General features: G+C 36.4%; 2 pseudogenes; one reads left to right on the top strand and one right to left on the bottom strand.

Annotated features, from left to right (window-relative positions):
- Positions 1-21,176: 21,176 nt before the first annotated feature.
- On the top strand, positions 21,177-21,584 carry LOC149253418 (short-chain dehydrogenase reductase 2a pseudogene; annotated as a pseudogene).
- On the bottom strand, positions 21,581-63,309 carry LOC149253417 (short-chain dehydrogenase reductase 2a pseudogene; annotated as a pseudogene).
- Positions 63,310-72,089: the final 8,780 nt, after the last annotated feature.

Below are 72,089 nucleotides of genomic sequence, written 5' to 3'. Positions count from 1 at the left end.
CACTCATAGGGTAGGTACGAGAAAATTTTGTGTCGGTAACTTATTAACAGAAAGTAAAAACCTAATAACTAATTACTATTTTACAAACATAATCCCGAAGGAATAGTGAACATTCCTGAAAGAAAACACAACACAATAAAAAAATAAATTACAGAGCATAAAATATTTAACAATAACACACCAGCTCTCACACACCAATTCAATCAATAACTCCACAAATCACTCCCTAATTCTCTCAACAATCATCCACAGATCTCTCATTTATCATTGCACTAATTTCTCCATAAATGTCTCACTAAAAGCAACAAATTTAATTATTGAATATTTGACAAATGATCCATTATTCCATCATTTCTCCCCTATAATGATCATTTGGAAATATTCCAAGATCATCTCTAAATTTGCAGAACTTTTCCTTAGATAATGCTTTGGTGAATATATCAGCTACCTGCTCATCTGTTCTGCAGTACTTGATCTCGATCACTCCTTGCTGAACCAGATCCTAAACAAAATGATACTGAATATCAATATGCTTGGTCTTCTTATGAAAACTGGATTCTTGGTCATATGAATAACACTTTGATTATCACACATCAACTGAGTGGGTTTCTCTTGCTGTTCATGTAGATCCTCTAGAATTCTTCTTAACCAAACTACTTCACATGCTATTGTCGATGCTACTTTATACTTTTCTTCTATTGTCGAGAGAGAAACTGTAGGTTTCTTATTAGTACTCTAGGAAATTTTCGTTGAACCCATACTAAATGAATACCCTGAAGTTGATTTCTTGTCATCCAGACATCCACCCCTATCTAAATATTCATAACCAATCAACCTGAAATCTTCTGTAGACCTATACACCAAACCATAACCAATTGTTCCATGCAGATATCTTAAAATCCTCTTTTCTGCTTTCCATTGTAATTCCTTGGGTTCTACCATAGGTCTTGATACCATACTGACTGCAAAAGAAATATCTAGTCGAGTTGTAGTTAAGTAGATCAAACTTCCAACCAATTGACTTTACAAAGTAACATCAACTGAATTGGAGTCATCATGTTCGTATAACTTCAACCCAACTTCCAAAGGAGTTGCAGCTGACATGAAAATACCATCTTCCTTTTGCCAAACTTCAATACCCAAGAAATAATGAAACTCACCAAGATTTGTCATCTCAAACTCAAAAATCATATGTGACTTAAACCTTTGAAATAGTTATGTATTGTTCCATGTTTAGATCAAATCATCAACATATAAGACAACTATTAGAATGTCTTGTCCTGACTGAAAGATATAGAGATTGGGCTCATAAAAACTTTTAACTAAGCCATGATCCTGAAAGTACTTATCAATTATTGAATACCATGCCCTTGGCGCTTTCTTAAGACCATGTAAGGCCTTCTTCAACTTATAAACATAATCTTCTTTTCCTGGCACTTCAAAACCTTCAGGCTGCTCCACATAAATTTCTTCATCCACATAACGATTTAGAAAAGTTGATTTAACATCCATTTGAAAAATTGGCCACTTGTACTATGCGGTTAATTCAAGAACCATCCTGATTGTATCCAACTTTGCCTCTAGGGAAAATGTATTAGTATAATCAATTCCTTCTTTATGTGAATATCCATTTGCAACTAAATTGGCCTTATACTTATCAATTATTCCATTTGATTTATACTTTGTTTTATAAACCCACTTAGTTCCAATTACATCTTTTCTATTTGGTAATTTGACCAAGTCCTATGTATCATTTTTCACCAAGGCATTCAATTCTACTTCCATAGCTTCATTCCATTCCTTCTTTCTTGATGCTTCTACATAATCTCGTGGTTAATTCATTTTCATTACTTGTCCCATAAGTGCATAATTCACAAGAGAACTTTGAGATCTAGTAACCCTTCTTTCAAAATTTCTATCCAACATACTTCTTTCTGAATGACCCCTTTCAAGCCACTTAGGCTTCTTCTTAACTTCATCTATCTTTAGTGACTTGGAATTCGATTCATCACCAATATTCACAACATCTTTCCTCAATTCAAATTCTACCTGATGTGGCTGATAGATTCCTTTCTTATCAAGCACAACATCTCTGCTTATTATCACCTTCCTTGCCTCTGGATCAAACAACTTGTAATTTATTGTTTCAGTACTATATCCAATAAAGATGCACTTCACACTCTTATCATCCAATTTCTTCCTCTTTTCCTTAGGAACATGCAAATATGTTGTACAACCAAAAACTTTCATATGTGCAACACTTGGTTTGTATCCTTACCATTCTTCTTATGGAGTCAAATCCAACACTACCTTTGTAGGAAATCGGTTAAGAGTGTACACAAATGTGTGTATTGATTCACACCAAAACTCATTTCCAAGTGACTTAGTTTTTAACATGCTCCTAGACATTTCAACTATGGTCCTATTCTTCCCCTCTGCAATACCATTTTGTTGAGGAGAGTATGAATTAATAAACTCTCACTTTATTCCATTCTTCCTGCAATAATTCAAAAACTCATTTGACTTGTATTCTCCCCCATTATCTGTTCTTAGGGTGAGAATTTGTAGACCACTTTTCTTTTCAACTAAAGCCTTAAACTCAAGAAAATGAGAAAACACTTCAGACTACTCTTGCAGAAAATAGACCCATGTCTTCTTAGAATAATCATCAATGAAAGTGAGAAAATAGTATGCCCTTCCAAAAGACAGAGTCTCCATTGGACCACACAAATACAAAGTCACCAATGCTAGACATTCTCTAACCTTCCATGTTCTATCTAAGAAACTTTCCCTATGTTGTTTCTCAAAAATACATTATTCACATACATCATCATCCAACTTGATATAAGGAAGACTATTCACCATGTTCTGCTTTCTTAACAACACCAAACTCTGAAAATTTGGATGTCCCATCCTATAATGACAAAGCTTACTATCTTCTTCTTCTATTGTATTCAAACTTTGTGAATTACTTGAATCAAAGGAGAGGTTGAAAATTTTGTCTTTAGTCATTTCACCTCTTGCTACAACTACATTTTTATTCAACTTATCCATGATTAAGCATTCTTTATTATAAAACACTAACTTGTAGTTTTTCTCCATCAATTGTCCTACCGAAAGTAGGTTCTTCTTAAATGTTGGTGTCAACAAAGTGTCCTCAATTAACTTCTTCTTTCCATGTAATTTTGTATTGAAATTGTACCTTCCCTTTCACTTCAGAAACACTATCATCACCAAATATGAATTTTCTAGAATAATTCTCATTAAGTTTGGTAAACAACTCTTCTTGAGATTTCATATGAGTTGAACATCTCGAATAAATATACCATGCTTCACTTTATTCACTATGTTCCATCAAACTTGAGATGAATAACTTCTCATTCCTAGTTTCTTCAACAACTGTATTAACACCCTTACGCTCCATATCTTGCATTTTTGCATAACAATCTCTTTCAAGATGGCCAAATTTTTGGCAATAATAACACTGTGGTCCTCCACCTCTTCCTCCATTTCTGCCTCTTCCTCTAAATTGACTAGGATTCTTGCTTCTACCTCTCAAAGGTGATGCATCTCCTTGTGAACTTTGCTGATTTTTGTTTTGATTCTGATTAATATTGACCCCTACTCCTTCCTCTTCCTCTATGCTTTGCAGAAAAGGAATGTTCTACTTGCTCATATGGTTGATTCTCTTCAACAGTTAACAAGAATCCGCTTAATTCATCAATTTTCATGGTATTTAAATCTTTGGAGACCATAATACTCGTAGTGACCATCTAAAACTTAGGCATAACACTTCTTAAAATATTTTCAATTAGCCTTCTTTCTGGAACATCTTCACCTAATGACCTCATATGATTAACAAGATCTTGCATTTTTGTGATGTAGTCATGAATGGATTCATTACTTTGCATATGGGCATTTTCAAAATTCCTCCTTAATGTTTGCAATTTAGATACAACAACACCTTCATATGTGTTTTTTAAGATATCCCATGCTTCTTTAGATGATATTGCACCACCGATTCTTGGAAATGTAGATTCTTAACGAGCGCTGCCTATAAGTGAAGGTGCTTGATTATCTTTCTTAATAAGTTCCTTAAGAGATTTCTTTTCATCATCACTTAATGATTTGAATTTATCAGGAGAAGGCATAATGTATCCATCAATTACAAGTTCCCATAAATATTTAGTGATGAATATAGCTTGCATACGTTTTCTCCAATAAAAATAGTTTGTACCAACAAGTTTAGGCAATACAATACTGCTTGAGGCCATGATAAGATGTTGTAGCGGCTGCAACACCCTCCAAAATTTTGGCCTACATTTAATTTCAGAGCCTCCCTTGATTTTCTACTTGACGTTTGCACACACTCGGGCCCACCCCGTGGGCTCTTGTGAATCTTTTCACCCACCTTGTTTGACCGTTCAACTAACAACTTTTGCATGTTGGTAGCAATGTCTCACTTGTGACCATGTTCTGGTCATACAAAAGGTTTCTGCTTCGTGTGTGCGTGTTGTGTTTGCTATGTAAACATATGTCATGCTCACACACAGAGTCGCATACACGGTTGTCGAACAATCAATCACAAGCGTCGCGCTTGTCGTTCGCACCGTCAATCAGTCATGTTGAGCATGTGTGTTTGGATGGTTTGAGTCGTCTCATTGTTAAGTCATGTGAGTGTGTGTTTGCAAGATCACGTATGCACATTTTCACTCACTCACACACTTAGTCATTTTTGCTGAAGTTCTGACGATCAGATCACCCTCTAACAGTCGAACCTTCACCCCGCCATTGACTTGACCGACTGTCACCCAGAATAGCACAGAAGCACCCAACAAGCTATTTCAAGTTGCGCTACCCAAAATGATCAATCAACCCTCCCACTGGTCAACCGGAGAGTTTGACTGGGCAGTCACCCTGGGACTGACTCCCCTCAAAATTTGCGCAGAAGCTGTAGACCATGCCCACTCCGCTGACTGAGAAAATTGTGTAGACAGGACAGAAAGACACCAAGTGCCCATCCCTGTCTCCCTCAGAAAATTGCATAGTTTTCCCAACTAGCCACCAGTCAACAGACAGACTGCCCACCCAGAAAAATGTGCAGATTTCATGAGCAAGCCCTTTGTAGCCCAGCAGTCTGCTCAGCTCAGAAACTGCACAGAGGTGGTCAGCAGGTTAGCCTCCCAACATCTGCACAGTTTTTCCTCTCCAGGAACTGCACATTTTTTACTGCCAAGCTCCCTGCAGCCCGCTGCCAGCTCCCTCCAAGAAATGTGCAGCTTTTTCTGCCAAGCTCCCGCTACCTGCTCCCTCCAAAAATTGCGCAGATTTTGCCTACCCAACCCTCCTGCAGCCGAGACTCTTGCTCCCAAAAATTGTGCAAATTTGTCCTCTAGCCAAGTCAAATCCCGCAGACAGCCACTGCCAATTCAAATTTCCCGTCACCATCTCCCAGTGGCTTCTGTGCAGTTTTCACTAGCAGTGCCCAGAGCCCGCATCCTAGCTCGAAACTTGCCTCGCATAGTTTTGTAACCTTGTCTTCTCTCCCGGTCATAAAATATATTGCAGAAATAAAAACACAGAAAAGACATCAAACAAGAGAGACACAGATATACATGGTTCACCCAATTTTGGCTACATCCATGGAGAAACAACCAGTCCTTCCTTTTATATTATCCAGCAAACTGAAGAGATACAACCTAGAGCAGATCCGTCGTAATTCCCTCTTCGATCTCACACAATCTCTCCTCTCTTTCTCACTCAGAATACAAATCTACATAGACGCAATATAATTCCCTCATATATAGTGAGGGGTTGCCTTCTACAGAAAAAACCCTAAATTAAACATAACTTCTACCATCATATCTTTGCCTAATGAACGACCTAGATTGACTACGTAATTACAACATTTTACAAGGCAAATTTACATCTATTTTTAGCTTCGAGGGTGCTGCCCCCGATCCCCCCACCAAGGGGGTGGATCCCACAGGTCACAGTCACCCCCCTTGGACCCCCCCTGTAGCATATATTTTATGGGCGGCATTGCCCCCACATTACAAATTGGGGTCCAATGTGGCAATACCTCTAAATAAAGAAGATAATCAGGCTCCACATCAAACAATCTCCCAATTGGAGACTGATTATAGCAACTCCACCACTGCTTCATTTGTTGGATAATGACTCCACTTTGGACCTAGTTGTTTCTCATATTCTTTGTCATACTTGAATACCAATTGAAACTGAGCAGATTCTCAGTTTCTCCCTGGTTACAACTTTTCTTAACATATCTGCAGGGTTCTGGCTAGTTTGTATCTTTTCCAACTTCAATTGTCCATCTTCCAATGCTGACCGTATGAAATGGTACTTGAGTTGTATATGTTTAACCTTGGAATGAAATCCATAGTTCTTTGCAATATGTATGGCACTATGTTTGTCACTATATAACCTACCCAACTCTTGCTTCTTACCCAATTCATCCACAAACCTTTGTAACCAAATCATTTCTTTACTAGCCTCTGTAGTAGCAACATACTCTGCTTCCGTTGTTGAGAGTGCAACAACGCTTTGTAGTTTTGAGACCCAATTAACAGTTGTTCCACCTACAGTAAACACCTACCATGTTGTGCTCCTCCTGTTATCTCTATCACCTGCCATATCTACATCAACATATCCCTGTAGAGCAATGTTTGAACCACCAAAGCATAATGCTTGATTTGTGGTAACTCTCAAATACCTGAGAATCCACTTCACCGCCAGCCAATGTTCTTTTCCTAGATTTTTCATGTACCTGCTTACAACTCCCACTGCATGTGCAATATCAGGCCTTGTGCAGACCATTTCATACATTAAGCTTCCAACTGCTGATGCATATGGAACTTTAGACATATGAGCCATTTCTTCCTGAGTCTTGGGACACTCCTCCTCACTTAATTTGAAATGGCTAGTCAAATGTATACTAACTAGTTTTGCATTCTGCATATTAAACCTTTTCAACACCTTTTCTATGTACTCACTTTGAGACAATGTTAATTTGCAATTCTTCCTATCTCTAGTTATTCTCATACCAAGAATTTTTTTTGCGGCACTCAAATCCTTCATTGCAAATGAGTTCGCCAATTTTATTTTGAGCACATTTATTTGCTGCATTTTAGAACCTGCAACAAGCATGTCATCTACATACAATAACAATATATTATAGTTGCCATCATTCTGCCTTTTGAGATAAACAAAATGATCATACTGGCATCTAGTATAACCTTGTTTAGACATAAACCTGTCAAATTTTAGATACCACTGCCTTGGAGCCTGTTTTAAACCATACAAGCTCTTCTTCAACCTTCACACTAGTTTCTCTTTCCATTTTACCTCCTATCCTTGTGGCTACTCCATATATATCTATTCCTCCAAATCACCATGGAAAAGGGATGTCTTTATGTCTAACTACTCAAGATGAAAATCTTCAGCTACTACTAGACTTAAAATAGTTCTAATTGAAGTCATTTTAACAATAGGATAAAATATCTCATCAAAGTCTATACCCTCTTTCTTTTGAAACCCTTTCACAATAATTCTAGCTTTATGCCTTTTTCTACCTCCATCTTCTTCCTTCAACTTGTAAACCCATTTATTTTGCAATGTTGTTTTACTTGCAGGAAACCTGACTAAGTCCCAAGTCTGGTTATGTGCTAAGGAGTCCATCTCTTCTTTCATGGCTTGCTCCCACTTCTTCCTGGTTTCTACCTGCACTGCTTTTCATAGCATTCTGGTTCACCAGAATCAATCAACAATACATAATATAATGAAGGAGACTATCGTTCAGGGGGTCTACTTATCCATGTAGATCTTCTAACACCACTTTCAGGCGTTTGAGGTGCTTGTTGCTATTGTGGTTGTTATTTTGGCCGTTGATCATTATGATTTTCAGGCACCATCCCTTTTTCTGTGATCTCATCAAGCACTTTGTATTCTCTGTTTTCTTTTTCTTGTTTTTTCTTGCAACTGATCCTTATACAAAACCCTTTCATTGAATATGACATCTCTGCTCCTAATGATTTTGTGTTTTTCATAATCATAAAAGCGATAACCAAAATTATTAACACCATATCCAATAAAAGTACATTTCTCTGATTTTGCCTCAAGCTTTGTTCTATTTTCTTTATTAATGTGGACAAAGGATCTAGAACCAAAAGTTTTTAAAAATGAGTAGTTTACCTTTCCATGCCTCCTCTAGAATACTACCATCCAAGGAACTTGAAGTCCCTCTATTTATTAGATAAACAACAGTATCTACAACATCTTCCCAAAATTGTAAAGGAAATCCTGCATGCAATCTCATGCACCTTGCACGCTCCATGATTGTCTTGTTCATCCTTTCTGACACACCATTTTCTTGTGGTGTTCCTGGAACTGTCTTCTCTCTATGAATTCCATTCTCTGAACAGTACCTATCAAACTCTTTGCTGCAATATTCACCTCCATTGTCTGATCTGAGACACTTCAACCTTTTTCTGTCTCATTTTCAACCAAAGCTTTCCATTTCTTGAAAGTATCAAATACAATAAATCCAAGTTTTTATGGTTGCATCATCAATAAAAGTAACATAATAACGAGAGCCACCAAGAGATGATACCTAAGCAAGTCCCCATACATCTGTATGCACAAGCTCTAATTTTTTGCTCTTCTTTTCTTTCCCAACTCTGAGGAATCTAACTCTCTTATGTTTTCCATAAACACATTTCTCATAGAATTTTAAATCAACATGCTTCAAACCTGGCAACAAATTTCTTGAGTGAAGAATTTGCATCCCCTTCTCACTCATGTGCCCGAGCCTATGATGCCACAATGTTATATCTTCTCTTGTAGATTTTAAAGAATTAACAAAATTAGAAATACCATTGCATAAATACAATGTACCAACCTTTTCTCCTTTTGCTATTACCAGGGATCCTTTAGTGACCTTCCATGTTTTATCTGTAAAAGTAGTCACACAGCCTTCACCTCCCAACTGCCCTATTAAAATAAAATTTTTCTTCAAATTTGGAACATGCCTTACCTCCTTAAATAGCCATTGATTTCCATTCTATTGTTTTATGAAAACTATACCCATTCCAATGATTTTACAAGGTTTATCATCACCCAATCGAACCTGTCCAAAATATCCTTGAACACAATCATGAAAATGTTTCCTATCAGGTGTGGCATGGAATGAGGCCCCTGAATCTACCACCCAGGCATCAATAATATTTTCTAAAGAAATAATCAAAGCATCTTGCAACACATCACCTGTCACATTTGCTTCATGATTGTTTTCTTGTTGTGCATCTCCTTCTTTTCCCTTCTGAGACTTGTAGTCTTTCTTCAGGTGTCCTTTCTTCCCACATTTCCAGCACACTATCCCCAATCTGGACTTGGATCTTCCTTTCCTTGACTTACTGCAATATCTTGGGCTCTTTCCTCTTTCCATTTTTCTTCCCCTAGTCTCTGCAGTCAAAGCATTACCTGATGTCTCACCGAAGCTTTTCTGTCGCATTTCCTCACTAAGGATTGCACCGACAACATCATCAAACTTTAAAGTACTAGATCCAGACATAGAGTTACTAATGGCCATAACTAAACCATTCCAACTTTCTGGCAAAGAGAATAGAAATAATAAAGCCCTAACTTCATCATCAAAAGTTACCCCTACAGAACTTAACTGACTTGTAACTGTATTAAATTCATTTAAATGATCAACAACAAATCCACCTTCTGACATTTTCATATTAAATAAACGCTTCATAAGAAATACCTTATTTGAGGCCGAGGGTTTTTCATATAGTTTGGACAATGTCGACATTAAACCCTTTGTTGTCGTTTCCTTTGAAATATTAAACTCTACCGACGCCGCTAGGCACAACAATATTGCTCCAAGTGCCTTTCTGTCGAGAATATCCCATTCTGTGTCTATCATACTCGTCGGCTTCTTTGCCTTTCTGCTCAATGGTTGGTATAGATCTTTCTGATACAGATAATCTTCCATTTTCATCTTCCACAACTGGTAGTTTTGGTCGTTAAATATTTCGACCCTAAACCTACCATCTTCCGGGATTGCTCCCACTCGAACCAAGAACCCTTTTCTCCTGCAAGTTTATCAGCCAAATAGACCTTCAGCTCTGATACCAGTTGTTAGAAAATTATATATTACAGAGCAACAAAACACATGAAATAGATTAAAGAAATACAAACACAGAAAACACATCAAACAAGAGAGACACATATATACATGGTTCACCCAATTTAGGCTACGCCCACATAGAAATAGTCAGTCCTTCCTTTTATATTATCCAACAAACTGAAGAGATACAACCTACAACATATCCATTGTAATTCCCTCTTCGCTCTCACACAATCTCCTCTCTCTTTCTCACTCAGAATATAGATCTACATAGATGCAATACAATTCCCTCATATATAGCGAGGGGTTGCCTTCTAGGGAAAAAAACCTTAAATTAAACATAACTTCTACCATCAAATCTCTGCCTAATGAACGACCCAGATTGAATACGAAATTACAACATTTTACAAGGCAATTTTACATCTATTTTTAGCTTTAGGGGCACTGACCCCGATCCCCCCACTAGAGGGGGGCTCCCAAAGGTCACAGCTAGCCTCCCTGGACCCCCCTGTAGCTTATATTTTACGGGTGGCATTGCCGCCACATTACAAACTGGGGTCCAATGTGGTGATACCTCTAAATAAAGAATATAATCAGGCTCCACACCCAATAAAGGGTTCCTTGCTATAATTCATTGTTGACAACGGGAGCCAAAAGAACCTCATTTAAATAGAGGTCGTGAAGTGGCTGGGCTTACCGACCACAACACACCCACAACTGTACACCATCGGGTGGCTTCACCAAGGACGGGATCTTCGTGCTAGCCAGTAGTGTCACCTTCCATACAGCATCAAGACCTTCACGGATGAGGTATTATGTGATGTTTCTCCCCTTGATGTTTGTGATTTATTATTAGGCCAACCATACTTGTGGAAGTGACATGTTGTATATGAGTCAAGGCCTCGTGATGTTATTGTTACCTTGGGGAATAAGTTGTATAGGATACTAGAGGTAGCACCGCCTACCACCATCTCTTTGGTTACTGCAAAACAATACAGTAAGCTCATTTCTAAAACCAGGAAATTTGTTTCCTTGATGATACACCCTCAGTGAAAGAATAAGATGATGGCCACAACCTCCATATAGGGCCCCTTCGTACGACAACAACATATGGACAAGGTCGTGGAAGAGTAGGAGGACATATTCACCTCCCCTGCAAGGGTGCCTTTGCATTGTCACATCAAGCACTCTGTTGACCTAACCCCAGGTGCGACATTTCCCAATGGACCAATCTACTTGTGCTCAATTTTAGAGAAAAACGAAATCACGAGGCAAATTCTAGAGCCACTGCACTAAGGTCACATCTAGCTGAGTTCATCACCTTATGGGAGCCTGATTGTGTTGGTACAAAAGAAGGTTGGGACTCGGAGACTCTGTATTGACTATCAGGTGTTGAACAAGATCACTGTTTGGAATAGGTACCCGATCCCATGGATTGATGACCTTTTGGACCAACTCAAGGGGGCTAAATATTTTAGCAGGATCAACTTGAAGTCCAGAAATCACTAGGTACCAATTGAACCCTCTGATGTGTGGTAGACTGCCTTGAAAGCCATGGAGGGCCTTTTTGAATGGCTGGTTATGTCGTTCGGGTTGACAAATGCTCATGCAACCTTCATGAGGCTGATGGATGACATATTCCAACCATTCACCAACTCATTTGTAGTGGTATACCAGGATGACATCCTGTTCTTCAGCTAGATTTGGGAAGAGCACCTCCACCACATCTTATAGGTTCTCCAAACACTACGGTAACACAAGTTGTGTGCCAACTTGGAGAAATGAAATTTTAGCATGACCCAAGTTCAGTATCTGGGATACATTATTGATGAACAGGGGATGCATGTGGATCCAGTTAAGATCCATGTCATTTGGGATTAGCTAGCCCTAACCACTTTGACAGAGCTCCACAACTTTCTGGGTCTTGCTAATTTCTACCGCATGTTCGTGTTGGGGTTCTCTCATATCACTTGGCCCATTTAGTCAAGTCACCAAGGGAGGAGAAAAAGAAAAATTATTTTGGTCTGAACCTAAACAGAAGGCATTCACAGAATTGAAACATCACCTCTACTCTGAACCAGTTCTCACACTACCAGACTTGCAACAACCATTTGAGATCGAGACAACTGCCTCTGACTATTATATTGGGGTAGTCCTTACTCAACAGGGGCATCCAGTGGCATATCACAGTGAGACACTTTCAAACACAGTCTGAAATTATCCCACTTATGACAAATATATGTATTCCATTGTGCAGGCCGGTCGACAATGAAAGCATGAAATTTTGGGGAAGGAAATGGTCATCGACACAGACCATTGACCCTTGCAGTTCATACAGATGCAAGGAAAGTTGCAGAATGATAGCCATTAGAAGTGGTCCACATACCTGCATGTTAAGTTATGGTATGTTCTATGCTTATAACAGTTTACTTCTTTTTCTTATTATATTCCACTGATTAGCAATCACATGTACATAAAGTAAAGTGCAGATAGAACATTAAACGATCGACAGAAAACAAGCCAAGACAAGAGACACAAGATGTGGTGGCTAGCCAGGGACAAACCCCACAATGTGTGGGGAAACCCTTTGATGAAATCTTCTTTTATCTTCAATAATTCAGCAGAGAGAAATAGTACAATAAATATGATTCATATCAGCAGTAGCAAACCCTAGATTAGTAGCATCAGCATTAGCGGCTTCATTATCAAACTAGGGCAGACCATATCTCACAAACTAACAGTCGGATTGACTTCATTCCACCACCAAAAGTTTTGGGTTCCAGAGGAGGTTTAGATGAACCTACAGCGCAGTTCAAATGAGGAGATCTTCTAGGCCACGCAATTCAATCTTTACTTCTGCAGTTGCAGCTTCAGTTTCAGCAGTTTCCGGCTTCAAACTAGGGCAGTCGATATCTTGCAAACCGTTCATCGGATTGACTTCATTCCACCACCAAAAGTTTCGGCTTCCAGAGGAGGTTCAGATGAACCTACATCGTAGTTCAATGAGGAGATCCTCTAGGCCACGCAAGTCAATCTTTACTTCTGCAGTTGCAGCTTCAGTTTCAGCAGTTTCTGGCTTCAAACTAGGGCAGTCGATATCTTGCAAACCGTTCGTCGGATTGACTTCATTCCACCACCAAAAGTTTCAGCTTCCAGAGGAGGTTCAGATGAACCTACAGCGTAGTTCAAATGAGGAGATCTTCTAGGCCACGCAAGTCAATCTTTAATTCTGCAGTTGCAGCTTCAGTTTCAGCAGTTTTCGGCTTCAAACTAGGGCAGTCGATATCTTGCAAACCGTTTGTCGGATTGACTTCATTCCACCACCAAAAGTTGCGGATTTAAAAGGAGGTTTAGATGAACCTACAACACAGTTCCAAAGAGGATATCTTCTAGGCCTCGCAAGTCAATCTTTACTTCTGCAGTTGCAGTTTCAAATTCAACAGCTTCCGGCTTCACATGTGTGAGAGAGAGAGACCCATTTCAACGCAGTAGAGAAGAGACTCATATCTGCGCAGTAGAGAGAGAAAGATGTGATGAGATGAGTGAGTCTAAATGAGGAAAAGTCCTCTTATATTTATACACAATGTTGGTGGGTGAATAGATGCGACTGTTGGGCTTCTGAGCATACATGAGTTGTAGGTCGGCTTGATAATAATTCCATAATCAAAATAAATTCATATCTCCATGAATACTTATCGGATTGGATGATATTTATATCAATCCTACACCTCTCGATGAGAGGAATCTAATAAAAATATTATTAGCCATGAATAAGATGACCCACATGAAGTTTTGCCCTGGTTGCCAATTTTAACACTGCAACAGTTCCATTTGAATATAAAGTACAAGAAGGGCAGCACCAATAATGTTGTAGACAACCTCAGCTAACCACTGATCATGGTGTTAACAACCGTGTTGTCTTCTTGTGGGCACAAGACTTCTGATTGGCCATTTCTCTACAAAAGTGACCCAGAATTTGGCCACTCATACCAGATGCTCTTGGAGGGTCAACAAGTTCCAGATTTTCACCTCCAGGATGCACTGTTATGCCACCTGGGACACCTTTTTCTTCCTTAAAGCAAGCATTTCAAGATGATTTGGGAAGTGCACTACAGTCGGGTCGTTGGGCATTTTGAGGTCAAGAAAATAGTGGCGGTACTACATAAGTATTTATATTGGCCGAATCTTCGATAAGATGTCGGGAAGTACATCAGATCTTGCACTGCCTGCGCCATTGCTAAATTGACCATCAAGAAGCAAGGCCTCTATACTCTGTTGCCTACCCCTAGTCGACCTTGGGAATCCATCTCCATGGATTACATGTCGGGCCTTCCTTCTACTAAGAATGGCAATGACTATGTTTTTGTGGTCGTCGATAAATTCTCGAAGATGGCCATTATGATGCCCTGTAAGAAGAATATAACATTAGAAGCCACTACAAAACTCTTATTTGAATGAGTTTGGGTACACTTTGGGATCCCTCAGTCTATCATCTCAGATCAATAAAGGGATTCCTCAATACATTTTGGTCTAGTCTCTGGTCAATGGTGGACACCAAGCTCACTAATTCCATAGCTTTCCATCCCCAATCTGATGGCCAGACAGAGGTTGTCAAAAGGATGATCATACACATTCTATGCATGTACAACTCAAAGAATCTATGCACATGGGATGGGAACCTCCCCTATGTCCAACACAACTATAACTGGGCTCTCCATAGCTCGATCGGCCATAATCCTTTTTAGGTGGGCTTGGGCTTCTAGCCATTATGTCCCATTGATCTGGCCATACCATTTGTAGCTACTCAGGAAGATTTGACTCATGTCTAGTCTGAAGTCGACAAGGAAAAAAACTTCATTAATCACATCCAAAACATCTGCCAATAGGTCCATGATATTCTGGAAAAATCAAATGCCAAGTACAAGCAGCGACATGATCAACATCGGGTGCCACATAAGTTTCAGGTGGGCGAAAAAGTCTGGCTACATTTACAGAAGGAACACCTTACCAGAGCCTATCGGAAACTTAGACCACTTTGATATGGTTCTTACACCATTACCCAGGTTGTGGGAGATAATACATTTGAGCTCAGCATTCCCCCATTCCTTGGCCTGCACCCAGTGTTCAATTTGGACTACCTTCAACCATACTTCCCACCATTGTTGGACACATCATACGTTATACAATAACTCACAGCTACATAGTTAAATCGATACTTCATGGAACAACCACAATTGATCGGATCATGGAAACGTAGATCAAGAACATCCGAAGGAAAAGGATCCAACTATATTGAGTTGTCAAAGCAATAAAACTCCTTCACGAGGGTAGGCTACTCACCAGGGACCAAGTTTAGTAGACGTTTCTTTATCTCATGGAGGAACTCAATGCAATGGGGACCATTGCTTCCTTGGGGGGGGGGGGGACGATCCAGGTGGATATTGGTGGCCACCCACCTATTCCACTTGGATCCCCACCATCGTTTCTTTCAGTTTTTCAGTTTCCTTATTTGTAGCACAATTTACTATTTTTGGCAGTTTTTGTGTCTTAAACTTCTAGAGCCGTTTTGAGGCCCTAAATGACAATTTTTAGGGAAAACGGGGGCCAGCATGGTTCATCGTCTAATTTTGGCCACTCGAAAGTTCTATTTCTTAGATAGATATTTCTAACGAGGTATTGTGCGCATCAAACGAAGATCGTATGTCAAAGTTACGACCTTGGGAAGTTGATGTACCAATTTACCCAAACAGGGCCCATAGTTTGGCGCTTCATCTCCTAAGGTTAGGTTTTTGCATGTTTAGGGTTTTCCATTGTTTCTCAATAATAAATAGGCCTTTAAGCCTCATTGTAACATATTTCAAAGGCATGTATCTTTCACATTGCTTCTCAGAGAAAAGCTACCATCGCCTGAGCTAGTCTTATTTCCATTCTATTTGTAAGCATACTTCAGTATTTGATATTAATGAAATGAAGTGTTATTTCTGTTGCGTCTTTGTATTTATGGTTATATCTGTAATTTTTTGCATTCCTATTTAAATTTGGATCACACAAACCTATTCTAGTTGGACCCCAAACACTATTTCTTTTTAGTTTCCTTAATTTTAGCATAGATTTCTATTTCTGGTAGTTTTTTGGGTCCTGAACTTATGGAGCCATTTTGAAGCCATAAACGATGCTTTTTTCAAAACTACACCAAGTCCATATCCATAAGGTAAGGGATTATTGGTAAAAAATGTTTTCCTCAAATATATCTTTCTAACGAGGTATCATGCATGCCAAACGAAGATCATATGCCCAAATTACGACCCCGGGAAGTTGTCGTGCCAACTAATCCCAACAAGACCCACAAAATTTTGGCACTTCATCTCCTACGGTTAGGTTTTTGGATGTTTAGGGATTTCCATTGTTTCTAAATAATAAAAAGGCTTCCGGACCTCATTGTAACACAATTCAAAAGGCATGTAGTCATCACATCTCTTCTCATAGATAAGTTACCATCGCTCGAGCTAGTTTGTTTTCTTATGTACGTAAATAGTTTTCAATAGTTGTTATTTAATTAATTGAATTTTTGTTCTGTTGTATCTCTGTGTTTGGGTTTGAATCTATTTTTCATTTCATGGCTTTATAAATATGGATCATTTAAACCAAATATGTTGACTATCTTTGTTCTTTCTATATATTGGCTATCACGAAAGAAATCCACTAGGATTGGCCTCTTGGGAAAACATGGAAATTCCAAAAGCACTAGTAGGATGGCTCCTAAAATGAATTTTCATGCTCTAAAAAATCCTAGCTGCCAAAAATATGTGGATATTAATATAGTGAAATATTCTATGTTCTCATATCATAAAGTTTGAGTACACCCCCCATGATTCTATAGGGGATTAGAATATAGAGCTTCAAAAAAATCACAAAATCTTTCCATCATCCTGGAACCCATCCTTCACGCCTATCTCATCACCAACAAATGGCTAATTTGGTGCATTAGGGATGGAACTCAAGTTCAAATTTAGAAGTATCCATGGATTGGGTGTTAAAACAAGGAATATTTTTGCAAAAATATCCAAATTTCTAATGATTTTATATAGTATCTATATAATTTTGGTGGTTTTTAAGATAAAATAGTTTTATACGATAAAAATTTAGTTGAATCATTTTTGGAAAAAGTGTAATTTGGTGAATGCTTTTCTTAGAAAAAGCATAGAAAATTAGCCCATTTATGAATATTAGCCTCTAAAATTTTCCCTACATAACTCATTCAAGGGCTAAATAGAGAAAGGTTTTATTCCATTAATCACATGTCGAACCCATTGGATTTCTAGTAGATAAATTGAGCTTGGAAGGGATTTCACACCCCTCTAGTAATCCTATATCAAAGACTACAAAAATCCTTTGTTTCCCCAAGCATATCAATTGATATTTTCTTCAAACCCTTCTGGGGGATATGTTCCAAAGATAAGATATACTACTCTTTCCCAAGAAAATCAGATAGTTCTTTCTCATTGGTGTGGAAAAAATATGTAAGCTTAAATTCTCTACCAAGTCTAATTATTCATGTGGCTTTTAGTACCTAACAAATCACCAACCTGGGAAATTCTTCAAAAATGGTCTTTCTTTTGTCCTATACAATGTAGTATTTGTTGCATGGATTGTGAAACAAATTATCACCTATTTCTACACTTTTCTTTCTCTAAAACATATTGTATAAAATTCAATGGTCAATGGTATCCTCTTTTATCTAAGAAGGTAGCACCATAGAAGATTCTCTTAAAATCTTGTTAAATAAGCATCACCCCAAAATATTACAATATTCTTCCTCTCTCTATGGTATAGGGTATATCCATGTTTTGAAACCAAGCAACTTATGAAGACTAGTCTACATCTAGGCAACATCAATTATACAAATCCTTGCTATCCTAAACTATCTACCTCCTCCGCTTCCTAAACCAATCTCCAACTCTCGACCTAAAAGAAATATTCTTGATGATTCTCCTTGGGATTTATTTGATGGGAAAACTTGAAGGGATCCATCCATGGGTGGGGCTAGGGAGATTCTATATATTTTAGGATTCCACACAATTTTTTATTTTTATTTTTCCTAGGTGGTTACACCAACAATTATGTTGAACTATTGGCATTTAAAATACTCCTTCACTTGGTGAGGGAAAGGGACATCTTTTGGATTCACGGATAGGGGGATTCATGTTTGGTTATAAATTATATCACTACTGTTTATTATCTCATATATACACCATTTTTCGTCTATATTAGAACATTAAATTATGCTATGAACATTTCACTCATATCGCATTCGATGATGTTATGAATAAGAGTAAAAAACAACAAACTCCCTCTCCAAAGTGGGACTAGAGATGGATTGCAATAGTTAGAAAAGCAAGGAAGAGATCCAAGGTGGCCTATCAAAATAATGTCATGAATCATGGCTTCAACTAAATTAAAGCTTTTATATGTTTTTCATATTTTATGAAGCATCACACATGGCTAAGGCTCTTCCTCTCTCTATTGTATGGGGTACTTTAATCTTCCAAAACCAATCAATTTTTGAAGATCGGTCTCCATCTACAAAACTATCAATTAAACAAATCCTCGATATCTTAGAACTTTTACCTTCTCTATTTTTTAAATCAATATTTGAATCCCAACCTACAGGAAATATTATTCATGATTCTCCTTGGGATTTCTTTGATGGGGCTACTCAAGGGGACCCAACCATGGGTGGGGGCAAAGGGATTCTATATATTTTAGGATTCCTCTCAATTTATTTTGAATTTGGAATGGGTAGTGTCACTAACAATTATTTTAAATCAATGGCACTTAAAATTCTCCTTCATTTGGCTAGGGAAATGGACATCTCTCGAATTCACATAGGAAATTCATAATTGGTTATAGATTATGTTATTGGTTTTTATTCTCTCTTAACTACACCCTTCTTCCTCTACATTAGAACATTAAATTCTTCTATGAACATTTGACTCATATCATATTTGATCATGTTTCAAGGAGAGTAACTAAGAAGGAAACTCACTCTCTAAAGTTGGCGTAATGATGGATTTCAATAGTTAGAAAACCAAGGAGAGGACCAAGGTGGCCTATTAAAATATTATCATGAATCATCCTTCAATTAACATAAATATTTTATATTTTATTGATATTTCATTAAGAATCATATGTGACTAAAGCTCTTCCTCTCTCTATGGTATGGGGTATTTGGATTGGGCAAAACCAAGAATTTTTTGAAGAGCAGCATCCATCTCCACAATTATTTGCCACACAAATCCCTGTTATCTTGGAGATTTTACATTCTCTAGTTCCTAAACCCATATCCACTCTCGACCTACAAGAAATATTCTTCGTGATTTTTCTTTGGCATTTTTTAATGGTTCAGCTCAAGGTGATTCATCCATTGGTGGGTCCAAGGGGATTCTATATGTTTTCAGATTCCATTGAATTCATTCTAATGTTTTCCTAGGTAGTTCCACCAACAATTATGTGGAACTGATGGAACTTAGAATTCTCCTTCATTTGGCTAGGGAAAGGGACATCTCTTAGTTTTACATATTTGGGGATTCATATTTGGTTAATAATTAGATTATTGGTGTTTATTCTCTCATAAATACAACCTTTTGTGTCTATATTAATCCAATAAATTATGCTATGAACATTTCACTAATATCTCATTTGATCATGTTTTCAAGCACAATAACTAAGAAGAAAACTCCCTCTCTAAAGATTAATTGTCATTGGATTACAATAGTTAGAAAACGAAGGAATTAGACCAAGTTCAACTATCAAAATATTATTACGAATTATGGCTTCAATTAACATAAAGGTTTTAGATGTTTTTCATATCTGATTAAGCATCATATACTATTTAAAAAAAAAAATCTAAATTGAACTCCACTCTAGTAAATGTTTCTGATATTTACATAATGGAACAAATGATGATGTTATTTGGAGACCTTTTAGGCCTCAAAGATTTATTTTTGGTTTCTACTCTTTAAGGGATGCTTTCTTCATTATCGTTTTGAGAAATATTTTGATAGGTCTAGCCAAGCGGAATGCTCAAAGGCACATACACATCTAATTTTCTTGTTAGAAATGAAATTACTAGATTTTTTCTATGGGAGAAAAAGAATGTAATAGGATCTTTTGCACCCTTCTAAGATAGATCATAAAAAACTATAAGAGCAAATAAAAACAAGTTTCGTTTAAAATATTAAAAGTCTTACTTTAAAAAGGATTAGAAATCCATGATGTCCTGGACAACATCCAAACCATTTTTATAAGTGAACTTGAAGTTTTTCTTTAGAATACATAGAGCTTAGGGCTAAGTGGGTTGGTAAAGGAAAATCTAAGTATATTGAATGCTACCAGTCAAAAGGTTTAAAAATTGAAGGGCATGTCCTCATCCCTTACATCCACAAGCTCTTTAATTTTGAAATAAAATAGGGCTTCTCTAGACCATGAACTCAAAGAAAACATCTAATTTTAGGACCATTATTATTATCCCTTTTTTTTCTTAAGCTTTATGGAATTATTATAGAAACAAGACTAGCATACAACCAAAAAGCGAGGGGAAAATGATAAAGATGAGGATGGATTTAGCAACTATCATTAAACTAAGGTCCACCTCATGAGGAGTGTCACAATAATAAAAAAAATCTCCTATGGTACTTTGTTGACTATAGAAAATCATTTGATACAGGTTTAATGCTAAAATTTTGAATAGATTAGAGGAGTTGAAAGTCCCTTACAAGTTAAGAGTTGTCATGTTAAGATTGTAAATTGTACAAGAACTTTATATCATGTTTAGGAACACTAGTCAAAAGAAATGAATTCTAATATAATAGTTAGAAAAGGGTGTTCCCTAAAGCTACTTTTTTGGCATATAGATCATCAAGTTAAAGTGTTGAAGTGTTGCTTGGAAGAAATAGATTATACTAACATAACTTTAACTCATATCATTATCATCTTTCTCCTTTATATTAATTATATTGTTTTTATGGTGAAGAGCGTGGCAGAGTATGATATGGAACAATTCGATCGAGTGATGAATGTAAACGTGAAAGGAGTGATGCACGGCATTAAGCACGCCGCCCGCGTGATGATCCCGAGAAATAAGGGGTGCATCATCTCTACAACCAGCGTGGCGGGGATTCTGGGAGGAGCTGCTCCTTACTCGTACACTGCATCGAAGCATGCAGTCCTTGGATTGACTAAAAACGGCGCAGCTGAGCTTGGAAAATACGGGATCAGAGTGAACACTGTTTCCCCTTATGGCGTGGCCACGGCTCTTGCAGTCCAGTACTTCAAACAAGGGACGCCTCCTCAATTTCTGAAAGGGATAAGGCTGCCATGGAGGGCTTCTGCGACAGTATCGCCAACAGTATCGCAATATCCTCTGCTTTAAGGGTGTGCCCCTGTAAGTTGGCGATACTGTTGGCCAGGTACAGACCAGCCTCGGCAATATCCTCTGCTTTAAGGGTGTGTCCCTGTAAGTTGGCGACACTGTTACAGAAGCTCTCCATGGCAATCTTATCTTCTTCTGAAATTGAGGAGGCATCCCCTAGTTGTTTGAAATACTGGACTGCAAGAGCCGTGGCCACGGCATTAGGGGAAACAGTGTTCACTCTGATCCCGTACTTTCCAAGCTCAGCTGCGCCATTTTTAGTCAATCCAATGATCGCATGCTTGGAGGTTGTGTAGGAGTATGGAGCAGCTCCTCCAAGAATCCCCGCCACGCTGCTTGTAGAGATGATGCACCCCTTCTTCCGCGGGATCATCACCCAGGCAGAGTGCTTAATGCCGTGCACCACTCCTTTCACGTACAGGATATGCCGAGGCTGGTCTGTACCTGGCCAGCGATGAGTCAAAATATGTCAGTGGGCATAACCTCGTCGTTGACGGCGGATTCACAGTTGTGAATCACTCGTGGGGCCTTTACAGATAACTAAACTGCGTATATGTAATTTATATATTTTACTTTTCTGAGTGCAAGATTAGAGTAGAGAACTCAAGTCGTACAATAATGTCAGCAATTGATTTTCTAGTTTATATGCTGATCTCTGTAAGCCATTTTCCTAATTGAGATTGTTGTATGCCATATGTGGGTACCCTTTCAAATTTACTTAAAAATCTATACGGAGAAATACGAGTTTTTCTACCGTTATAATTATCCTTCGTGGTTTTTCAATGAGTTATGTAATTATTGATTTTTTATTTTTTAATTGTAAAATTTATTATAATTTAATTGTCAAATCAATATTAGGATATAGTTATCACTGGTTGTTATTTATGGCTGATGCATCACTGTTATTTAAGGGTTGTTATTTATGGCTGATTCATCACTGTTATTTAAGAAAACCAGCAGAAGAAGACTATATAAACCAACCGAAGAAGACTATGTTATGTTTTTTTATCATGGCTCTCTACAATCTTTTCCTTGTAATCCAATACACATAACACATTCTTTAGCCATAATTGTTTGGATTAAGAACATCAAGACGCCAATTAATGATTATCCAAGCTTAAAATCGATCCATAAACAAATCGAATACACGACCATCAATCTAGGAGATTTCAAGGTTGTCAAGACGACTTTAAACAGAGTAAGTATGGAACCTTGTTCTCTTTTTCAGACTATACTTTTGTCTTTCCACCATCTGGAGCCTTGTAAACCTTAATAGGCGATCCTTATAAATTTTGGACTCTTTAGTCATAAAATTGAATTCAGATAAATTTTGGACTCTTTAGTCATAAAGTTGAATTCAGATGATATTGAAGAAACACATAGTATAAACCATGACCTGTTGGAGGAAAGACTAACATTAAAAGAAATTTCAACCTAAAAGTGGTTTGCTAAAGAAAAATCAAAAAATTAATAAAAAAATTATCATGTAGATAATTTTTTAATATTTCTTTACTTTTAGTTATGTTCCACTATACTTATTAGCACAATATTTAATTAAAAAAATTAATATATTATTTCTAATTTTTTGAAATCCCACACTTATATATATATATATAACACAATTGGTTAACCAAATAGTTTAAAATTTCTATATAAAATCCTAAATGAAAGAGAAAAATTGTTAATAAAATTGTTTTAAATTTCTATATAAAATCCTAAATATAAGAGACTTTATTATGTTACAAAATACAAAAAAACAAAAGATTAATAATTAATAAAAAGACAAATAATATTAAATGTTTTTCCAGGGAATTTAAATTTACACACAATTTTACAATACAGCTTCTTTTAATATTTTGCTGGGAAAATATTTGACATGCATAAAATCTTCTATGGTAATCTTTTCCAAAACCCTTATTTTTATTAAAAAAAAATAAGTCTTAAAAATTATATCATATTAAAACAAAGTTAAATTAATTATTAATATTATTTAATTAAAAATAATAATTATTAATATTATTTAATTAAAAATAATTATTATTAATATTATTTAATTATAAAAATGGATTGTGTTATAATCTACAACTAAATCGATTGACAAATTGATTGTGTTATAATTTATAATTTGTAATTTATAATTAAACCTTCACTTGTATTTCTTTGGTTGGGAATTTTTTTACACCAAACTTTGTAAAAAATTTCGGGCACGTTTTATTAGATTATCTTCCAAGGTAATGGAGTGGAAAATTTTTCATCAAATTATCTCCACAAAAATTTATGCGCTGACAAAATTTCTCATGGGAGAGGAAGCACATTTTATCTGATTATCTTCCGAGATAATGGGACAACAAAAAATTCATCAGATTATCTCTGGAAAAAAATTCTTCAGCAACAAAATTTCTCATGGGAAATAGAGTTATGCTAAGAGTGGCAAAATTTCATCCATGGGGTTTTGCAAAACTTTTTTGGACAAACTAAAATAAGGGGTTTGCGAAATTTATCATGGGAAACTGATTATAGTGGCAAAATTTTATCCATATTTCATGGGGTTTGCAAAATCTCTCTAGCGATGCTAAAATTTCATCAGGGTTTGCAAAATTTCTCCCGAGAGACTCATTATCTCTAAATTTAATTATCTCAGGAAAATTTCATCAATATTTCATGGGGGTTTGCAAAATTTTCTCCTAAGATACATATTATATGGGCGATTGAGTGAAACGTGTGGTATTTTTTGATAAATAATGGAGCAGGATTTTTTTAAGATCATTTTATTCGTTGATCAATTGGGAGAGCATTTTTTCCACTTTGGACGCTTCTTCTACTCCTACTTCTCAGTCAACTACATCTACTCTTCGAAGATTTTGTAGAGGAATACACTGTTAATGTCGGTCAGTTGCATCTACTCTTGAAGGATTCTCACGAGGAATACACTATTAATGTAGAGTGGCAGGGAATCCAAAAAGGAATTCAAAATATATCTTTTTCAGATAGAGGGGTGTTTCGCAGGTATGGTGATTCATCTTTCCCTTTCAAATGATATTTGCATTTTCCTAAATGTACTAATTCCAAATTCACTACAGGTTTTCTTGTATCTAGATGTTCCTGTAATTAACCCAATCTCACAATTCAATATCATTATCTGTGCATTTTCAATCCATAGCTCCAACTTGAACATGTACTAGGTAGCATTGTTATATCCTTCTCTAAGTGGTATCGATATATGTGGGAAAAGTTTGCCTAATTTCATAATTATAAGAGTAGTCTGCATTTACTATAGATAGAAATTTGACCCCAAAATCTGTTAGGCAGTTGACCGCTTCTCCTTATTCTTTATGTGTAACAAAGAATAAAGAACAATTGAATAGGCTATTGACTGATAAGTAATGGATTGTTAGACATTATAGTTGAAGTTAGAGGTTCCTCTAGTTAGCCTATAGTTATAAATATAAGTATAATCAAAGTAGTACTCTACTCATAATGGAAAAAAATGATCATTATGAGCTAGTATCGAACATTCATATTACATTGGTTTAATGAAAGAGCTTTACTTACCTTCTTTTTTCCATGTTTCTCTGAACACTAGTAATGACGACAATTCCTTACATGACATTGGTTGATTGGGATGTCATTGAAGCCCATATTATTGTTGGTTTATGACTTGAGATTCATTGTTATTAATTCCTTATATTTATTTATTTTTTTCAGAAGTTTTGGGTTGTCCTTCGAGTCACGATATGATTCTCCTCCAACTTGCTGATATTTTCCTACATTCAATAATATTATTCACAAGAAATTTACCAACAAGTCTATCAATATTAAGTATCCTTATACTTCATATTCCAATCCTATGTACAACAACCACTAAAAAACTAGATGTTCCATTGTCATTGGCATCACAATTATGTGGTACAAACTACTAAAACGATGCAATTTTACTCACAATTTGTCCCTTATTTTCTTTCTTACACACAATCATTATTTTTACATTAAAATTCAATGTGTTATTTTTACAAGCATAGTAGGGGGAACATTTGCAAAATGAACATGATCTAGAAGGTATGTTGCAACTTCTGTGGTACTTTTTCTCCAACCCCAACCTGTCTCTTTAAACTAGGTTGTCCCAAAAAATTTCCCAAAAGACAATTTGGCTTGTTGGGAGTAAAGGAATACTCATCTTTTGGTTTTTCATTGGCAACATTTCTACCTCTATAATTTTTTAAATAGTAAGCCCCACCAAGGCTACCTTAATCAAGGATAAAAATTACCATTGTGCTTAGCTGCCTTAACCACGTCCTTGACCAACTTCCTAATTTTTGGGTAGTATCTTCCTCCCACACTATCATCAGTCCCACTTCTATATTTTTCTAGTTGGCCATCAATAGAATAACTCTGTTGTAGTGAGCCTCTATAAGATGAAGAGGAGCATCATTTTGGACTGTACTTAGATCATTACTCAACACTATGTCTCCATATGTGAGAGAACTTTCTTTAGTGGGTATATTCAAGGCCATTTGCATCTAGTGTGTGCAATGTCTTCTTTGTCTAGTTCAATGTTGAATACAATGCCTATGTATATTTGAACAAATACACACCTCTTCCTTATTTTCTTTCGATCCATGCTCTTAAAGCCATGACACTATATGTTAATAGCACCATCTAGAACAACAATATCCATTTGTGTTTGTACCAAACTATCCTTGTTGGAAGGCATAAATTATTATATAATTGCTTTAGAAAGCCAAAAATCCTCAAAAATGGAGATCAACACCAAAATCTAGCCTTTAGCATGCAACAAGAAGTAAATTATGCAATGAATAATTTTCAAAATTTGTGACAATGGTTTGATTGATGAAAGTGACTCAACATTAGGTTTAACTATAATAGATTGAGGTGTTGAACTAATCCTAGCTTTTGAGCGAAAATAAGATGGCAGTATTGTGAATTCATATTTCTTGGATTTTTTGAGTCTCTGTTTCTACCACTGTAAAGGCAAAAATATTAACTTTATGATCTTGAGAAAAAATTGCTTCATTTCTAGTGTCTACATGTACATTTTTTGGAAAAAGTATTTCCCCAACTCCTTGCCAACAATTACTTCCTTGGAATCCATCTTGAATTGCATATACTTCCTTGAAACCACTTCTTTTCAATGTTTGAGGTACTTCCATTGAATTTCCATTATTCATGTCAAGAATGTACAATGTCATTTGAGCTAGCTCCCTGAATATTTTTTGTATCTCATACAAAAATGCATTCTCGTCTCCTATGTAGGTCACCTAAACATCGTTTTTTTATTTGAAACTTGAAATATCTAGAGAACCAATATCTATAGTCTCATATATACTTCTGATATCTACCAACTAAGGATTTACTTCATCCTTCATATTCGAGTAAGTAGTTTCTTCTGAAACCCATTTCCTTGATCTCTCAACTAGATCCAATACAAGGGGAATGACCAAGAACATAATAAATTAAAATCCAAATGTGAGTAGAGGATTCTTGTCTAGGAAAGTATTCTTGTTCTACTAAAATTTATAGTGGAGGAGGATGAGCATAAGACAACCCTTAAGTGTCTACTAAAGATGACAATTGATGAAGATGAGCACTTGGTAGACTGATAGAAGATGTACTTGTATGTCTACCTAGTTCATGCTAATGAGGTAGGGACAGTTATAGGGTTTTCAGTCTTTGAAGAGATCATTTTCTAAGGTTTTTAGAAAAAAGTATAATAAAATTTTGTTGAACATTAGATATGAGTGTCAACATTGGCTTACAAGCTCAGTGAATTTATGCCTACCATGGTTCAAGTCTTCCCAAAATTACTATCTTTCTTGTGCTCTGCTAACTCTAGTGTAATAAATACCTCTCACTAGTGGTCTCTTATGCCAAAGGGCGCCTTCTGTGACATGGAAAAACATTTATGCCCATTGAATGTATCATCTACAATAGTTGTTACTTACTCATGTTGACTGGAAGCATTCAATAAAAATAAGCATTTATGATCTTGTCATCATCTAGATCTCCTTTATTGTTTCCCTGTTTTTGTTTCTCATGTTGATAGGTAATGAAACACCTATAGTAATAACAATATGGGGATAATAGGGGCACAACAATATTAATAAGGGATGCAACTACAATAGTAATGGGGTAATTACTAGTATTATAGGGACCCAACATGCCCCTCTCCTTCAAAAAAGTGTTGTCCTCAACACTTGAGTAGTTCTGGATGCTTCTGTATAAAATTCTCATCCTCCCATGTGGAATCTTCAGTGGATAAGTTTTTCCACTTGATAAGATACTCTGAAATTGATCGATTTCATAGCTGTCGAGTTCTTGTTTCTGTGACTACTTCCGGTTCCAATATAATTTTTCCTTCCTCGTCAAGTTCTGGAAATATTGTTTGAACTAGGAGCTTGTCGCCTATAACCTTCTTTAAACATGAAACATGGAAAACTAGGTGCAATCGAGAAGCTGCAGGAAGCTCCAATTTGTATGCCATAGTACCAATCTTTTGCAACACCTTGTACGGACCATAATACTTTGGTGATAATTTATTATCCTTCTTAGCTTGCTTGAGGGACATTTTCTTATATGGTTGTAGCCGTAGGAATACCCAATCACCTACATTAAAACTTATTTCGCTGCGATGTTGATTTACCTGTTGTTTCATTCTATTCTGTGCCAACACGAGGTTATCCTTTAAGAGTTGGAGGACTTGTTGTTGATGTTTGATGTGATGTTCCACTGCTTGAACCTTAGAATTTTCTCTTAAATATGATGTGATGGATGGTGGCTGATATCCATAAAGTGCCATAAATGGGGTCATTTTTGTTGCGGTATGGAAGGAAGTGTTATACCACCATTCAGCCAGAGGCAACCATTTGACCCATTATGTCTGTTTATCATATACAAAGCAACGAAGATATCCTTCCAAACATTTGTTTACTATCTCAGTTTGCCCATCAGATTGAGGATGATAATATGAGCTATGAGCTAAGTACCAAGACAAGAAAATAATTCCGTCCAAAAATTTCCAGTGAAAATGAGATCTCTGTCACTTACAATAATCTTTGGGGTTCCATGTAGCTTTTGAATTGTTTCCATAAATGCAGTAGAAACCGTACTAGCTTTAAATGGATGTGATAATGCACAAAAGTGTGCATACTTGGTAAGTCTATCAACTACCACCATGATGACACTCTTCCCCCCGGCCTTGGGTAAACCTGTGATAAAATCCATTGAAACCTCCTCCCAATGTTGGCTTGGAATGGATAAAGGTTGTAATAGACTCGGTGTCTTAATTGTTTCAACTTTATTTTGTTGGCAAACCAAACATTCCACCACAAATTTTTGAATATCCAATTTAAGGCCATCCAAAAAAAATTCCTTCTTAACCCTGTGGTAAGTTTTCAAAAAATCCTGAGTGCCCTCCTAAGGGAGAAGTGTGCAATTCCATAAGAATCTTTTGTTTTAGTTGGGAATTCTTACAGAGGTATAAGCGATATTTGTACCTTAAAGAATCATTTTGTGAGCTAAATGTATTAGACGTACTGGAATCTTGTTGTAACTTTCGAATAAGTGCCCATATTTCTTCGTCATTCTTCCATTCCTCCCTTGTTTCGTTTATCCAATCTGGTTGGATAATATAAATGGCACACAACAATGCTTCCACATCCTCATCCTTTCTTGAGAGTGCATCTGCCACCACATTTTTCTTCCCTTTTTTGTAGATGATTTCAAAGTCATAACCCAACATCTTTGTGACCCATTTTTGTTGCTCTTCAGAGGATAATCTTTGTTCTAAAAAATATTTAAGGCTATCATGATCTGTTTTTACCTTGAGGTGTCCTCCCATTAGGTAGGGTCACCATTTCTTAAGTGCATGGAGTATTGCCAACATTTCCTTCTCATAAATAGCTTTGTGTAAAAACTTTCCCTTGATTGGACGACTTTCAAAAGCAATGGGTCTTTCATCTTGCATTAAAACAGTATCAATTCCATTTCCTGAAGCATCGCATTCCACAATAAGGGTTTTTGTGAAGTCTGGTGCAGCTAAGACCGGTGCTTGGCACATTGCCTCTTTAAGATGTTCGAAGGCCTTTGTTGCTTCTGGAGTCCATGAAAATGCATCTTTCTTCAATAATGTTGTTAGAGGTGCTGCTATTCTCCCATAATTCTTAACAAACTTGCGATAATACCCTGTCAACCCAAGAAATCCTCGCAGATGCTTTATGGATGTGGGGATTTTCCATTCCTTAATGGCTTTAATTTTGCTAGGGTCTACCTTAACTCCTTCATGAGATACAATATGACCCAGATATTCCACCTCTTGTACTCCAAAGAAACATTTGGATATTTTTGCATATAATTGTTTCTCCTCCAATAGTTGTAGCACCCTGTCAACATGTTCAACATGATCCTTCCAAGATTTGTTGTAGATTAGTATATCATCAAAAAATACTAACACAAATTTTCTAAGGAATGGTTTGAAAATGGAATTCATCAAACCTTGAAATGTTGAAGGTGCATTGGTAAGGCCAAAAGGCATGACCAAAAATTCATAATGACCCTCATGAGTTCTAAATGCTGTTTTTGGAATGTGTTCAGTCTTCATTCTGATTTGATGATATCCTGAACGAAGATCCAACTTGGTGAAGTAAATTGATCCATGCAATTCATCCAGTAATTCATCAATGACGGGAATGGGAAACTTATCTTTAATAGTGAGCTTGTTGAGCTCCCTATAATCCGGACACATGCACCATGATCCATCCTTCTTGTGCACTAATACTATTGGGGCAAAGAAAAAACTTTGACTCGGTTGAATTATACCAGCCTCTAGCATTTCTGTAACCATACGTTCAATTTCACTCTTTTGGGCATAGGGATATCTATACAGCCTGATGTTTGGAGGAACACTTCCTAGAATCAAATGAATAGCATGATCATGATCATGAATAGGTGGGAGACCTTTGGGAGTCTCAAATACCTTGGAATGATTGTCCAAGACTTTTTGGAGATTTGGAGAAATAGATGATTGCAATGTGGAAACATCTAGCGAACATAATTGTGCAATTACACCCCTTTGTTCCTTTTTTAGAAGCTTTGTCATACCATTAGAGCTAATTATCTTTCCTGGTTTCCCTGCAATACCCCTTAATTCAACTTCCTTTCCTTCCACGGAAAATTTCACGAAAAGTTCTTGAAAATTGAAAGCTATTGTACCCAAGGATTGTAGCCATTGTACTCCTAGTACAACATCACCACCTCCCATTAGAATGGAAAGCATTGGGCTAGTCAATACATATTCTCCCATTGATAGCTTGATATTATGGCACTTTTCAGAGAAATTTATTATTCCTCCATTTGCAACCATCACTTGACACTCTGGTGCTGGGTATAAGAAGCAAGTCAATTCTTTTGCTACCTTACAATGAATAAAATTGTGGGTACTTCCTGAATCAATCAACACTAGTACATTTTTCTTCTTGATTTGTCCTTCTATCTTGATGGTTTGAGGAGTGGTAATTCCCACCAATGCATTACAAGATATGGCTGGATTCATTTCTTCTCTATCTAGGCTTTGTTCCTGGAGTATATCCTCTTCTTTTGACCTTTCTTGCTCCTTTTCTTCTTCCTCTTCACAATCTATGTAGAATAATTTCTTCTCAGCACACTTATGACCTTTAGTGTATTTGCTATCACAACTGTAACAAAGACCTTTTGCTTTGTTTTCTTCCAATTGTTGTGGTGTCAACCTTATAGGTTGTGGAAGACCAGGAGCAACCACACTTCCATCTTTGTAGTTGTGAGTGGTATGCTTCCTGGTTGCCATAATTTTTGCTTTTCATTTTTCTTGCTAACCTGAATGCCTTCTCTAATGAATCAGGTTCCCAAAGGCGAAAATCATGTTGGATATTATCCTTTAAAGTCCCTATGAACACATCAATCCTATGCTCCTCTGGAATATCTTTTACCCTTATGTTCAATTTTTGGAACTCCTCAATGTGCTCCATTATTGAACCCTTTTGTTTGAGACTTATCAATTGGCTAAAAAAAGTGTTGCTTTTTGTATCCTCATAATGTGCTATCAATTCTTCTGTAAAAATTGCCCACGTGATAATTTTTTTGCGAGAGCAAAGCCATTGATACCATACAAACTGATTTGGTTCCAAATATAAAGTTGCAATACGTACATTTTGTGTGTTTTGCACATTATTGAGATCGAAAAATTGCTCCATTTGTAATATCCATGTTACGGGATCCTTGCCATCAAACTTCCTCATATTGATTTTTGGAATATGGTGGATTTTCGATCCCACATTAGATTTTAAGAAATCATGATTAAAATTTCTTTTTTTTCGCATCATGAGTTTCCTTTACTACCTTTTCACCATTGGTAAGTATTTCTTGTAGAAAATTTGTCAAATCTGTCTTCAAATCTGCCATGCTGTCTTCAAATTTGTGTTCAAATCTATCTTCAAGTTGTCCACCTTAGCTTCCATGCCATTCATCTTAGCTTCCATGCCATTTATCTTAGCTTCTGTTAGATTTTGTGACAATGACATTTGTTGCACTTGTTCTTGTAATTTTGATATATCATGTAGCATTTCTTCCTCTTCTTCATGAGTAATGCTAGAGCTTTCAGGTTCCTTACTAGGTGTTTGTATTTTCTTTCCTCGGGGCATCAGTTACCAATAATAATGCTCTACTATGCGCTTTGAATTCCTTCAAAATAAATTTTCAAACCAAGCTTAAGAAGAAATTTAGGAAAATCTACACACATTTTTTCACTTTGTAGGAGCTCGATATTTCCTCTGATGTATCTTTGTACTTTCCAATCATCTAGTTCTAATTTTGTGATTTGCAGTAGCCCTCCGTGTCCTCTTTCCAATGCCACAATTCTGACCCAAATTGGATTCTCCAAGGAAAAGTTATGCAAAATCTCCCACAGTGACTTGATTATAGACTAGTTCAGTAGAGCGAATTTGTACGACGTGCCGCAAGTCACTATTTCGACCTATGGATCTAAAAAATTCATACAAGAAACTAAAACCCGTCCTCTTTTTGTACCTTCTTATGAAATTTCAATCCAATCCCCAGAGAGAAAGTTATGACAATTTTCCCTAGGTCACCTGTTTGGAATGTAATTCAGGAGTCTGCAAAAAAGACCAACTTCCTCAGATCATATCTCTGCAAATATAGCTCGAAAAGCTCTGAAATTCAGACCTAAGGTTTAGCGCGATTTCTTCTCAAATGGGTTTTTTTTTAAACTTCTGAAACGTTGCATAAAAAAAGTTATAGCGAAAATGCCACGATAACCTATTTGGAGCAGCAAAACCCTAGAATCCAAAGCTCTGATACCAAATGTTATGAAACCAGCTCAAGAAAAGATAGAAAAGATAGATCAACGCCTTATAATTTAGCCTCTTCGAGGGGGCAACCTCCTTTACATTACATAAATGAACAATTCTTGGATGATTCAAATGACAAAACCTCCTTTCTATATATAGGAGTCTAAGGAGTCACAATATAACCCAGCTGACCTAACAATAATAATATAAAGCCACAAAAATAACAATAGAGGGATTCTATGGGGCAAAGTAATAACAATATGGGGATAATAGGGGCACAAAAATATTAATAAGGGATGCAACTTCAATAGTAATGGGGTAATAACTAGTATTATAGGGACCCAACACGTGGAGTATACCATCTCTCCAGTTTGTTTGTGCAGCTCAATCTGGTCTATTGGGTGAATGTCCTTGGCCAGGACCTCTAGATTTGTCCTGATGTAATCAGCTACTGATTGTGGTTGCTGCACTTTGGCTTGAAATAACTCATGATCATTTTTCCCTCTTTGATGTCATATGTAGACATCAATCTTTGTTGTTTTGTGGGGGCCATTTTAAGATATTGATTGTAAATTTGCAGCCTCAGTGGATCATTTCTAGCCTTTATCTCTGTGAATGTTCTTTTGATATCAGAGGTCTGCTTACTTGGTGGCCTAGTGGATGAAACTTCCACACTATGCTGCCTTTCTAGCTCCTGCCTGTGTGAGCTAGTTGATGTGTCCACCATTGGGGAAGTCTGCTGGGTAACCCTCTCACCTATTAAACTTTCTATTGTTTCTTCAATGATTTCCTCTTCAGATAAAGGATCCAATATTTTCCCTTTTGCACCCGGCTGTTCTGCAGGACCACTAATGGGTGTGTCCTCTTCTCTGTCTCTTTTCTTGACTTTTTCCTCATTTAGAGGAGTCTGTAGCACTGGTATCTCCGGTGCTTTAGTTTGGACAGGAGGAATTTGCCCCTGCTGATCAGTCATTGCTTGCTGCTCCGCGCCTGCCACTTCCTTGCCTTTAGAAGACCCTGTACCTAGTGCACTGGTTTCCTGTACAGGCTGCTGTGAAGTTCCAGCAGAGGATGTACCCACTCCGGTTTGCTGAGGCAGCTTGAAAGATACCTGTCCAAAAGAGTCCAGGTCAAGGGTTTTTTCAAGGTCTTTCATAGCTTGTTCCATTATTTCTTGCTAAGTAAGTTCTTCTACCAATGTACCCTCTACCCACTCATCCTGATTAGCAAATTGCTCTATTTCAGGGATCCTAAAATGTTTATAGGCCGATAGCCTGTTTTTTACTTTTCTATCACTTATAAAGCTATTTGGGTCATATGGTACCCGCCAGAAACTTTTCTTCAATTTAAGGTCTTCTCCTAATATCTTATCAGCATCTTCCCATGCCTTCTTCTTGTTAATGATAAAAGGGCCTAATTGGTTTCTTATTCTCAGCTGAGCCTTTTTCTTTACATTGAAAAAGTGAGTTAAATCTGCATTGATAAGTTGCATGAAATACTCCAGTGAAAAAAGTTTCATGGGCACATATTTGGGCAGCTTGTAAGGGCACAGTTCACAGCCATATATTCTGATTTCAGTGTGATTCTGGTAGAGGTACCAGTCACCTATTCTGTATTTTTTGGACAGATGTAAAATCTTCTTTATATCCCCAGAGAGCCTAGGAGGAGGAGCTCCTATCAATAAAGTGGAGGCTGGATGTATAAACCAGTCAATGAAGTCACAGTAGGTATAAGGGGATTCAGAAACATTATGGAAGACTGAGGTCCAAAATATCACAGACCTCCTCTCTCCTTTGGAATCCAATTTTCTGATAGGAAATGAAAAGATGTCTGTTTGATAATATAGCAGAAGGTGATATATGAAAGAGGTGTACTTGAAGACTCCTTCTCTTTCCAGATTTATGAATTGCTCATTGATTTTATTGGCAATGAAAGAGGCATAATCATATTTGACAGCAGGGGGTTGTCCTGGAGTAAACATTGACAACATAACAAAGATGGTCTCATCAACAAATTCACTGGTTTTTAATCCCAATATAAATGATATCATGTCAAGAATAAGCCTGCCAGTTTCAGTGAACCAGGCATGTACATAGGGAGGTGGGCCTTGACGCTAGCAATCTGGCTTCATGAATAACTTAGCAATCCGGGTTATTTCTGCATTGGGCAATTGAGAGCCTTGCTCAAGAAAAAATCCCATGGAAAGAGGAGCAAGGGGCTGAGCTGGATGGAAGTGTAACATCTCATTGATAGATTCAGCAGTTATGTAAAAGAGAACAGTTTGTGATGGATTCATAACTGCTTTATTGACGGGGTCATAGTTTGCACAACAATGGTGGATAATATCTGGGAAAACATTGACTGAGGGAAGGTAATACCTGGGGAGATTAGATTCCCATATTCCAAGGATATCAGAGTTACTCAAATGACTATTCCTAATTCTGCAAAATGCCTGGAGATGGTTCATATCACCAGATAACTCTTTAATTTGAAAATCTCTGTCATCCAAGGGCAACAAGTCCTGGTCTTTGTGAGGTGCATTGAGGGCTGCGACATTGAGGGCCATAGGGCTTCCATGTTCAGTTCTCTGTGTTTTTAAACTGGAGGTCAAGTTTCTGTGGAAAAATAGGCAAAATAACAGTTTGGGGTGTCTTTTTCTGAGAGTTATAAACGGAATTTAGCTTGAATTCGGCTCTTTAGGTAAACTTCACAGAGGAAACACGAAATTATAGGTTCGGGAAGTGAAAAAATGGGGTAAATACATGTTTTTAGAGGCGAACAGTGCAATTGCAGGTTGACCGACGAGCTGGGGAGCAAGACGCTGGATTCTGTTTGGCTGGGTGGCGAACTGTATGCTCAAATATTTTCTTGGATGTAAATTTGCATGCAATAGTTTCGCAGAGAAAAACGAAAGAAAATGGGCAAAAAAAATGACATTTTCATGACTTTTAACAAAATTTGGCTTTCGCGGGGCTTTTTGGTGCTTTTTGGTCGGATGACGTCATCGGGTATGAAGTTTTGTCGTGACGTAGGGGTACGGGAGGATGATGTGGTGGTGACTTGGCGATGACATCAGTGAGCGGGGTCAGCAGGACAGGGGTAAGTGGTATTGCCCCACACCGCTTATGGGCTCAAGCGGTTTTGGTGGGGAGGGCCGCAAGCAGCGCGGGGAGGCACCACGTGTCCAAGGTACAGGCAGAAATACCATAGTTCCCTGGGTGGTAAACTACGGATGGAGGGGGGGCGTGATATGATCTGGAGCTATCCGATGGGAGGGCACCAATCGAACAATTGGCACTTTTTAGAGGCGACGGAGGGTTACGGCGCGGGGCCCATACAACATATTTAAAGTTTTATATCGCATCGGGGTCATTTACCATTGGTTTGCAAGGTCGTGGGATTATGATTAGGTTTGTTAATTAACGTGAGGTTAATTAACTCCTTATGAGCATGGGGGAGGGTTCTTAATGTATTTCAGATAAATCATTAATTCCCAATGAGCAGCGTTATGATTTATAATAAAATCGGGGCGGGATATTAATGTTTGGGGGTTATTATTTATTTATATAATATGGGGGAAGGGGAATTTATAAGGGATTTAATACTTATCATGTTAACAGTTAATATGAATAATGATGTAAAAATAGGCGCTTAGTGTAATGTTAAGAAACTTAGGCTAAGGGAACGAAAGGATTTTTACACAAGAAATGTGAGTTATTTGCCTAAAGCAAGAATGTTATTTTACTCGGGATTTTTCATGAAATGGAGTGATTTAGGAGTATTGAGCAGATCTCAATAACCTTGGGGGGAGGTTAGTAAGTGATTTTGGAGAAGTGTGAAGGGAAGTTAGTCATGCCTCACTTGATTTGTAACCAAACAGTTGCCATGGTACTTATGATATCCATAAGATGAACATCTTTAAGGGACAAAATTAATCATAAGCATGTTTTTGCAACACCAAAACTACCTACCCAGCCTACAATACCTAACATTTTTTTTCTTCTTTTATTTAGGTGCACTTGGACTAGCAAACCCTCATTCTCTTCTTTTCTTTTGACTGCAAAGCTATCTAGATCTACACTTATTTCTTCCAAGGGCTCAGATTTAACAGTTGAGCTCCTTTACTTCTCTACCTAACTACTTATCTGCCAAGATTGAACAATTTGAACAGATTTTATTCTCTATCTCTAAAACAGGAAATTCAAAGATGAACTGGCCAGGATTGAGCTGTTTGGCCATTCATCAATTGCAGTATCAAGTTCAACAAACTGCACATGAAACTTTTTTATTTACAGAACATGAAATAGTAGTGGCATTTGGACTTGCACACTTTCCTGGTCTTTTTTACTTGAGGTTCATTTCTTTTCTTTTTTTGACCATTTCATTCTTTTCACCCTTTGATCTTTCTTTTAGGGCATACCCTTTTTACCTTTTTTAGTTTTTTGATTTTTTCAAAATATGGAAACCTTTGCAGCAAAGAAAAGATGAGCATATTAGGGACTTTTACCAGTCAATCATGAAATATGACACCTATTGGTATAGGAGCATAACAGCACACACAAGGATATAGTTTGACAATCACTTAAATGCACTCCTAAAATCAATATGTAACAATCTTTGATAGCTTATGAGGCACTGATGTGGGAAAATAGAAGAGAAAAGGTTTAGGAAAGTATGTAGAAGAGAAGTAGTTCTAGGGCTCAACATACCCCCACTGTGAAGATGTTGCATGTCCTCATGCAATCAAAACTGTGACTATCCTTCATTCAATTCATCTGCTCTGAGACTTCTACTAATACATCTAACCTTTATAGAGTTCAGGCTTCTGTGATCCATATCAAGTTTGTGAGAGATTTTTCGGCAAAAATCACATGGAATATCATTTGTCGACGCGTTTTGAACCAACTAGTGTGGTTCATCGTCAGGACGAGTTGAAGAAACAAATCCAGCCTAGCAAGTTAAATAGTCTGAGCAGAGCCTCCAACGGCTAACTTGACCAACGGCTAGTTTGACTCTAGGACCGGGGTCAAAATTATTTTATTAATATAATTAGTAATCTCTGGGATCAATATATAAATATATAAAATTCTAATGGGTATTTAGTTAAAAATTATAAAAATTTTATAAGTTAATTAGTATTTAAAGGAAATCTAGTTAAATAAAGGACCTTATAATATATGAATAAATTGAATAAATATAAAATAATTTTACTTAAAAGAATTATTTAAGTTAATTAGTTATATAAAGGGCATTATAATATCAGAATAAAATAAAATAATATCAAAAGGATGCTAGGTTAGTTAGAAAATTATTTAAAAAGTATAAGTTGATTAGAATTTAATTGGAAAATTAGTTATGTAAAGGACCTTATAATAATATATATATATATATATATATATATATATATATATATATATATATATATAATTGTAAAGGGGGGAATATTTATAAAATTAAAAGAAAGTTAGGACCAAAGGACCTATAAGTTAAAAGAAATGAGAAAATTAACACTAAAAAAAATAAATAAATAAAAATAAAAAATATATATAAAAATAAATAAATAAATAAATGAAATAATAATAATAAATAAATAAAAATAAAATAAAAATAAAGATAAAAATAAAAATAAAAATAAAACAAAAATAAAAATAAAATAAAATAAAATAAAATAAGATAAATAAATCAAAATCAAAATAAAAATAAAATAAAAGTAAAATAAATATATAAATAAGTAAATAAATGAGTAAAATCAATCAAGGAGGAGGGCGGAAAAAACGACTAGGAAGGGAGTGCTGAGACCCAACACCTACTGATTTTCCAGCCATCCTCCCTATTGAGATTGCTTGGCCTCTTTTCAATCTCAAGCGCTTCCCTAAATTTACGATGAAGGAAATGTGAAATCTTAGCAATAACACTAGCCTCCTCAATACAAACATGATGATTGGTTTTCTCAGCATGTTCAGCTAAAGCGGAAGACTTAGCTCTCCTATGCTTAAGGTCCACTGCATGCTCGCTAATCCTTTGATTAATGGAGCGACCAATCTCCCCAATATAGGGGGTCCCACAGGAACAAGAGATCATATAAACACCTTTCATATCCTTAGGGTCGATAGGATCCTTCACCGCTCTGAGGGACATACGAATGGTGTTCAAGGGCCTAAAAGTCACAGGGATACTATGCTTCCTGAGAATCCAACCAATTCTATCAGTGACCCCCTGAACATACTGAATATGGACACCTGGAATTCGTTCCTTTGGTTCCTTTTTAGTCAGAGAATTCTAGGAAGCTTTAAGAAAAGCCTTCTCACCCATGTATCTACTATAACCATTCTCAACAAAGACATCAAGAAGATGGGATTTTTCTTTCTCAAAGCTCTTCTTGTCTGAGATCCTTAGGGCCTGAGTAGCAAGGGTATTGAGAACACCCATCTTTTGAGCCCTTCTTCTTCCTTGGTGTCACTTTCATCCTAGGCTTCATCATAAGGCACTTGTATTTGAGATTGATAAGGGCTCTGATCAACCTTCTATTCTTCTTCTTCAATTTCCTATTTTTCTTGTGCCACAGTCTTAGATGCAACATGGTGTTGTCATGGATAATTTTGTCCAATTTGTTTTGCTCTTTCAATGTCTCATTTTCCCTTTTGATATGTCTATTCAAGATTTCTAGTTCATAAACTTCTTGTTTTAATGATTGGATCAAAATTTCCTGAGTTGTACCAGGTTGATTGGATGAAGTGCCCTGTTCTGTTGCAGTCTTTTCCAATGATTCAATAAAATCATACATCTATTGCTGAGTTTGATCAATTTCTGGTGTGGTCTTCCTTGGACTAATTTCAAAATCTAGTTAAGGAGAAGGAGAATGCTATGGACTATGGTCAAGAGGAGTGATTTCTGGTGACTGTTCTGGTGTTTCCCCTCCTAGGTCTATGAAGTGGGATCCTTTGATTTGCATTTTCTTCAATTTTCCTTTAAGTTTTGAGCTCCTTCTTAAACCCTGTGAGCTTGTATCTCCCTTTTCCATACTCTGTTTCTCCTTTCCTTTTTTTTTTGCCTTAGCTGACTGTTCCTTAAGATGAATTAGTCTCTCAGAAAGTACCTGTTCTTCTTCTGAAGAAGGTTCTAGGGTCCGATAAATATCTTCAACATTTCTTTTCCCTTTCTATTTTACTTGTTTTCTAATCTCAGTCAAAGTTTCAAACATCATTTCTTCTTTACTGGTTTCCTTGGTTATACTAGTAGGAGTATCTTGGATGTTTACATTTGTTCTTTTTCTCCTACTTTTTCTTGTTGAGCTTCCCTCAGGTATTTCAGGTGGGTCCTGGAAGAAATTCCTAATTAGGAATTGTTCCCATGTATCCTGTCTCTCTTTCAATTGATTTTCAACCAGAATTTTAATAAGCCCATGATGATAAAGATGAGGCTCCACATCATCTAGATTCTTTTGTACAGTGGTAGACATTTTTCTCAAGCTACTCAACAAGAAATAAGGAATATTGATGGTTTGACTCTCCAGGAAATTCATTAATAACCTTATATGGTACATGTACATAGACCCATACCTTCCTTCACACGTAATGAACTTCTGAATTATCAACAACAGACTGGTCCATTTTCCTTGAGGGATGAAACAAGAATTCCACATTTAAAAATGGATATGTCCATACCTGGGTTGCGTAGAATGATCCTCTAGGCCTTTTCATCAAAGTCTTTATTCTTAAACCATCGTTCTCCTTCTTGTGGGAGCTCTGTTGCTATTGCAATGGATGCCTCTATTACTGGGAATTTGATGTCCCCAATCTCGACTTCCATATTGTTCAAGGACACTGCAAATGTCTTTGTGACTTCCTTATTATGACCCCTGAACTTCTGAATAAACTGCAACCATCTTGCTTTCCTTAACGTGCTCTTTAGTTGTGGATAACCCTCCATAAATTTAGCTCCATCCAGCTCTGTTCTTACCAGAAGACCCATTCCTCCTTCCTCGAAGATACCTCTGTAGATGATGGTTTCACGGGAGTAGAACAGTGATATGAGCAGAGAATGGAAGAGGATTGCGGAGAAAACCAGTGGTTACAAAGTGGAAAGAAATACGGAGTATGCAATGAGAGTGGGTTCACAGAGCAGGGGTCTGGATAAACAAACCCTGAACTGACAATTGTAAAACTCGGTGTGAAAGTATGGAGACAGAGTGAGACTGGCGAAACTAAATAGAGTTTGAAATAAAAAGGTTATGGAGTAGACGTTGGTGAATTCGTAAAATGACTACGGAGTGGAGTGTCAGAGGAAGAGAGTCGTGATCAATTGGCTTACGTCTTCATGATTGGCCATTTTAACAGGTGTGATGCAGAGTACGAGTTAAACTCGGAAGAGGATTATGAGGCCATTAGAATTTGATGTGCAGAGGACATGGTGAGTTAAGGCAGCTATCGCGGCTATCAAATCAAATCATTACACATGATGGAGCTTGTGATTTTACGAACTATATAGATTATGTGTTTAAAATGCTATTTGAAAATGATTTTGCTCATACCTTAGAATCTTACCACTTCCGTTTGCTAACTTTTGATTGGCTGCTTCTTGTAGGTGCTTTTAGGTGCTGACATCTTCAAAATATTTTCCTCTTCCATACCTGCATCTGGATTTTATCATTATTTGGCTAATCACCTGACTGTCACTGCAGAGTAACAGAGGATTAGCTGTGGAATCAACAATCAGCTGCAGAATTAGTATTCAGCTGCAGAATCAGAATTCGGCTGCGAAAACTGACATAGTGAATATCATATGACTTGGTGAAATGAATGGAGATGGATGGAAATGAAAGATGACTGAATGAATGATATATGGAAAGATAAACATGAAGATTAAACTGAAAGAAATTTATTGATGGAATGTGGTGGCAAGATGGAATGAAATGGAATGAACAACTATGAGTGAAATAAGAGAGATTTTTTTTTTTTTGGAAAATATGTGGCATCAAAAGCTTCTGATTTCGCCCTATATTTTCTGTATAAGACTGCCAATCAATGATTGGTTTTCAGGCTTATACATTATATTTTATTTTATTTATTTATTTTTTGGAAAATATAAAGCATCAGAAGCGTCTGATTTTCGCCCTGTATTTCTGTATAAGACTGTCAATCAATGATTGGTTTTCAGGCTTATACAATTTTTTTTTAGATGATGATGAAAAGAACAAGGACTAGGCTAGTGGAGAAAAAGGATTCTTCTTCACCAGCCTCATTGCAGAATTATCTTGAAAGATTTTGATAAAATCCTGCTTTGAGAGTGGTTTATGATAGATCTTCAATCTGTGACCATTCACAATGAGAGGAGTTTGATACTCATTAATTGTTTTGATTCTTACTGCTCCATTGCTAAAAACTTTTTCAATCTCATATGGCCCAAGCCAATGAGTTTGAAATTTACCTTGAAAATCTTTGAACTTGGAATCAAATAGCAATGCCCAATCTCTTTCTTGAAACTTTTTGTCCTTGATGTATTTGTCATGCCATTTAGCTCTTTGATATTGAACTAGATCAATTCTTTGAATTGCTTGTTGTCTAATCTCATCTAGCTCATTCAACTACTCCAGTCTATGCTTTTGGGCTTCCAATTGAACTGCCATCTTTAAGGTCTTAACTTGGAACTCAATGGGGAGCAAAACTTCCTTCCCATAAACAAGTTCATAGGGAGAATGTCCTTTTGTGTTCCTCCATGTAGTTCTGTAGGCCCATAAGGCTTTAGGAAGCCTTTCTGCCCAATCTCTCCTGTGTAGATGAACAATCTTGGTAATGATGTCTTCAATTACTTTGTTTGTGGACTCCACTTGACCATTTGCTTGCAAATGGTAAGGAGTGGATTTTCTATGCTTGACCTTGTACTCTTCCATCAGCTTCTCCAACATTTTGGATGTGAATTAACCTCCCTGATCTGTGACAATTTCTCTTGGAACACCAAAGCGAGTAAAAATATCCTCATAAATAAAATTAACAACTGAAGTTTCAGTAGCAAAAAATAATGCTTTGGCTTCTTTCCATTTAGTGACATAATCAGTACATACCAATATATAATTTTTCTATTTGGATGGAGGATTAATAGGTCCAATAAAGTCCAAAGCCCATTTTTCAAAGGGTTCGATGAGTACCTGAGGTTGTAATGGCATTTCATTTGAGGGGGTAGGTTTCCCTACTTTTTGGCAGCTATCACACATTTTGACATATTGTTTTGCATCTTTGAAGAGGGACAACCAATAATATCCTAAAGAATGGATTTTATAGGTTGTCGTCTTGTCAGCAAAGTGTCCACCGCACAGTTCATCATGACATGCTTTGAGGATATTAGGCATTTCATCTTCCCTGACACATCTTCTGATCACAAAGTCTGGCCCTGTTTTAAACAATTCGTTCAAAATCCATGAATATCTTGAACTCTCTTGAATAATATTTCTTTTTTCACTAGGAAATAAATGTGGAGGTATTTTCCCTGTAACCAAATAGTTAGCCATATCTACAAACCAAGGAGTTTTAGTGGTTACTGCAAATAAATATTCATCAGGAAACTTATCCTTTACAGGTGAATCTTCTTTGATATTCTGAATTCTAGACAAGAAATCAACAACTGTGTTTTGTTTCCCTAGTCTATCTAACACAGTAATATTGAATTCCTATAAAAGTAGGATCCACCTTGTAACTCTTCCATTAGTAACAGGTTTGTTCATTAGATATCTAATTGCAGAATGATCAGTATGAATAAAAGTTTCATAGCCTATTATATAATGTCTGAACTTATTAATTGCATGAACAACAGCTAAGAACTCTTTCTCAGTCACAGTATAATTTAACTCAGTGGGAGTCAAATTTTTACTAGTATAGTAAATGGCATAAGGAACCAAGTCTTTTTGTCCCAACACAGCTCCTAGAGCTGTATCTGAAGCATTTGTAGAAATATGGAAAGGAAGTTTCCAATTTGGTCCTCTCAAGATAGGCGCTTCAGATATTCTTGTTTTCAAAGCTTCAAATGTTGATTGGCAATCAGGACTCCATTTGAATTCACAGTCTTTTGTAAGCAGTTTGAAGAGTGGAGATGCTATTTTGGTAAAGTTTTCTATAAATCTTCTATAATATCCAGTAAATCCTAGAAAATTTCTAACATCTTTTTGATAATTTGGAATAGATAACTTGGAGATGACTTCAAATTTTGATTTATCAACTTTAATCCCATCCCCTGAAATATGATGTCCTAAAACAATACCTTCAGTAAACATCATAAAGCATTTTTCATGGCTTAATGAAAGGTTTGTTTCTTTACATCTTATAAGGACTTTTTCCAAATTTTCTAAGGCTTCTTCAAATGTATTACCATAAACTGTAAAATCATCCATATATACCTCTACACAATCATGGATTAGATCAGAAAAAATTCCTAGTACTGCTCTTTGGAATGTTGCGGGTGCATTGCATAATCCAAAAGGAAGCACTCGGTAGGCAAAAGTTCCCCATGGACAAGTAAATGTGGTTTTATCCTGATCTTCAAGTGCTACCTGAATTTGATTATAACCACTAAAACCATCCAGAAATGAAAAGTACTTTTTTCCTGCTAATGTATCTAATACTTGATCAATAAAGGGCAAAGGAAAATGATCCTTCAAAGTTTCTTTATTCAATTCCCTGTAATCAATGCACACCCTCCATTTACCATTCTTTTTGGGTACTATAACCAAGGGAGAAACCCATCGGCTATCTGAAATTGGGTAAATGAAGTTCACATTGAGTAGGTTTTGGAGCTCTTCTTTCACAATCTCCCTAAGATTTGGATTCATCCTTCTCTGAGGTTTTCTAATTGGTCTATTGTTTTCCTCAATATAAATATGATGGATGCAAGTCTTAGGGTCAATACCTTTCATATCAGTATACTCCCATGCAAACGCAGTATAATGCTTTTGCAAGATTTTGGTTAGCTCTTCCTGTTGTAACTTTTCCAAATTTTTGTTGATATTCAATGTTTTACCTGGAAAAATTTCAATTGCAGAACTGCCAAACTCTTCCATGGAGTAGAGAGACATTTTCCTTGATGACAAATATTCAATATCAGAATCTAAATGAAATTGTGTGTGGTCATATTCTAAAGATGTTTCAAAATTTTCTAATGTATTCAAGATTTGACTATCTTCACTAACTTCAGAGAGAGTAAAGACAGGTTGTATAGTATCTTCATCATTGACCCATTCATTGTCTCCTACTTCTGTAATTGCTTTTGCTAGAGGATACAAAGTGAATTTATTTTTTGAACTACCATCAGAAATTTACATGTCCCCAAATCTACAAATAATAAAAGAATCAGTTATGGCTAGCCAAGGTCTTCCTAAAATGAGTGGGTGCCCTCCTAGATTACTCTTGGGAGTCAAAATCATGAAATCTACTGGATATTCCCAAGAATCTTAGGAAACTGAAATATCTTCTAGTACACCATCCGGTTTGATTACTGATCTATCTGCAAGTTGCATTAAGGTAGGTGTAAAAAGAAGATTAGGAAGTTTAAGCTATTCCATAGTCTATCTACTCATAATGTTTATAGCAGCCCCTAAGTCAATCAATGTATTTGGAATCTCTATCCCATTTATGTGTGTCTTGACAATTGGACTACCTGGATCCACATATTTCTGCATGGTAATCTTTCCCATCATGATATCTGCTATTTTTCCCACCAGGTGGATTCTTTTTGTGTCTCTTGGTTTCCTACCTAGTCTTTTGATACTTAACTCCTTTATTGTTTTTGCTAGAATAGGAATTTCTGTAATGGCTTGTAGCAAGGGAATCTTGATACAGACATTCTTTAATTCATCTAGGAAATCATAGTCAGGCAACAAGATTTGTTTTTCCACCCCTTTGTCAATTTGTAATCTTTCAGGAAAAGGAGGTGTAGGTGTAGCTTCAGGTTGCTCAACTATAGGAGTTATGGGGGTTGACTCTTTTTGTTTTTCTTTTTGAATGATTGGGTTTTGAAAGGATGATTCCTCAAAACCTTTATTGACTTTTATAGAATCCTCCTCAGAGGCATCTTGCTCTTAAACATCTATAGAAGGTTTTTCCTTTTTCTATAATTCTACCATATCTAAGTTGAACATAATTAGGATCTAGAGGAACAATCATATAGGTAAGAAATTGTTGTCCTTTTACCATGTAAGCATTCTGAGGGTTTTTGTTGTTGGGATTTGGTAATGGCTGGGCTGGTAGTTAATTTGGCTTCTGTTGAAATGGAAGCAAGAGTTGAGGATTTTGATTTTGTTGAGGAGGTTGTTGTTGTGGAAATGGCAATGAAAGTTGTGGGCTTTGATTTGGAAGTTGTGGATTTTGTTGTTGATTTTGTGGAAGAGGGTAGCCTTGATAAGATGGAGGATATTGATAATATTGAGCAAATCTCCCATAAGGATTTTGTACCCCTTGTGCCCATGATTGAGATTGATACTGATTTTGAGGTTGGGGCCAAGGTTGTTGCCAAGAATTCCAATTTGGTGGGGGCTAAAAATTCATAGGATTGTTAAATCCTTGATTTTGTTGCCCTTGCCAAGGTCTTCTTGAAACAAAACAAAGAGATTCTACTGAATTTGGGTCCTCCTGAAAGACAGCTTTGAGTCCTGGGATTGAAGGACAATCCTTGGTCTCATGACTTTCTGAGAAAATCATACATGTTTCTACAACTTTTGCATCCAAGGGACATTCCCTTAGAGCATGTTTCTTTCTACATTTTGGGCAAAATATGGCTAAGGCATCAACTTCTGTTTTCTGCTTGTTTTGGATTTTGAGGGTGTCTAGCTGTTCACTAAGGCTCCCTAGAATGTCAATTTTGAAATCATCAAGCATATTGCCAATCTTTGCCCTAATTACTGTCCTAGTTGTAGATTTGTTTGCTCTAATAATAGAAGGATCTCTAGGCCCTTTTCTAGTTTTAGATTTTCCCCTTGAGAGATGGACACATAGTTCTGCAATGTCACTTAATGGAAGTTGAGAGATGTCTCCCTTCCCCATCATGTTTAAAATATCTATCCATTCATCTCTAATGGATTTCAATAGAAGGGCTTTCAAGGTTTCCTCATCTAAATTGTTCATTTTTGCTCTCTTTAAGTTGTATTGAAATCTTTCAAGTAAATCCTCCAAGTTCTCATCCTCTTTTTGCATCATTTTAAATACCTCATCCTTATGATTAGTAGGCATACAATAATCCAGATATCTATCCAAAAATGCTTGCCTCATATCATTCCAAGTCCTAATAGATTGAGTGACTAATCCCATGAACCATTTCAGAGTAGCCCCTTTCAATTTTGAAGGAAATAATTTTAGTTTTTGAGAGTCTTCTAAATAGTCATAGGTTCGGCATAAGACTTCAAACTCAAATAGAAATGTCTCTGGATCCTCACTTTGCAATCCATAAAAGTTTGGGAGGACAGATGGTGAAATGTTTTTCATTGTTGTATGGGTTTCCTCATCGACTATAGGGAATCCAAATGAGTTATCTCCTTCCCTATTTCCCCCATTATTACCTCTACCTCCTCCATTGTTACCTCTACCACCACCTCCATTATTTCCTCTACCTCTACCTCTACCCCCTCCTCCAAATAGTGAAAATTCTCCATCTTTTACTTCTTCTGCCATGATAGTTTCCTCAGAGTCTTCTGGTTCTTCTATTAATGGCTGATGAGAGAGAGTCTCTACCTCTTCTTCTTCTCTAGGTGATTCTACTTCTTTTACTGCAATATGTTCCCCTATAGAGGTGAAGAAGGGTTCTTCTTCTAAATCAGATTTAGTAGATAGTGTGGGAGAATCTTCTAATTTGGTTGTTGCCCCTTGAATTCTAGGAATCCTAAGGCCGAGAGTATGAGTCTTGGATGGAGGTGTATCTTGTCTATGCCTTGAAGTTGTTGGAGTTGTAAAAATTGAACTTTTCCCCCTGGCTAGAAACCTTCCCCTAGAATCTCTTTCTCTATGCATGTCATTTTTTATTTTTAATGATTTTTTTTTGGTTGGGCTAATAATCCTTTTTCTGATCTTCCATATCACACTAGGTGCAAGAAGAGAGCATACTCAAGAAATTATCGAACTAATAATTCTATTTTCTAATCCTCCAGTTCACACTAGGTGCAAGAGGAGAGCATACTTCAAGAAATTATCAAATTTTCCCTTTTTCTTTTGTAAGAGATAGGCTACCTAGTTAGACTTCCCCGAAAATGGCGCCAAAATTTTTAGTCAATTTAGTATGTCCTAAATTGCTACATTAATTATTAATCCGGGAGTCGTAAACTAATGAAGTGTGGCGCACTATATGTGCAAGACAACCTCTTTCTTACTTTATTGTTTTCTGTTTTTATCTTTTTTTTGGGGTTTTGTTCTTGTTGGTATTCTAAAGTGTTTAATGCAAATGCAAATCCTAGTTTAAGGTTTTAAGAGTAATTTTAAGACAAGGTTTATGCCTCTTATGGTAATTTTCCAAACTTAGCACTTCAAAGATCTCAAAACTTGCTATCTATGAAATCAGAACTTGAACAAAAGTGTAAACATGCAGCTACATAAACCAAGCAAAAGATGAAGTACTGAACATGAGGTTATTGTCTTTGCTTTCCATCTAATTATAGAAATAAAATATAAACTACTGTACTAAAAAAAAAAATAAAAAAAATAAAGAAGTTAGAAACTAGTCACTAAATTCACCCATAATTCCAATATTTCGTCAATTAACTTCTAAAATGGGGTTAAGCTAAAGACACCGGAAACATCGTCATATGGCATGAAAGAATGACATTTAAACTATCTACTTGCAGACTAATAAAAGAAAAATCAATTACCTCACCTACAATTCCAATAGCTCACCAATTAACTTCTAAAATGGGGTTAAGCTAAAGGCACTGGAGATATCGTCATGTAGCATGAAGAACTGATATCTAAACTATCTACTTGCAGGCTAATGAAAGCAAAATCAAATTACTTCACCTATAATTCCAATAGCTCGCCAATTAACTTCTAAAACGGGGTTAAGCTAAAGGCACTGGAGATATCGTCATATAGCATGAAGAACTTGATATCTAAACTAGCTAAAAGCAGTAAACAAATCTCACTGAAATCAAAGCATAACAACTGGAATTAAAACTAAAGTTCAGCAGAGGAAGCAAGTCTCAGATCACCACTTGATGCAAAAACTATATTAAAAAGCTCGAGCAAAACCTATCCTGAAATGCACTGATCAGTGTTAGTGGAAAATATAACAATGCTGCAAAAACATGTACAGGAGTAAAAACGATTAATACCATAAACAAATCATGAGAAATGTACAGTTGAAATAAAAGAAAACATGCATAAAAACTATACAAAACGAAAGGAAAAACCTCAGCCAGCAGGGGCCCTCTACACAACCTTGGATTAATACATTGTCACCTCAAAACCACGCTTTAAACAGTCATATATAAAAACAAAGTTTTGTATTATGAAACAGAGGATATGTCTCTCGGTTACAACAACAAAATAACGCTAAAACAACAACATCAAGACTAACTACTTGCGTTGCAAACGCTTATACTTATAGAGGAAATAGATAACTGTCTTTTGGAGAAAAATCTTCAGCAATGGACACGTGAATAGGCCAGAATCCAGAAGTTCAGCCTCTTGGTTGCCATAAACATTAAATCTACAAAAAGTGGATGTTAGATTGCGTCATGGAGACGGCCTGCAGATGGCAAAAATGGATCCATGAACTCAGGAACGGTTTCGGACTTTTTCACGTGCTGGAACAGAGTCCTAGTTGACATAGGACTCTTTGTTGACCATCCTTTGACTGATGCCTTTCTTCACGAATTCGGCTAAACAGATAGGACCTTGTCCATGTGTGGATCATTTCTGAGCTGCCCATGTGCCTCATTTCTCCTGCCGACACCTGTAACCTACAGAACAATGAAAACAGCTGTGGAATTGCGAGTCAGCTACGGAAAGTGGCTACATTCCATAGCTGATGAACAAAATCTAAATCAAATAGCACACACAAGGATATAGTTTGAAAATCACTTAAATGCACTCCTAAAATCAATATGTAACAATCTTTGATAGCTTATGAGGCACTGATGTGGGAAAATAGAAGAGAAAAGGTTTAGGAAAGCATGTAGAAGAGAGGTAGTTCTAGGGCTCAACACACACAAGCTGCATCTAGAGATCATAGATGAGTTGAAGCAGTGAACAACTCACTTCACAGTTAAACATTCAGGTAGAGAGAGATAAATCTTTGTTAAAGAAGAAGCTCGATGAGGCGATATAGGAAACGGATCAGGCAGTATAGCAACAACAGAAGTTGAAGGAGGTGGTCGAAGCAACATGCCACGAGGTTCCGAACATTGATGTCCAAGAAGAGGAACCTGTAGAGGAGAAGGTCGTGAAGCTCAACCTTGCAGTAAAAGGATGCAAGGATAAGATTGTGGACATGCAATTTACATATGAGATGAAGATCAATGAGCTACAAATGAAGCTACAACCAACCACACCAAAGGAAGTGTGAGAGCAAAGGGAGGTCGACCTGAAGGCTGCAATGGTCAGCATATCCATAGCAGTGGAATATTGTGGGAAGTTATTGGATGAGAGCTTACATATTTGGACTTTGTTGTAGGAAGATCCAAATGCACAGAAACTACAAGATGATATTTAGTAGAAGCAGAAACAACTGGAGGAGATTCAGGAAAATATTAGAAACTTACCAATCTCACAGAAGCTCACAAAGGTCAATGAGGGAAATTCCCTCCAGAAGAAGATAGAGGAGCTAAGGAAGGAAGAGAAAACTCTGACAGAGAGAACTCAACCATGGCAGGATGAGGCTCTCCAACTGTCCCAAGAAGTGTATGAGAAGCTTCAAGAGCTTCGACATAGAGAAAAGGAAATGATGAAGAAGGCTACAGAACCTGCGACAAAATCACTACTGGAGGAAGTGCGTAGGGAAGAGAAGCAGTGCACAAATATTCTGCAGCAGTTCAACAACGCCTACAACAACATTGCAGAAAAGATCATAGGAAAATCGGCTGAGTGACTTGGGACGAATCACATGTGAGCGTTGGGGGCTTGTTGGGCGCAACCCAACTTGGCCTAAATTTGGCTAAAACTTTGCACTTTGTGAAGTGAAGCATTCAGTGGAGTAGCGAAAATCATTTTGAGGAATTAAATATACTGCGCGGTGTCGTAAGGAATTCAGGGTGGGTCGAAGCCCCTCCTTTCTGTAAAAGCACACGATTTTGTAAGAGATCAATGGTTTTGGGACCATAATTGCTTGTTTCAAGGAGTCCATGGTATTTGGACCATGGTATTTTGGCGATGTAACCCTTCAATGTAATAGTATATATAGGGTAAAATCATAAGAAGAGAATCAATCAAGATGAAATAGATCAGTGTTATGGGTGAATTATTGTGATCTGTAATTTGGTAGAAAGGGTGAGGCTCTGTAGCTAAGTGCGTAGAGGCCTGAGTCTACAGTTGAGTGTGCAGACAACCTCTAGCTTAGTGCACAGACCAAGAACTGGTTATTTCTCAAAGATTTACTATATTAAGCAATAGTTCTTGTGGAAGTAGCCCTACTCTAGGGTGAACCACGATAATTTGGTGTTTTTATGTGTATATTTTCTTATTATCTATTATAGAGTATCAATTATTATTTGTTGTAGAGTAACAATTATTACAGTTGCCTTTTACTTCTGCATAGTGATGGTTTATGTTTTTATATGGCATGTTTAAGTGATTAATCTAATGTGGCGAAGTGATTTATAAATGATAAGAATAAGAAAACATAATAATACCACATCTCCTAGTCCCTCAAGGTTGCAGAAACCTATTTCTACATCCTCCCATAGTCACTTCGTAAGACTACGATTTGCTTACAGGTCGTTTCCGAAAGGGTCAGTGATCAAGGGTTTTGTTGGTGTTCAGTATAGATCAAACCTAGGTCATCCCATGACAAGCTAACAATGTGTAAACACGTACTTACTTTTGTTATTTCATAACCTTCAGTACCTCTGTAAACATGTATTCACTTGTGTTATTTGATACCCTACAGTACTTGTATGTAAACACATATTTACTTATGCTAATTGGTGACAAATGTATTCATGAGGCATAGAGATTGAGACCTTAATTCACGCTCCACTTTTTCTACATTTTCACCTCCTCACTCTTCCATATTTCTTCTGGAGATTGTTGCTTAGGATTTTGTGTTATGTCCAACCCTCTACATCGATTTTCCTCCTTTCCTTCCTCCTGTTCATCTATACTACGATAACAATGTTAAACTGTGTATTGTTGTGTTTTAGCCACCAGAACAAATGCATTTCTCTTTGAGATAATCCATATCTACCAACGTGTATTTTGATCTATGTGTTTGCTTGAGTTTACCTTGGCGAAGGGCTATTGTGTTGAAGAATCTAGGGAAAAGTAGTGTAGTGTGATTCTTCGTTACTTGATAAAAATTTGGGGAGTCTTTTTACTTTTATCGTTAGCTTATTCTTCTTCTTCTTATTATTAGTGAATATGTGTGTACTTCATCAAACTACTACCAAAACATAAACACAAGAACACAAGATGTTGGCTCTCTGCTAGGGCCAAAACCTCTCTACTCTTGATTAATTCCAGACCCTAGACCCCTGAAAAAGATATCCTCCAAGAAAAGGTCAAGTCTCCACTCCTTTCTTCACCATATACCCCGACACTTCTTCCGGCACTTTGTTTCCTGACACTTCATCCTTCTACTTCTGGCACCTCTTCTTCTTTCTATGATTCTTGTCTAGAGTTAGACCTTCCTTGAATGAGTCTTCTAAATGAAGTGTTTCCCTTCTATTCCTTGCTCAATTATATCTTTGACTAACCGAGATTCTCCTTGAGTGTATGATTGTTCTGCTACCCAAGTTTCTTGCACGTGTGGAGAGTATTTCTAGGTGGTGTATGCCCTTCTCCTTCGCTTGAGTGTCTTTCTTCCACGCTGGAGGAGGAGCCCTTGTAGGCCTAGTTTCAGCCCAAATGAAGGTAGGAAAGTTTCTATGGATTGTTTTTGTCCTAGCCATAGGGACAACCCTCATATTTCCTCGCACGTGTGACTGTAGCAACCCCAAAATAGACTTCTAGCCCTCGGTGGTGTACCCTTTCTCTTCACTGCCTTTGGAGACCTCCTTCCTTCTTTCTTTCTTGACTTTCCCTTCGCGGATTTTAGAGAACACTTTATGTGTTATCTTTGGAGTGGAAAACCTCTATAAATAGAGTATTGTCCCTCCATTTAGGCCGACTAGAAGGTTGACTAGTCCTTTGTTTGTAGGCTGACTTTGAGTGCTATTTGTAGGGAGATTTGTTGAGCAGTTTGTGGATAGCTTCCATGGTGGTGTAGCATGCTTGAAGGAGATTCTTAAAGGTGCCATTGCATAGGAGTAGAATTGACTTTGCTTGGAGGTTTCCCTTTGACTTTAATATATATTTATACATAGTGTAACATGCCCTTAAGGCCTTCAATATTTTCTCTTGACTATTTGACTCACCTATAGCACTTTAACATGTGCTAGACCTACCTCAATGAGCAAGAAACTCATTGTCATATATTATAAAAATAGTGTTTCTTTTCTTGAATAAGTACAAATATCAAAAGTACATTTGTGAAGACCAAAGCTAGTTACACTTCCTTCAACACTCCCTCTTAACTAGGGAGGTATTCATACACCATTACAAGGTGTTTGTAAATTCTCAATTTTGAAGAATTCGCATAAGAGAAATCAAATTAGCAATCCATTTTTTATAGCATCATATCCATCAACATTGTCATAGTCCAAGGCCTTGACTAAAAACTCCATCTCTTTACAAGACCATGAGCTACAATTCTGGTGAGACCAATGATTTATAGACACCTTCATCATTGTCTCTCAAGGTACATACCCACCCAGGTGTTCTTCGAGTATGGCCTTCTAGGACTATTATTATCTTGGGTTCCCAACCCTCAAAGAATATCAATCCTCTTGCCTACTCTTGTCTTGGATGCCCTACACATCCTCAAAGACTTTCAGATGCTAGATGATTACCCAATCCTCCCAGTATTTCTTCCCAATTGAAGACAAGAATGTAGTGTCTATCTTGTGTTTACATTTCCATTCATGGCTTCCATCTATGATTATGAATATTAGTCCTAATCGAGTGCATGACCCATGAAATGGAAAACACAAATGTCACTCCTTTGTAATCAGGGTTGATCCAAAACTCCCTCTTGATCAGAGACCTCTTAGATCTCCCTATTAACTAGGGACTCTTTCCTTCATCAACATCTTCTTCTTCGTGGGTCCTTTTGCTGCTTGATCTCCTTCCTTTCTTGATGTCATGAAGCCTTTGTTCGAAATTCTTCTAGGTAGGGCACCATCCATCGATCACTTTCCTCCCTAGTTTGTTGTGTCATTGCTTCCTTAGAAGAAAGTGGCTTTCATGTCATACATCAGGTTTTCTTGTCATCTTGGCTAATCCTTTGTCATCTTTTCCATGCTTGGAAATATTCTTCTCTTGGATTCTTCATTGTAGTTGCTTGTTTTCATGCTTTGACCTAGTAGTCCATCATGACTTTATCCTAATATTGCTTCAACATTAATTTTTGTTGCATGATTTCTTCATCACGACATCTTCATAGAGTAGAATCAATTATCTACATCTTTTATATCTCCAAGGCCTTCATACGTGTTAAGGGTCCTTTCTTTATTTATCAGAGTTGTCTTTCCTTCTTTCGGGAGATATCTTCAAAGTATCTTGTCAGATAGTGATTCTCGGTGATCATGGTGTTATTCCACATGCTTGATCTCTTTCTTCATTTGTTTCTTATTCTATAGATAGGTAAACCATCTAATGCTTCTTGTGAGAGAATTCCTTCATTGTGTGCTTCTTGGACTTGTCATCATTTCTTCTTGCTTCTTAGTCAGCAATCTTATACTCCTTATGTGAGCATATTCTTTTGTTGACCTCGATTTCATTGTGGTACATGCCTTCGAGCATGTTATTGTTGAAATAGATTCTTTCATGCTTGATCATGTTATAGAACTATCCCATGACTCAATAATATACAAATGATAACATGACTAAACTTTAATGCATACATACCTCATCTTGATTCTCCCTTGATCATCCTTTGGTGTGGCCCTTCTTGCTTCATCTTAGCTTGCCTACATATCACCCTTTTCTTGAATCCCATGAATGGGCTTCCCAATGAGACATCTGCCTTGGTTCATGAACCTTATTTTGAAGATTCCATCATAGGATCTTAAAGATCCTTGCCTTGCAAATGTTTATTTTCCTTTGATGATGGAGGTCTTCTAAGATACTTAATCATGATCAAATTTTTTTTTATCATGGATGAGGTTATATACTAGGTATGCTCCTTCTATATGAATATCTTGAGCTATATCTACCATGCTCCTCTATTCTAGAAGATATTTCTACCCATGCATTTGTATTCTCATCATAAATGATACATCTACATGAGTATCTAGAACTCTATGTACATCATGCTGCTAGATTCTAGAGTATGTTTCTAGCCATGCAATATTAATTTATTCCTACATGCTCCTATCCTCCTCAAAACTTTGAAAGAAGTCTAGAAGTAAAGAGTTTGACCTAGTCATAGTAGAGATCTGGAGGATCTTCCTTCTTTTGCTTCTTTCCTTCTTCTTTCACCTCTTGAGTCAAGTGAGCTTCTTCCCTCTTTCTTTTGTTGTTGTCCTTCTTAAGCTTAGGGAAATTCCTTTTGTAATGTCCATATCCTTGGCATCCAAAACATTGGATCTTGGACATGTCTTTGATGTTTGTTCTTCGTGGCCCAAACTTGCCAAATTTACACTTTCTTTTGGCCATGGTAGAAAATGCTTGCTCCTTTGATCCTACATCTTCTTTTGCCTTAAGTCTAGTTTCTTGTGTTCTGCATAGAAACCAGATTTCAGTGAGAGTGGTTGCTTCCTTCTTGGCATATATGATTGATGTGAATTTTCTTGACTCCTCAGGTAGAGCATTGAGTTCTACATTTGTCATCTCTCTATCAGACATGACTTCCCCAAGCTCTTAAATTTGATCTCTCATTTTAGATATTTTCATGAGGTAGGGAGCTATTCCTTCCTTTGTTATCTTCATCTTGTATAATTCATTTCTCAAAGATATTACTTCTCCGGTTGTGGATATTGAGAATAACTCTACTAGCTTATCATATATTTATTTTGATGTCTCAAACTTGGAGACATAAGGAATGAGAGAGTGTTTGATTGATTCTATCAGAATCCTTTGAGCTCTTGTCTCATCCTTATTGTATTTGGCTAAGGCTTGAGTCTGTTCCTTAGCAGGGATAGTGATATTCCCCTTGACATGTTCTAGTAGTTCATTCTCCTTGAGAAGTAGATCAATCCTCTTCTTCCATGCAAGAAACTTATTGGTACCTACCAATTTATTACTTTCCTTGCAAAAAGACATTGATTTATATTCAGAAGGGGACATGTACTTACTTGATATATTTTGAGATGTAATGGATTTGCTTCTTCCTTGAAGGATTGATGGCTTGTCTTCCCTGGATCTTGATTTTCTTCAAGTTTCCTTCTCCAAGTAGACTTGCTTGGTGATGAAGTTTGCTTGAAGACTTGTAGCTTGATGTAGGTCCTACTTCAATCTGCTCTTCTTTGTAGGTGCCTTTGCGTAAGGCTCTTCTTCGATATTTGTGGACCTCCTTGATGAATGATGGATTGTAGACCCTTCTTGTTCTTGAAGTGATTGAGACTTCTAGGCTTGATGCTTCAACTTTGTATATGCTTCCCCTTGATGCGTGTTCTTGAGTTTCCCTATCCTTGATGTTTCACCTTATGCTCTGATACCATGTTGAAGAATCTAGGGAAAAGTAGTGTAGTTTGATTCTTCATTACTTGATAACAATCTGTAGAGTCTTTTTACTTTTCTTGTTAGCTTATTATTCTTATTATTATTATTAGTGCATATGTGTGTGCTTCATCAAACGGCTACCAAAACATAAAAACAAGAACACAAGATGTTGGCTATCTGTTATGGTCAAAACCTCTCTATTCTTGAGAGGAAAACCCTTTAATGAATTTCTCTTCAAAAGTACTCCTCTCGGATTCCCTAGGCACTGACCCTTTTCTTTCAACCTAGGGGTTGTCTCTAGGAGGCTTCTATATCTTCTGAAGCAATTGTGTGATAGGAGATAGAAAAAGCTACAACAGATTCTACCAATATGATATACAAAAGGAAATATCTACTACAGTCTAGAGGACTAGTAGAAAAGAAAAGAATAATGCCTTTTCCAATGCATCACAAGATCTCCAAGTAAGATCATCCCACTCAAATGGGACCCATTTCTTTATTAGATGCAAAAAATCTATAAACAATAAACACAAAGGCTCATTAATCATATTTTTTAAACAAGGGTTAAAATCAATCCCTTTAATTATATGACCATTATGATTATCCCTCTTTTTGCTAAGTATTATGGAATTATTATAAAAAGAAGATCAAAATATAGCTAGAAATCCATGGGAAAAAAGATAAATACCAAGATAGATTTATGAGCTACCATTCAACTATGGAACACCTTATTACACTTATCATATTGCAAAGGAGTGTCTCAATAATAAAAACTATCTCTCGTGCTACTTTGTTGATTATAGAAAAGTATTTTCCACAATGTAGTGCATAATACTAATATTTTGAATAAATTAGAGGAGTTGAAAGTATATTTTCAATTGAGAAATTTCATGCTAAAACTATACAAGAATGTCATAGCAAAGTATATGAACATTTATGGCTAGTCAAAGGAAATGAATTTTAAAATAGTAGTTAAATAAAGGTGTCCCCTATCCTCTACTATTTGTAGCATATACATCGACAAGATGAAGGCTTTCTTGGAAGAAGCAGATTATATTGGCATAAATTTAACTAGTATCGTTATCATCCTTCCTCTTTACGTTGATGATATTATTTATGGTAGGAATCCTTATGATATTGACAACCAACTAAAGATTATAGATAATTGTTTTCCTAGTATAGGTATGACTTTCAACATTAACAAAATCAATTTTTTTAGGATTATATAAAAAAATGTCACTTACACTAATTTGGTGTATGACAAAGTCAACTTGAAGAAAGTAACTCGATAAAAATATCCTGGAATAGATTTTCATCACAAGATTAACTATAACTATTTCATTTTAAAAAGGATAAATTGAAGGTGTAAAGCTTATTATAGTCTTGAAAATAGGTTTAAATATATATATCTTTAATGTTGGACAATAATTAAAAAAAAAACAAAACAAAAAAACCTTTAATAATTTTGTCACTCTTGTTATCTTATATGATTCTGAATTTTGGGGGTGCAACATTTATAGAGAATCGTGAATAAAGGAAGAGTAAGCTTAAAAGTATTTTATAACTTATAATCCTAAAATTAAAGTCAATATAATGTATCTTATCCTCCTCACAAGAATTATTATTTCCCTATTTATAGCATTCAAAGCATGACGCTCCCTGCGTGGAGACATCTTGGACTACTCTTACTAGATCTACAGTATTTTTGAACTCAGCAGGCAATGCTGCCTCCATATGAATATGCTTCGGCATCTGCAAAATGTAATTTCTTAACACATAATAGAAATTACGACTTTTTCCCAGGGGAAAAAAAGCATTCAAAGCATGTTTACCACCAATTACCTAATATACAAGAATGAGATAAACAAAATGGAAGGCAAGAGGCTTCTTAAAACTCCTTCAAAATACTCCCAAAACCTCCTATGATGTAAATGGGGTTGGCATAAGGATGCCAATTCATGGATAAATCATTGAGGAAGAAAGAAAGTACACACTCTATAGAATAAATTTAAATGAATAAATATAATAGAAATAAATATTATTCATTTAAATTTAGGGAGAGATTGTGGTTCCATAAAAATTAGATGATAAGAGAAACTCAATATGCTCCAAGGAAGTGCAACCTAAAGAATAAAATCATCATTGGGTCAAAATAAGGACAAACTCTCACCATCTCCATAATGAAACATTGACAATTCTTAGGAGGTTGTGGGTTAAAAAACAACTATGAACCCCATGATACTAAGAAGGTTGAAAATAAAAAGCACTTTCTCTTAGAATGTCCTAATCACACCCAAAAATTTCAATTTTTTATTTAATTATAGTGATCATTAGATGGATGGTAGGGATTTAAGCTCTACATGATATTCTAGATTTTTCTTAGTAGTAGTCACAAATCAAAGGTTAAGATTTATGTCAAAAGTAGTTATTCTATTTATGTATTTTTAATTAAAATCATTAAATAAAAAGTGTAATATGAACACAAATAATAGTTTTTGGGCATGTGATATTAGTAATCCATGGTATTGGCCCATGGGGTTGTAATAAAGCCTATTTATAAGTGAATATCTCTCTACATTTACCAACCATTCAATTTATATAGATGCCCAGTTTTAAAGCTATTCCAACACAAAAATAAAATTATAGAATAAACCCAACAACTCTTTACTTCTCTAAAGTCCAATAATTAATGATCAACCTTAATAAAGATTAGTAATCCCCACCATCATCCACACACACACACATAAACAAACTTAATCATCCCCATATATATATATATAATGATTCACATTTTTAATAATAATAAAAGAAACACTAGTAAATTTTATATCTCACCAGAAACATCTTTCTTAAGTTGGGCTTTCTTGAAATTGGTTATTCACTTATTATAATATATAGTTTGAATGTACCTCATAATTAAAAATATTATTTGAGAATATACCATCCGATTACATAAGGTTTTCACACTAAATTTTTATATTCAATTGAATGATGAAAAATTACAATTACATTAATAACGATATAAAAAGGAAAAAATATAAAACTATAATATAAATTTTTAATATAACAAAATTTTAATGATTTAAAAACTTTAATTTTAAATAAATAAACAAAAATATAAACTAATCATTCAAAATAAATAAAAAAATAAAATATTAAAGAGTCTTCAATATCAAGGAATCTTCATTAATTAGTTACATTTTTAAAGTCTAATAAAACTATATATAGGAATCATCACTGTTAATTATAAAAATATAATAAAAACAAATGATGCATGCATATTTGGTGACTGAAAAAATAATGAAAACAAAGTGTCAGTCAGGGCATCGATTCGAGTCCATCCAACTATAAAATGACAAACAATAACGCGCTTTTCAATAGGTATGGATTCCTGAACATATATTCTCACTCCAATTATCACTGGAATATGCAATGCATTCAAGTTCGTTCATAGATATTTCGGTCACTCCTTCCCTTCGGATCTCGGAAACTTCAGCTTTACTTCAATTATTCTTATTGACTGGTAGCTAGATATTGTCCACGCATTCCGTCGGCGACATGCCATGATTCCTTTAGGCTTCAATTAATATTGTCAAAGACGCGAAAACTTGATTTACGAATTCAACGATAATATTGTATACTGAATTTTTTTTGAATGCATGGACTGAAATATTAAAATGGATTGGGATGGAGTTAGGGACTGAAAAAATTACTACACTTGTATTGAGCATACCCAACTTATGGTATCCAATAAATCCGTGCGTGCACCATATCTATTTAACCTTACTCCATTACCTTTTCAAGAACCAAAGATAACCTTTTCAAGAACCAAAGATAATTAGCAAAGAAAAATTCTTGATTAGCAGCGCACCACAAGAAGGGCTATACTTTGTAACCATTGCGCTTTAGTCACTCTTAAGTGAATAAATCTTGTTCAAATCTTGTTCCTTCTTGTGTTCCAACAGAAAATCTCTTATGTGAAATTGTTGTAAACTATAGTGTTTGAAAAATAAATAAATAAACATCTATCTCCATAAATTTTATTACTTTACCAACCACGAGAAATGCACGAAAGGGAATAAGGAATATAGTACCAAATATTCCTTTTATTTTAAGGATTCCAATAAAAACTTTACCATTGGAATATATTATGAGCTACTCCTTTTATTTTAACAATTCCATGGCTGGATCAACATGATATGGTGAGTTACGTGGATGAAATGTATGGAATTTTTCTCAGAGGAGAATCATTTTCATCATTTTTCCTATTTCACGCAACTTTTCACTGTCATATTCCTTCTCTATCCAAAAGATTGTGCACTAGCATACAAAGAAGCACATTAATTATGAAAACATAAAAGAGCAACAGGTAAACTCAGAATCGTGAAGAACAATAATTTGAACATTTAAATTGGGTTAACTTTATTCCAAAGTTCATATGAATTTTTTATATCATGCTCCATCTTGAGTCTTTGAAATTAAAGTATTTGGTATACTTATTATTGAAATTTATATCAAGCAAATGCCTTTTGTAATTATTCTATTTTGACCCTCTTTTAATGTGCACTAGCTCATCTTATGATTAAAATCTGGTCAAATGCAAGGCATAATCTCGGATTTGATAAATGGGTAATTAAAAGTCACCAAGGCAATTTATTCTGAATTTCTACATCAAAGTTTCTTCCTACCTCATTGAAATTAAGGAATTTTCTCTACCCATAAATAAAAGGTATAATTTTTCATCAAATCCTTTTATAGGTCCTCAATATTAGCATATTTGTTTGTGTTCTAACTAAGCTTCACTAACATTAAAAACACACACATACGACCAACTTTCCTACAAAATTTTCTTTTAGGTTCCTCAATCAAAAGCAAACACATACCATTGCATAGTGCAATTTAATGAACTTGACTCTCACTGGACCTAGAATGGAAGAGAAGGATCAAGGATTCCATGGGTAGATAAGCTGAGAAAAGTCGCTTAAAATTTATTAAAAACAGTGCAAGGCGACTTTGTTAGAATTTAGCCAAAGGTTTATGCAATTTTTGAATGTTAACTAATTCGTTTGAGATATGTAATTTTAGAGGATTTTTGTTATTTGAATTGTATTTCATAGATTGAGGTCAATTTAAAATTCTATGAACCTTTACAATTGCAGGTTATAAATGAATGAAATAAATTACAACTTCATATTTGTTTCAATATTCTAGTCAAACTTTGGATTTAGGTTAACTATAGCTCACAAAATTACTGCATTCCCAAAGGCTAACTCTTTAGAATATCTTTCTCATCATCCTCTGTGCAACAACCACCTTATTTATGGAAAAATCCCTTATCAACGGAGGATCTCAAGTCAGGTGAATATATGTATGTCTTATTTTAACGATTAATGGTTATGTGTGTTAGAAGTCTTTTAGTGTATTTTTTAATTAAATTTATACAAAATTTAAGAGGACTTTGTTACAAAATATAAGAGAAATTTGTTAGAATTTTAAATTTGATTGGTCAACTCCCCCACAATCTTCATGTATAAAACTTTTCTACCAATTTAGTTAAACCCATTTAAATATTAAAAAATAAATAACAAAAATCATTGTCTAACTTAAAAATAGTTGTACCAAGTTCCAACCCAAAACTCCATAAATAGAAAATCCAGTGCTTTGTGTGACATTTTTCCCAGAGCTACAGACATGTTGAAGAGCGTGAGATGATCATAAAGATGGAGAAAGTGGTATAGTGTTGTCCCTCTAGGTAATACATAGAATAATATGCTCAAAATTAATGGTCTTATGTATTTTGAAACATTTATTTATGTTGTTGAACTCTGAGTACTTACTCATTAAAATTCTGCCTCTGTTTATTTAATTTGTTTTGTAATTTTGTTCTTTATTGTAAATCTATTTCCCAATAACTACCAATGCCCATGCAGATAATTGAATTTCAATATGGATTTATTTTCGTCCAGAGCAAAAAGAAATGGTAGAAGAGATAATGTTTCTGGTTTTAAATCAAACAAACAAAATAGAGATTAAAAAGGATGTCCAATGCTGAGAAATACCTGTGAATCTGTGATCATTGGAATTTGCAATTCTGAATCCTGACCAGGTTCGAGCTACATAAGAATACCAAGTCCTAAATGAAAAAATGGCTATTTTGTAGTTCTCCGACTCTCTTTCACAGTTCTCTGGTTAAATGGGATGAAAAAACGGGTACGCCTACTAGACCTTCCTTCTTTCACTCGTCCTCAAATTTGATAAAGACATCATCTCTGAGCTATGTTATGGTCCCTATATCAAATGGACTTATGGCCGAGGAATTAAACTCAATCTAATACCATGGAACTTCCTTCCTACCCATGCTTACTACCTTGGATACCCATACCAACCTCACTTAGATTACTCACCAAGATCATGGTCAATCAAGGCAAGCAAAGGAAACAGGATCTCAAGGCCTTCTCGGCAGGGAAAAATATCAGTGTCGCGGCCCGCCATTATGACTGCTAGACACCATTACATTTTATTTATTCCTTCAACAACCTCATGTCGCCTTCTTAGTAGCGTACTCTATACTTTAGCATCCAAGTTAGGTTGTCAGAGAACAAGGTGGACCCCGACTGTCTGGCACCCTTTTCTAATTTAAATTTTTAGAAATGTCTAATAGCTCTTCACAGGGCATTTTAAAATATTATTCAATTTTTTTTTTACTTGTAATTTTTGGTTAACCCTTCTCCGACGTGCTAAAGGCCTCTTGGCGACCTGTGACGTGTTCAATTTTGAACACTGCTCCCAACCAGCACAATAAGCATTTATCCATATTTTCGACATTTATATGTTGGAAATTGTAATTACTCTGGTATGAAGAGTTGGCTAAAGTAGAGTTAAGTCTAATTTAGTGGGTGATTGCTATTAAAATAAGCTAATTACTCTTACATGAAGAGTTGGCTAAAAGTAGAGAGTGAATTCACTGAGCATTGAGTCAAGTCGAGTTAAGTCATAGTCGAATTTAGTGTATGGTTGCATGTCAAGTTAAGTCATAGTCAAATTTAGTGTGTGGTTGCATATCAAGTTATTTTAGGCAAGTTTGGAAAAGGTTAAATACCCTTCACCGGGTTCATTGTAATCATAAAGTTTTGTGTAATCAATAGAAGTTAAGTCACAGTCGAATTTAGTGTGTGGTTGCATGTCAAGTTATTTTAGGCGAGTTTGGAAGATGTTAAATACCCTTCACCAAGTTCATTGTAATCATCAAGTTTTGTGTAATCAATAGAAGAGCCGCAAATCATGTGTTTTGTGTGTGAAATTTGTGTTTTAGCTACTATGTCTTTCCAACAAATTGGTATCAGAGGCCAAGAAAGATCACAAAATCCTTGGAACTAGCAAAACTAGTGAAAAAAAGCATGAAGGAAAAAAGCAAATAAAAAAACGGAGTAGTCTACCTAGGCGGTAGAATGGCTCGTTTTCCGGCACCGGCCGAAAAATCGTCCGGCTCAGACCACCGGGTCCTGTATCAGGGACTGCCTTTGACTGTTATACTTCATTTTTATTTCAATGTAATTATTCTGGATCTGATATTTGCTTTATTGTGCGTAACACAGAGGCGGAGGAATAGAATCAACGAAAAAATGAAAGCCCTTCAGAATCTCATTCCGAACTCTAATAAGGTTAGTTGCAGTTTGCCTATAGCATTTAAAAAATAAGCGTAAGAAACAACTTTAATTCATGAAGGTCCTTCAGGTGGTTTTTTGGTCCAGTGTCGTAGGATACTTGTTCACAACCCAACTATCACAAATAAGATGAGAGATTTAGGATTGCACTTTTTAATATAGATCCTCAAGATTTTGTGGATTAAGATAAATCTGACTTGATAATGGAATTAGGCTAACTGCCTCTAATGGGATTTTCTGTTCTGGCAGACTGACAAAGCCTCCATGCTTGACGAAGCAATCGAGTACCTTAAGAAGCTTCAATTACAAGTGCAGGCAAGTATTTTCCTTAGTGCTAAGTGATGGACAGGCTTATCACATCTCACATAATTATCAGCTGTGCCAGAAGTCAATTTATAAGTTATTTCAGAGTTTAGATAAGGTCTTGGTTACGCATCTCTCTCGGCTTGAGAAGGAGAAGCAGAGAGAATCATCAAAAGGTTCTGAAATTCTGCAAGTACAGTCAATCGAATTGCAATGAGACATACTGAACATACTGATATTTTACTGTTATTCAGGCACGATAATAATAATAACAATGTATAAATGAAAAGAAACCAGAGAAGATGGTATTCCTAACTGAAGTCACGCCTGCTGTTCGTTCACGCCTGCTGTTCGTTAAACTAGTTTCAGAAACTAGCGCGCGGGTGACAATTTGAATGGAACCGGAATAAGGAGCTCCCGAACAATACACCGCGGGTAGTCTGTCAGGGGATGTCAGGCTCCATTCTCTGCATTCGAATCCGATATCTTGTCAGGCGTTGGCAGGGAATGTCAGGATGGCCAGGGAGGGTGGCGGAGAAGCGGAGAAGGAGGGTGGCGGAGCTCCGAGAGGGTGGTGGAGGGTGAAGACATTCCCGGTGGTCTGAGTCGGACGATTTTTCGGCCGGTGCCGGAAAACGAGCCATTCTACCGCCTAGGTAGACTACTCCCAAAGCAAGATGGTAGGGCACAGCTGGTTGACCCACAACACCTCAGCAATGATCCCCGATTCCCCAGTCATGTTCACTTGGTCAACCAAATTTGGTAGATCTGAATGCCGAGTCTTCATCCAATTGGGCCAGTCGATTCCATCATGTAACGCCGCCGGAAATCCCCTAATGGTTGTCAGGTGGCGAGAGAGGGTATGTCAGAGACTTGAATTTTTTAAATAAAATAAAATTCCTCCAAGTTAAAGGTTAAATTCAGACCCAGATCACCGTTTAAGGATCCCCCGATTATGCGTGAAATCCTCCCGGATTAATGGCAAATGCCAGTAGACAGGGAAATGGAAGTCCGAATGGTCGAGACGGAACCCGAGAAATCAGGGGAGAGTACCTAATATCGTAGTCTAATGAGCCAGAGGAATCGCTCAGAATGTTATGGAAATTCCAGTTGCCAGAGGAATCGTCCAGAATGTTATGGAAATTTCAGTTATATTTAGAGAAAAATTCAACAAAAAAAAAAAATCTGAATTATAGTTATTAAAATTCAAAATTTTATATGTCCTAGACATTTCTTTATGGTGTTGAATATATTTCCACCATCAAAAACATGATTAAACACAAATTTTACAAGATTTTTTAAACTTTTTTTACCCCAATTCCGACCACTTTTGCAGTCCAGACAATTCCTCCTTCCCTGGATAGACGACTCCGTACCTAATTTCTTCCACATCCATGTGAACAACAAAAGGGAGAAGGGATATAATCAGATAGATCTGACCCTGGCATCCTAGATCGGGCTATGGATTGTCCCTTAATTGCAGCCAATGTGCTACACCAAATCAGCATCTAACCAATAAATGCCTCCCTGAAGCCCGCTGTATTATTTTTCCCTGCTAGTTGAATCTGAATGACCAGCTTCCGTCCCGGGTTCGAAACCTTAGAAAGGTAGCGGAGCATCTAGAGTGTTTTGACCAAAATCTCAATAGCCTTCCATAGGATTATCCGCACACCAAGAGCAAATATGGCACCAGTTTAAGTTAATCCATATCCAGCAATAGCGTCAGTTCCAACCGATACAGTCTTTTGGATATTCTTCCTGTGTTTTTGATGGCTCCACCCCCAAGAGCAGAACATTTTGTGCTCAGCTGTTCTTTTTTGTGTGATGTGGAATCATTTGGATTTCCTGCCTGCATCTTATGAGCTTTGCATGTTTCTATGATTGTCATTAGCTTTGCATGTTTCTATGATTGCCATTGATAGAATAAAGATTGCTACATATAATTCCGATAGTCAAAATATAGTCGAATATCAGGGGTAGTCAATCTCCATGAGCATACCTTATTGTTGTAGACAACATAGGGTTGGTTAACCATTCAAGCTCCATCGCCATCCATTGTTGGAGAAGGAAGGAGTGATATCATTCTCGACAAATTTCCTTCCCTGCTAGATATCATTCAGAACCATCTATATGCCGAAGAGAAAACCAGAGATTGTACCCCAAGATGCTACCCAAGGCAGTCAGTTCCCTCATTGGGTATACTCTATACAGAGTACCGAATCTCTGGGCCCATCCAAACAGGAACAGGAGGATGTCACTCAGTGGCCTTTCAAACAGAAACCAACCCCGAGTATAAGCGGACCTCCAACCTTCAAACACCGCCAAGGCTTCAGAATGTCCAAAACAGAGTTACCATATGCAAATTATCGCAGATTGCGATAAAACTTATCCTTCATCGTTACCTTTCACTGCTCTGCTTGTGTTGCCATTGCTTCCCCCATCGAAATTCATCTTGACCTGGAATTTCTCAGTTCGATTCCATAGCGATTTAATCACTATAATGCCAGTCAGTTTAACAGATAATTTATTCTTCGCTAATTTGATAAAAAAACACATGAATATAAAAAGCATAAATTACAGCATTTAAATCGCTCCATTTTTTGTGCTCTGGCCTGAATGCTAAATTCATACTTTCCATCCTTTTTTTTGGTAATTAGAACCAAATTGTTCACACGCTTTGAAATCGCAGATGACGTTGCAGATTTACATGAAGCTACAGAATTCAAAACAAGAACCGTCAAGAAAACAACCATTCAAGTGCCTGTCACCTTACTGAAAATTAAAAAGATCATTATATTCATTAATTTAATTTGATATTATGAGCAGGCGATAAGAAATGAGAATATTTTCATTTTGAGCGGCGAGTTTTATGTATTTTGTGCTAAATCTTGCTCGGAATATCTGGGAAATTGGTTTTGCATCTTCCAGAAATCACGAGTCCTCCTAGATTTTTGAGCATCGTATCAGAATATTTTTATTTTGAGCAGCGAGTTTTATGCCTTTTCTATAAATCTTGCTCCTAGTTTTATTTTGAGTAGCAAGTTTTATGCATTTTCTATAAATCTTGCTTTGAATTTTTGGGAAATTGTTTTATTCATCTTTCAGGAATGTGGCTCCTCTGGAATTTTGAGAAAATCTTTTGCTTTGTTCACAGTTTTGCTAATTTATATAGGGGAGAGATTCTTAATGTTGTGCAGGGACCAGTTATTGATATAGTATTGGTCCGACCAAACCACCAGAAATTGAGACTTTTGCAACTAATATTTAAATAAAGATAAATAACATTAAGTATAAATAAGTATTAATTTATGTCCAAAATTTCCCCATACATTCACTGGGCCCACAACTGTCCATAAATAGTATCTTAATACTTAAGAGTGCAAACCATATTGACCCAACTAGAAAACAGATAAAACCATAAATGCATCCAAAATAGTCTATTCCAGAAGTACAAAGTAACAGTCACTTCAACCCCCACTCATCAAAACTGAAGCTTTGTATTCCAAATAAATATCCATACGTGCACATAATAAAATGGAATGTATGTTAGCGATAACTGTTGTGTTGTTCAACAACTAAACCCCCTATGTTCAATAAATGACACCCAACCCAATAACATTTAAACCCGCTTTGTTCAATAAATGACACCCAAACCCAATAACTGCAATAAATGACACCTAACTCACTCTATTTCTCATTAAAACAGATCAAAGCACATGGATAAACAAATAACAAATTTCCAACCATTAGATCACATCAAATTAAATTTAAACCACACATTCAAAATGAAGCCATTGCAATCCATGTCCATCAATATCCACAAATTAAATTCAAGTGCCAAAAACTATAAAAGAAGTTCAACCACTGTTGCCAGTATACTTGAAGACAACATCACAAAACAGTTGCCAGCATATCTAGGTTAGTTATATCAATTACAACACATTCTTCTTACAATTCCGTTTTCATTTATCAGAGTTCTTATAGTTTTAGTTTTTACAGATTCATTTTCACTTTCATGAAAATCAACACACAACCTACAGTTCTATTTCAAAGTTCACCTTCTTACAGATTCAGTTTCACTTTCATCAAAATAAACACATAACCTACAGTTCTATTTCACAATTCACCTATTTCTATTTCTATTTCTATGTTCAGACTTATAGACGTATTGATGTGCCTGACAAGATTTTATTGAAAAGCATAATCAAATGACTACTACTTAAGAAGAGCTGACATATAACTAGGAGGATTAGACGAAAACAGACTGTAAGGTAAACACTGTTAAGGAGCACCGAGATATAACCACAAGGATATGACAAAAATAGACAGTAACGAAAAGACTGTTAAGGGGAATCGAGTTATAAGATGAAAACATACAGTAAGGAAAACACACAGTAAGGAATATAGAGTACTTAGATTTCATAAAACAACATTAAAGGCTTTGCAATAGGTCAATTTCTCCGTGGAGAATTTATCTTTTCCTCTCTATGCTTCTTTACTTCTCTTGGTTTGATGATCAACATATGCATGACCACATTTTATTAACTCCACCATGAGCATAAAGCTCTTGAAAATAGTTAATGTTATAGGTTATCTTAAAAGTTCCCCAACCCATCCAATGTATATTTCTTGAACACGTTCTATATATTCGTTTTCTTAGATATGGAATTTTTTTTGTGATTTATATAATTGAAGGCATTATTTGTTTAATCCAAGGATGTCAAAAACATTCTTATAGGACAAGATTTTACTTTAATCTTGATCTATCACCTAGAAATCAATGTGATGTGTGTCATGCAAATTATGGGTGTTGACTATCATTTTGTTTTTGTACTACATGGATCAAGTTTGTTTAGCTTTGGATATTTTCGATTTTTGGTCACAGGCCTTCCTCTTTTCCTTGGCTTTTTGTCCTGCTTATTCCTAGCTTTCTGCCTATCTTCTGAGGCAGAAGATAGTTGTAATTTGCAATGAGAGACTATGAAGTAATGCAATTCGATTTTTTGGAAGTCAAATCTATGAAATATTATAATTGAGAAGATTTTTTGGAAACATGATCCAACTTTTCCTTTATTTCAGTTACCCCATTATCGAGCATTTCTTTCTCTACATGATGAAAGCATGGATTCAAGGCTTTTTATGCACATAACTACTGATAACCAAAACATCACAAGTTGTGATTAATAGAGTAACTTAATGTGAAGGAACTTCTCCCTTGGCCATAGCCATGGTTCTAATGATCGCCTAAAAGGCTCCTCCCTCTAGAGCTGCTTTTTCACCGCCAATATCACTAGCAAATGATACGAGACAGAGTGAAACAAAATATATGTGCACATTTCTCTTGCTTATGCCTTAGCTAAAACACTGTGTAAATAGGTGAACAAAGGTCAATGGAGAGACTCAGAATGTAATAATCAAAATCGACTAAGCTAGAAACTCAAGATAATTTGGCTTTTGGTTGCCTATTTGGCTGTTACTAAAAATCTAAGTTTTCTTCCATTTCCATCCAGTTACATCACTGCAGTGGAAACGTAGGGATGTGGTCAAAGGACAGGTTTGGAGAAAGGGATGTTGAGGCATGAACTCTATTTGTAATCTTCGACTTCTGTAATAATACATATTCCAATGTCAACCAATCACTTACAAAAAACAACAAAACAACAAAAAAACAACAAACAACAAAACAATATTTTAAGTAGTCAAACTGAACAAGAGCTCTGTTGGGAAATGCATAACAAAACCAATCATGGTATTTTAAGTGTAAAGACAAGTTATCAAAACAACAATCACTGATAATTTTGAAGACATACAACAAAATGATTCTATATATTTGATTTTTCAAGGATACTAACATACATGTTGATAATTTCCTGTAATAAAGCAGAAGTATTTTTGTCTTGTATGAAAGCATAATTTACAAACATTCTAATGTCTAAATGCATGCAATAATTTTACAGGTTGTTGCATCTATGGCAAAAGGAAGTTATGCTGCTCATACAAGGAGAAGTGGCAGGAGAGTGACAAGGGGTGTGCAGCTGCGATGCACATCATCTGATGAGGACAGGACAGCTGATGTCAATGTCAACAATGCACCAGGGAACATTGTTGAAGATGACCATGTGACGGCAACTGATGTTAACACACCATCAACCATAGAACCACCATCAACAACAATCCAAGGGGCAAGTTCAACTAAAAAGATCAGTGCCATAAGAGGATGGACAAAAGAACAAATGTTAGTTGCAATTGGCGACATAAAGTTTAATGGATACTCAGTTCGAGCATCTGCAAAAAAACATGGTATTCCTCCCTCATCAATACATTATTGGATAAATGGACTGACTCATACAAAACGTAGAGGGCCTCTTACAGTTATGACTGAGGAGGAGGAGGCCGAGGTGGTTGTGTGGTGTAAAGAGATGGCCCAATTGGGACATGGGCTAGAGTTGATACAACTCAAATCTACAGTTGCTCAAATCTGTCAAGGGAGGCCAAACCCATTCAAAGATGGGTTTCTTGGTAAATCATGGTGGTTTGGGTTTAAAAAAAGGTATCCAAAGCTTGTATTGCGTACTGCCGAGGGCCTTGACAGAGACAGAGCATTAAATTTGTGCGTTGTAGTTGTGCAAAAGTTCTATTACACACTTTTTAGTGCTTACGATAAACATTGTTATGGAGTAGACCATATATGTAATTGTGATGAAACAGGTTTACAGGCAGGGAGGAATTGTGGCATGCAGGTAATTTCCAAGAGAGGGAGCCGAAATGTGCCAAAGATTTTTCCTAAGAGTAGGGAGTGGATAACTATTTTATGTTGTGTCAATGCAATTGGTACTTCAATCCTAGGATTTTATCTATTCAAAAGTAAAAAGCAACTGAAAAAATATATACATAACTATGAACTAGGTGCATGCATGGCTGCACATCCCCATGCATGGATGACTAAAGAATTTCTTCTAAGTTGGCTTTCTCACTTTGCTGCATCAGTACCAGGTGGCATCTCGCCTAATAACATACACCTATTGATATTAGATGGCCATGGGAGCCACATGGCTATACAAACAATTGAGGAAGCATACAATTTAGGCATCGACCTGTTGACATTGCCTGCTCATAACACTCATAGACTACAACCCCTTGATGTTAGTGTGTTTGGCCCTTTCAAGAACTATTTCAGGTCGGAGTGCACTGCATGGATGGCAAAGAATCCAGGGGTTGAGGTGAAAAGGTTCGAGCTAGTAAAGCTTGCAAGTAAAGCTTTTAAAATGGCTTTGACACCATCAAATATCAAGGTTGGCTTTAGGA

This window comes from Pinus tabuliformis, chromosome 7 (genome assembly GCF_031772625.1).
Source record: "Pinus tabuliformis cultivar Carrire ecotype Pingquan chromosome 7, CPIR1, whole genome shotgun sequence".
Taxonomy (NCBI): domain Eukaryota; kingdom Viridiplantae; phylum Streptophyta; class Pinopsida; order Pinales; family Pinaceae; genus Pinus; species Pinus tabuliformis.
This window is presented reverse-complemented; position numbering and strand designations above follow the sequence as displayed.